The 60,948-nt window shown below is 36.2% G+C and overlaps 6 protein-coding genes and 1 non-coding gene across 7 annotated transcripts; 5 read left to right on the top strand and 2 right to left on the bottom strand.

Annotated features, from left to right (window-relative positions):
* Positions 1–11,430: 11,430 nt before the first annotated feature.
* LOC111889014 (mitochondrial import receptor subunit TOM20) lies at positions 11,431–13,497 on the top strand. The gene is made up of 6 exons (XM_023885141.2): positions 11,431–11,672; positions 11,796–11,874; positions 12,033–12,202; positions 12,406–12,453; positions 12,904–13,014; positions 13,105–13,497. Exons 1-6 carry the CDS (start codon positions 11,577–11,579, stop codon positions 13,228–13,230), a joined length of 630 nt encoding a protein of 209 aa, XP_023740909.1. The 5' UTR covers positions 11,431–11,576; the 3' UTR covers positions 13,231–13,497.
* Positions 13,498–20,256: 6,759 nt separating this feature from the next.
* On the top strand, positions 20,257–23,386 carry LOC111889005 (uncharacterized). The gene is made up of 9 exons (XM_023885135.3): positions 20,257–20,576; positions 21,513–21,628; positions 21,731–21,784; positions 21,862–21,886; positions 22,012–22,134; positions 22,286–22,452; positions 22,548–22,617; positions 22,709–22,807; positions 23,135–23,386. The coding sequence occupies exons 1-9, from the start codon at positions 20,391–20,393 to the stop codon at positions 23,213–23,215; spliced, it is 921 nt and encodes a 306-aa protein (XP_023740903.1). The 5' UTR covers positions 20,257–20,390; the 3' UTR covers positions 23,216–23,386.
* An 875-nt stretch (positions 23,387–24,261) lies between these two features.
* On the top strand, positions 24,262–25,422 carry LOC111888996 (ribonucleoside-diphosphate reductase small chain). Its single transcript, XM_023885126.3, has one exon. It carries the CDS (start codon positions 24,367–24,369, stop codon positions 25,354–25,356), a length of 990 nt encoding a protein of 329 aa, XP_023740894.1. The 5' UTR covers positions 24,262–24,366; the 3' UTR covers positions 25,357–25,422.
* Positions 25,423–25,795: 373 nt separating this feature from the next.
* Positions 25,796–25,876, top strand: TRNAL-AAG (transfer RNA leucine (anticodon AAG)). Its single transcript has one exon. It is a non-coding gene; the product is annotated as a tRNA-Leu (tRNA).
* Positions 25,877–36,708: 10,832 nt separating this feature from the next.
* On the top strand, positions 36,709–38,729 carry LOC111888981 (50S ribosomal protein L27, chloroplastic). Its single transcript, XM_023885116.3, has 4 exons — positions 36,709–36,868; positions 36,945–37,245; positions 38,163–38,264; positions 38,346–38,729. Exons 1-4 carry the CDS (start codon positions 36,747–36,749, stop codon positions 38,556–38,558), a joined length of 738 nt encoding a protein of 245 aa, XP_023740884.1. The 5' UTR covers positions 36,709–36,746; the 3' UTR covers positions 38,559–38,729.
* A 510-nt stretch (positions 38,730–39,239) lies between these two features.
* LOC111888987 (protein transport protein Sec61 subunit gamma) lies at positions 39,240–40,438 on the bottom strand. Its single transcript, XM_023885119.3, has 3 exons — positions 40,252–40,438; positions 40,034–40,151; positions 39,240–39,435 (listed from the first exon to the last, which is right to left on the bottom strand). The coding sequence occupies exons 1-2, from the start codon at positions 40,343–40,345 to the stop codon at positions 40,036–40,038; spliced, it is 210 nt and encodes a 69-aa protein (XP_023740887.1). The 5' UTR covers positions 40,346–40,438; the 3' UTR covers positions 39,240–39,435; positions 40,034–40,035.
* A 2,927-nt stretch (positions 40,439–43,365) lies between these two features.
* Positions 43,366–45,448, bottom strand: LOC111888971 (uncharacterized). The gene is made up of 4 exons (XM_023885106.3): positions 45,135–45,448; positions 44,300–44,361; positions 43,994–44,192; positions 43,366–43,915 (listed from the first exon to the last, which is right to left on the bottom strand). The coding sequence occupies exons 1-4, from the start codon at positions 45,276–45,278 to the stop codon at positions 43,565–43,567; spliced, it is 756 nt and encodes a 251-aa protein (XP_023740874.1). The 5' UTR covers positions 45,279–45,448; the 3' UTR covers positions 43,366–43,564.
* Between the last annotated feature and the right edge of the window lie 15,500 nt (positions 45,449–60,948).

The following is a 60,948-nucleotide window of genomic DNA, read 5'->3' on the forward strand; positions in this document are numbered from 1 at the left end:
ACTGAAACTGAACTAATAAACTTGTATGGGTAATTTGGGAGTACTTACTTGAGCTCGGCTGATCGCATGCACCACACCCTTATCTCGTTTAAAAATTCCTTTCTTTCTAAGTGCTTTCAAAATTCTTTAGAAAACATTTTCCTTTTAAAAATCTTTTTATTTTCCCCTTAGTTTGAGTTCAGATACACCCGGAAGTGTATCCGAATCCCTCAAACCAAGGCTCTGATACCAACTTGAAACGATCCAAAAATACGACCCGAAAATTTCATTTTCAATATAACCAAAAATCATAAATCTGAGTATCCTATAATAAAACCATACATTATGTATCTCAAACCATACCAAAATACTGTGAGAAAACTGAGTCACAACTGTATCAAAACATATCTAAGAAAACTGTATCAACTCCCAGGACAAAAACTGAAGCTGTGGTGTGTGCGATGTCATCATCCCAAGCTCTTCCCTTTACTTGTGGAAGTACCTGAAACCAAAACTGAAACTGTAAGCACGAAGCTTAGTGAGCTCCCCCAAACTACCACATACCATACAATACATATAATGCACATATTGGGCCTTGCCCACTGCATCAGACCGAAGTCCAGAGCTAGCTGCATCGGACCGGAGTCCGGAACTGACTGCATCGGACCGAAGTCCGGAACTGACTGCATCGGACCGAAGTCCGGAAATGACTGCATCGGACCAAAGTCCGGAACTAACTGCATCGAACCGAAGTCCAGAACTGACTGCATCGGACCAAAGTCCGGAACTAACTGCATCGGACCGAAGTCCGGAACTGACTAATCACGGCATAGCATAACACATATCAACTAATATAAACACATATACTGCATACTGCATCGGACCGAAGTCCAGAATATATAACACACAAACATGCTCGAATCACATAGACCTCAAGCATACTGAACTGCTGCTTCGGACTGAAATCCGGAACTGCTACTAACTAAACGGGCCGACATTGTTGCCGTAGACCCGTTCCTACTGGAAGGAAACTCACCTCGTGAACTGGCTGCTGTGTGTATGGCTCTGGAAGCTGTCTGCTGCTGCTCCGGTATCTCCCCGGCTACAATTCCATAAACACACTCAATCAAACACTAATCACTGCATTGGGGTAAAATGACTCTTTTACCCCTGGTCAAAGTCAACTTTCCCGGTCAAAGTCAACCTATAATTGACCTGACTCGCCGAGTTGGGCCGCCAACTCGTCGAGTCCCTATTCTCACTTCTCAATCCTACTCGCTGCTACTCGTCGAGTATGGCATCAGCTCGACGAGTTCCCTTTCGAATCTAAAACTCAGGCAATCTGCATCCGACTCGCCGAGTCGTATGAACAACTCGACGAGTTGTTCTTCGAGCTAAGAAGATTGCCTTGGACTCGCCGAGTTGTATGAACAACTCGCCGAGTCCCTCCATTACTGAGTCTGACCTCCAACTCGCTGAGTCCACTCTACTACTCATTGATCCCCACTCGGCATCACTCAAAAAGGGAAAATCGGGGACTCGCGACTCGACTCGCCGAGTCGCTTGCATGCAACAACTCTAAACTCGATTCTGCTTGAATCCAGTGTATAAAACTTATAGATCTGGGCTCCCTTAACTCGATTAGCACGTAAAGATTCTATCTTTACGTGCCTATATGCATCCATGAAGATAAAATGGCTCAAAAAGCATAATAAAGGCTAGATCTAGGGTTCTCATGCAAAGTATCTTCAAAAAGGCAATAGATCCGGGCTCTACAACTCCTAAATGAACAGATCTAAGGATATCTCGACCTATTAAGGTATTCATACAACTATAGGGTTTGGAAAATACATCAAACTAGCCCTAGAAGTGTTCTGATGGAGGTTTAAAGCATAAAACAGAAGGAAATCCGAGGAATACCTCAATGAACTCTGATTTTGCCCTTGGATCTTTGCTCTACACCTCTTCTCCTTGTTCCTTTCTTCTTCTTCCTCTTCAAGCCTTCAAAATCCACACAAAAACACTTAAATCACTCAAAGGATGGATTAGGGTTTCTCACAGCTCTCTGAGGGTGAAGGAGGCGAGTTTGGGGGCTCACAAGGTTGTTTAAATAGGGTGCAACCCGGGGATTTAGGGTTTCTTCCTGGCAGGCAGACTCGCCGAGTCCCGAATATGGACTCGCCGAGTCGCCGACTAACACGTGCACAAAATCCCGTCCCTACTCGACGAGTCGGGCTATAGACTCGCCGAGTCCCTCTTGAAAACTTCTAATTAAATGCCATGGAAGCAACATACCAGAGACGGGTCGTTACATCCACCTTCGCTGGGTCAACCAAAATACCCTCTTGATTGATGACATGACCCAAAAATTTCACTTCCCACAACTAAAAGTCACATTTGGAGAACTTCGCATACAACTTCTCCGTCCTCAAGGTCTCCAACACCTCTCTCAAATGTTGCTCATGCTGTTCCCTGGTCTTGGAGTAGACCATAATATCATTAATAAAAATGATCACCAACTGATCTAACATCGGCCTGCACACCCGGTTCATGAGATCCATGAACGCGGCTGGAGCATTGGTGAGCCCGAATGGCATCACCACGAACTCGTAATGCCATAACGAGTCCTGAACGTTGTCTTCGGTATATCCTCATCCCGAATCCTCATCTGATGATACCCTGATCGGAGATCAATCTTAGAGAACCATGATGCTCCCTGAAGCTGATCAAATAGGTTGTCAATCCTAGGCAAAGGATAACGGTTCTTCACCGTCAACTTGTTCAGCTCTCTGTAATCGATGCACATCCTGTGCGACCCGTCCTTCTTTTTCACGAAAAGGATCGGAGCTCCCCACGAAGAACTACTCGGACGGATGAACCCTCGATCTAGTAGCTCTTGAAGTTGTGCAAATAATTCCTGCATCTCGGGTGGCGCCAACCGATATGGTGCCTTTGCTATTGGGACGACACTTAGTACCAGGTCAATACGAAACTCCACCTGCCTCTCCGGAGGCACTCTGGGTAATTCTTCGGGAAAAATGTCCCGAAAATCCCGCACCATTGGTAAACTGTTGATATTTGTCACTGCCTCCACTCGCGCATATGAAACATAGGCCAAAAATCCCATGCAGCCCTGCTGCAGAAACCTCCTCGCCCTCGCAGCTGAACAAAGGGTCGGGCCCTGCGTGGTCCTCTCGCCGTGGATAACCAATTCTCCCCCCTTGGGGTTTGAACCCGGACTAACTGCCGCTCACAATCGATCATGGCCCCATTGTCCCCCAACCAGTCCATCCCAATAATCACCTCCAATCCTCGCAATGGTTTAGGAACAAAATCAATGTGAAACCTTTCGCCGTGCACATTCAGGACGCAGTCCTGACACACCCTCGCAGCACTCATGGTGCGATCATCTGCAATCTCCACCTCGAGAGGGATATCCAGAGTCCCCGGTGCATCTCGGAATTTCTTGCTAAGCGCAAGAGACACAAAAGATCGGGTAGCCCCCGAATCGAATAAGACATGGGTCGTCATACCATTGACCATAAAGGTCCCTATACAAAGCATAATAAGCATACATACAAACATTTAATATAAAAGAGACAAAGGATAATGAACACATACCAGCCACAACGTCTGGCGCGGCCCGAGCCTCCTCGGTAGTCAGCTGGAATGCGCGGCTCTTCACCGCTGGAGCTTCCGCCTTAGGGCGGCCATCAGTAATCCTCATAGTGGCGGGCGCAGGCGCTGCCACAGGTCCTCCTCCTCCTCCTTGCAACCTTGGACAATCGGCCTTTTTATGGGTTGTCTCATTGCAGTGAAAGCATATCAAGCCCTTATTGTGGCAATCCTTACTCAAGTGGCCCTGCTGGCCACATGAGTAGCATCCTGACATCCCGGCTGTCCGACAATCCCCACCATGAAATATACCGCACTTGGCACACTGACTCCGACCATATTGGCCCTTACTCGAAGAATCAGAGGTCTTAGGCTTCTTAGCCTAAGCCCACGCTGCCTGAACCTGCTCAGTCTTCCGCTTCGTGCGGGACTCCAACTCCATCTCCCTCTCACGGGCCTTATCAACCATCTCATTCAGGGTTTTGCACCCTGTAAAGCTCACAAATTCCTGTATGTCCTCTCTCAGCTAAGGTTCTAAAAGGCGTGAGGAGTGGCGTGGCGGCAAGGCCAAGCCTCAAGCTTAACGAGTTATGGCGAGCCATGGCGTTTTTCAAGGCGTGATGTAAGGCGGCGATTTTGTATTAATTTATAATTATATTACCGCATAAATATAAATTTATATCAAATATACCTAGTTTTTAGAAGTGTTATATCAACAACTAATAACATAAAGTTAATAAAAAACACAATACTTGTATGTCCGATTAGAAAAGGTATAAAAAATAGCAAAAAAACGTGTCTCAAACGAAAAAACACGCGCCATAACGCGCCATGGCATGCCATATCACGCCTTGCCACGCGCTACGCCTGACATCAACGTTATGAAGCTTTTCGTAATGGCGACGCCGCGCCTCACGCCATGGCGCGCCTTTTAGAACACTGCTCTCAGCATAGAGTGATATCGGGTCCTCCTCATGTCCTCATCTGTCGCATACTGAAGGATCAACAAATCTCGCTCTCGAAACTTAGCGGTGATCTCTGCCACAGTATCAGTAGTCTGCTGTAAATCATGAAACTCCCTCACCATCCGTTGCACCTCAATAGGTGGTGCAAACTCCTGATCGAATCGTCGTACAAACTCGGCCCATGACATGTCAGCCACACCGGCTGCTCCCACATGACTAGTAATCTCGCCCCACTAATCTCGGGCCCTGTCCCTCAGCATACAGGAAGAAAATCCAACCTTTGCCTCCTCTGGGCAAGAACTCGTGCGCTGGGCATTCTCAATGTCCGCCACCCAGCGTCTGCTCGCAATGGGATCCCTGACCCCAGAAAACTCCAGAGCTTTGCATGCCTTGAACTCCCTAAACAAGGGGGTTCGAGCTCCACCCTGGCCCGCATAAATATCGGCCCTGAATGCTTTAAGTATCTCCTCCATGATCTCCATCATACCCTCCTTGACCGTCCCAAAGATGACTGGGGTAGCGTCAAGGACGCCCCTCGTAACCTCTGCCGCAATCAGCTCATGCAACCTCTCATCGATACCATCAGTAGGGCCGCTTGACCCAGCCCCGGATCCCGATCCTGATCCCGATCGCGTAACCACCATGTTGGACTGTCATAAAACATAATGATCAGGATACCCATAACGAGGTTACTTCCATACCGCTTTCCTTTGGAATTCTCAGGTAGAACATGGTTTGGGTATGGGTCATGTGCTTCCAGTAGTACGGGCCCAATACTACCTTCCACACCTACTCGTACCTTACCCCGCTGCTTTACCTAGTACCTCCAAATCTATCCACATAAACCATGACTCACAACTCTCGCATGAATCAAACTCGGACACCCTATGGTTGTCCTACTCATAACAGTCAAACCAATCACTACAGGTTGCTTTTAGGCATGCAAATTATACACATAAAGGATCAAATAGGCTAAATCAATCATTTTGAGGCTATCAGCTCCTAATCGTATATAATTTTAAAACATACACTTATCAATTCCATATAATCGACAAAGCTCACTATCATATAACATGGCTATTCAACTTGGGAAACTACTTACTTGGCTCGGCTGATCACGCGTGTTGCACTCTCCTCCTTTGGCTTAAAAAAAATCCTTTTTAGGTTACTTTTGAAAACATTTTACCACTTCCTTAGTTTGAGTCCCGACACACCCGGGAATGTGTCCGAATCCCTCAAACCATGGCTCTAATACCAACTTGTAATGACCCAATTTTTACCAATAATTTTTTTCATTTTTAATTAATCACACAAATCCCATAATCCATAAATTTCCAAACCATTTGTTTTCCAATTCACAATTATTACAATTTCATTGTACTTTTTGAAAACATCAGAGAGTCCTAAACACACAGAAAGAGAGGTAGAGTGCATGCCACGTCATCAGGCCTTGCCTTTGCCCTTAGGCTCTGAAGTACCTGAAACAATCAACAACCTGTTAGCGAAATGCTTAGTGAGTTTCCCAGAGCATACCACACACACACAAACCACATATCATATATCATGTTAGCTATAAAAGCTACACACATATCACGTAAGCCATACATACATGAAACCTGTGAGAATGTCGTGGGCTACCCCACATGGTCTTTACCTAGGACTGCCATAGGCTCCCCCACATGGCCTTACATCCAATGCCATGGGCTACCCCACATGGTCTTCACCTAGGACTGCCATGGGCTACCCCACATGGTCTTACATCCAATGCCACGGGCTTCCCCCGGGGTCTTCATACAAAACATGCAATCACATAACAAAACACAGAATGTCTAACACATATATCATAATCACATAATGATCCGGCCTTGGTGCCTTAGACCCATAGGTATGGTGAGAAGACTCACCTATCACGAATGCTAAACTGACACTTTGCGACCAAATATACCCCACGGGCTGCTCCACTCAACTGCCTAAAAAGTATCATACAATATCCAGTCATTTCCCCAAAGTCCATCCCGGTCAACTACAACCAAGATCAAGTCAACGGTCCATGTTGACCCTAACTCGCCGAGTACAACTAGTGACCCGCCGAGTTTCCCGGGATAACATCTATTCGCCGAGTCATTGAGGTGTCTCGTCGAGTTCATACGATCTTGATTGATAATCTAAGGTCATTCGTCGAGTTTCCTTGCTTGCCACTCGACACGTCTACAAACATCCAACAATTGGGAGAATCTTACTCGACTCTCCGAGTTGTTCCTTCAACTCGTCGAGTTCTAGGTAATCTTCATCCGGGTCGCCGAGTTGTTCATCCAACTTGTCGAGTTCATAGCAATATTCATCGGGCTCGCCGAGTTGTTCATCCAACTCATCGAGTCCATGCCTGTCTTCATATGACTCGCCGAGTCCTATCAGATCTCAAGCCATACAGACTCTTTTGAGCCATGGAATGCTTCCAAATTATAGATCTAGGCTCCCGAGGCATGCTTTCCACATAAAGTTGCAAACTTTACGTGCATGCAAGGCTTTAAGGCCCTGAAATAGCAAATCTAAGCTTGGAATGGAGTCATACACTTGAGGGGAGGCACATGCTAAGCTCAACTGATAACTTTATGCATCTCAAGGCCAAAAGGAGTCCAGATATGAGGTTACAACTTCAGATCTTGGCTTAAACACAAAATCCCTTTCTTAGAATCCATGCACAAGAGGGTTTTGGGTGGAAATGAGCCAAGGAACAGCTTAATACCTTCAGAAAGTGCTCCACAGAAGTAGATCTTGAATCCTCATGAGCCCTTTTGCTTCATGTAGTTTGTTTCCTCAAGTACTTCCTTCACCAAATCCCTCCTTCAAGCTTAAAATCACCAAGAAACACACTCACACTTGAATCAGGGTTTTGGGAGGTAAAGAGTTGTAAAGGGGAGGCTAATGACCCTTTAAATAGGGTGCAAGGACCCGAAATCTAGGGTTTCATCTGCCAACATCTACTCGTCGAGTCCCTTAATGAACTCTCCGAGTAGGTCAATAAACTTCGCGGACAAATCCGCTACTACTCGACGAGTAGGGAGGCCAAATCGCCGAGTAGGTTCTCAAAATCCAAACCAAAATATCATTATTAATACCTGAGGATCAGGGTGTTAAATGTTTCATATCCCCTTAGGGTGTCACTTATCATGATTAGTTGTATTATACACTAATTATATCTATACATGTATCGTTATATGTTAAATATGGTCCGTTTGTGCTCGAGGCTGCACTTGACACTCAACATCCCTAACGATCTTACATTCGAATCGCACGTCAAACGGTGAGTTCATACCCTTACGTTTTTTTTTCGAGTTTTCATGTTTTCAAGGGGGAATACAAGCAAACGTACAAGGAAACTTGTGCTCAAAATATATTATTTTTGTTTAAGTTAATAATATTTTCAGTATGTTTTTAACATGGAAAATAGTTTTTACCAAACGATTAAGAAATCAGCTCGTAGAAACAGTTTTCAAAACTAGGGTAACGAACATGTGAATCATGTAGTAAAATGTATTATTTTATAAAGGATTCATGCAAATCATAAACAGGATTTCCAGTATTATTACTTGTAAATTTGTTAGTCTAAGTTGGAGACACGTCCTTGGTAACACTCTCACAGAATCAGAGTGTAGGACTATCACTTGTAACCAGAATCTCTTGTAGGGAGAGCGTGACTATTGTGTATAGGTCTATATGAGATTGACTATCCCGAACCTCGCTGCTAGCTACAGTGGGACCGACAGGTCTACGGGTGACAAAGTCATAAAGGATACTGGCCCCGATACGTGCCATATCAAGTTAATGTATGGTTATAAAACTCACAATCCAGATAACAAAGATTTACTTTTGTAATAATGAATCAAGTGAACTAACCTCAAAGTAATAACTGATTTGATTACTAGAGGGTATTAATAATACCTTCATGATTTAGTTCACCACGTATTTATTAGTTTTATTTATGTAATAAGGCTAGTATGCTTCACTGGGAGTAACCAGGGTTTTTCAAGGAAACTACGTTTAACGATATAAGTATGGTAGATACTTGTAAACTTCATTTTAGAGCAGATAACCAACAACCTACTTTTAGGTAAAATATAGGATTTTCCCGGGATAACCCGACCTTTCATAAACGGATTGTTTAACAAGTAACTAACGGGTGTTCGTATTCATTCCATGACACCTTGGATTGTACATATCTTGTATGAATCTAGAAGTCATGGAAGGAATGAGTTTTCAAACACACTTTTCATAAGAAAATATAGGATTTTCTTGAGGAACATTTTTCAAAAGGATCAAAGAAACATTTTCCTCCAAAAACTAAATGCTTATGAACTCACTAGCTTTATGTTGATATTCTTTCAAATTGCTTGTATTGACAGGAAATCAGTAGACAGATACTCCTTGGATTTAGTGGAGCCGGAGCAATAAGAGTCATGTCTTTATATTCTACATACTTTTGGTGTATTTAAAAATTAGTTCCAAACTGATGTAAACACTTTTCATATATATATATATTCATTGTAATTGTTGTGTTACTATGATTGCTATTGTACAATGGTTGTGATGCTAAACATGACGTCCTCCACCGCAGAACGATTCCGCCGTTCCGGTTTCAGGGTGTGACATTGGACTTGTACTTTACTCCATGCTTTTGATATAGAATTGTGGTATGTTAGAACCAGATTCTTTGGATTTTGTCATGGAATGCTCCACACTTTGTGAATCTTTGCATCTTAACTTAAATTAGTATATAAGTTCACACATCCTATCACACTTTTCTTGATTGACTTAGTAATCGTGGATGATAGTTTTTGTTTACATACAAAGGTCAAACTTAAGGCTTCAATCCGATGGTAAATTATGTGTCGGACCATGGTGTTTTTTTAAGTCGAACCATAGCTTTGAGCTGATGACGACTATTGTGCTGAACCATGGTGGCTTTTTAAGTCAAACCATGGGTTTGTACCGATGTATGCCTAACCATGGGGGATTTTTGAGTCGAACCTTGGCTTTGATCCAATGGTGAGTATTGTGTTGGACCATGATTATGAACCATGGTGACTTTTTAAGTCAAACCATGGCTTCAAACCGATGGTGACTATTGTACCGAACCATGGTGGATTTTTAAGTCGAATCATGGATTTGTGTCGATGATGACTTTTTCTGCCAACCCTTGGTTATGAACCATGGTGGCTTTTTAATTCGAACGATGACTTTGTGTCGATGGTGAGTTTGTGTCAGACCATGGTTATAAACCTTAGAGACCGAAGTTTTGCCTATAAAAAATAAATATGAGCAGATTAATTATTGCTTTATATTTGATGATACAAAACTCACAACCAAGCTAGACTTTGTATTTTTGAAAGTCATTTACCGTAAAAAATGAGAATATTATATATATATATATATATATATATATATATATATATATATATATATCTTTTAAACTTTTAAATTACGTACATATCCTTATAAAACCTATAAAATCACACACACACACACACACACACATATATATATATATATATATATTTAATTTAATTATATTTAATATATTAAAAAAAATAAAACACTATCTTTAAATTGATTTATTATTATTATAAATATAATTAACTTGTAATATTACAATATTATTTTTCTCATACATTGTTATTCTCAATCTGTTTACTTTATGGATCCTTACAAAATATTGACATCTACATTGAAATTAATTATTATTATTATTATTATTATTATTATTATTATTATTATTATAACTAAAGAACCAAAGGAATAACAAAATTGTTTAGAAGAGAATAATCCTAGGCCTCGTAAATCGATTATAGGAGATGAAATATACTATTTGGCATACGATTAAAAATATACAATCAATAGTGTTTGTTAATCGATTATGTAGAATATGAAAGTATGGATAACCATATTGTGAATAAGGAGATCAATTATAGGAGAGATTATAAATACATATTCTAGTAATTTAGCTATAATTTAATTTACAAATATTGTTTTTAATTTTTAAATATACTAATTATCATTCATTATATATTTTGATGTATATGTGAATTTATAATTTGATAAGGATATACATGTAATTTATGTTTTACAATGTAATTATATAAGTTTATAAGAGCATCTCCAACTCATCCTCAAACTTAATTTTTTCCCCATTTCTTTCTCCACTCTTTTCCAGCGTTACCCAATATTTATCTCCATTTTGGGAGATACAAATATTTAATATTTGTAATATTATGTTATATACTAATTTATATTAATTAATCATAAATATAGACTTTAATATTTATTTATTTAATTCATATAAAAAAATTAAATATATACTAAATACTTGAACATAGTAATTGAATATGAATATGATTTTAATATATTTATTATAAATATAATCTTATTTATTAATTACTTATTTATGATTAATTAATAATTAATTTAAACTTATTATATATAAATATTTTATTTTTATTTATGATAATATAATTTATAATATTATTGTATTTAAAAAATATAATATATATATTTGTTAAAAGCTAATTAGTAGATGTGTATTGATAATATATATGTTAAAAAAATGAAATATTTTAGAAATATATTTTTTTGAGGTAAAATTAAGATAAAAATGGAGTAGGTTTGAATATTTTTTTAGTTTATTTATGGGAAAAAAAATAATAAAGATGGGTTGAAAATGGTTTAATGGATATTAAAGAAAAAAAAACAGTAAGCATCAAATTAACAATTTTATGTATTATGATAGATTAAATTCTGATTTTTGAAACGTATTTTTATCATCAAAATTATTTTTTAAAAAAGGCAAAAAAGTAGTAGCTATCCAAATTTCTTTTTTTTCGGCAAAAGCGGTTGAACTTGCACATTTCTCGCAGATTTGCGCCCAAGGTGATAACCAAAAGGATCCTCGTGCACACAACCACCTACAGGCTACAGATAGTAGTTAACTCTCTGGGGAGAAGGAGAGATCAGACGTCAACGATGGAAATGCAAATGGACTTCGATCGCCTTCTCCTTTTCGAGCATGCTCGCCGGAATGCCGAAGCCACATATGCCCAAAATCCTCTCGATACTGAGGTTAGAGTTCGCGCACCACGTGTTAAATGTATCTTCACGTTTCTATGTATTCCTGTTTTTTTTTTCGATGCTCGTTCAATAAAACCGTCTGATTTCTGTGTCTCCTTTTCTCGATTTGCGTAGAATCTAACCAGATGGGGAGGGGCTTTGCTTGAATTGTCGGCATTCCAGAGTGTAGAGGAGTCGAGGACTATGATTAAAGGTAAGCAATGTGATTTTCGTATTTATTTTGGAGTTGATTTGGTTATGTGGTTTTCTTAAAGCATGGTCAAATAAAGTGCCCTAATTTGTATGGAATTAATGTTTTTGCTAGGTTTTGATTTCTATTCGTTTTGAGCTTGTTAAGTTTTTATTCTACAGATGCTATATCGAAACTCGATGAAGCATTGTCCATCGACCCAAACAAACATGACACATTGTGGTGCATGGGTAATGCTCAAACTTCTTATGCCTTTTTGACTCCTGACAAAGATGCAGCCAAAAGTTATTTTGATTCGGCTTATACTTACTTTCAGAAGGCAATTGATGAGGCAAGTTTCATCTGTACAAATGGTTGCAAAATATACAGTTTCATAAGTGTTCAGTTACTGAACACTCTCATTAGTTTTATCTATATTTGCTTTATATACACTATCATGCATGTATAATAACCCCAAGATCATGCACCATTCAGTTATGTCTTCTTTTCTATTTGGTGTCAGCAGTTGAATTGATTAATTATTGCCTGTTGCAGGATCCAGGAAACGAACTTTATCAGAAATCATTTGAAGTGGCTGCAAAGGTATATTCTTTTTCTTGTTCCTCCAAGCTGATATCAAAATCTTTCTAAAGAGTTTGAGTTTATTTTAGCATTTTTTTAGACTAAATTACATGTTTGGTCCCTAACATTTGGTCAAATACAAACACCTTTGGTCCAACTATCATGATTTTTGCAAGTTTGGTCTCTATTTCAAACTAAATCAGTACCTTTGGTCCCTCAAACTAACCCAGGTAGTTTCCTACGATTAACCCTCATGTGATGTGCACATGAGGGTAAAACAGTCATTTGCCTATATCTATCTCTCTCTTTCTCAATTTTTTGGACAGCAAGACAATAACTTCAACCTTCTGTCTCACTAAATTTCTCCATCATATCCTTTAAACTTGTGTAGTATCAGACTTGAATCTTGAAACACTGTTGCATATTTCGTATAAAAAAATCAGTTTGTTTTATAAATTATTGTAATTTCAGGCACCACAATTACACGAAGAGCTCCATAAACAAAATTTCAGTCAACAAATCACGGCCTCAGGGCCAGGGGCTGGAGCAGGTTCATCAACATCTTCCAATGCCAATGCCAGGGTATCATATCTTATCTTGTCTGCAAATGAATAATTTGAGGGCAAAAATGTCATTTGATGAACATATTGTGTTTGTGTTGATTGATTGCAGGGATTGAAATCACAGAAAAGCTGTGATTTGAAGTATGATATATGTGGATGGGTTATTCTTGCTGTATCCATTGTGGTGTGGATAGGATTTGCAAAAGCTAATGTACCTCCACCTGAGGCTCATTGATATAAAATAAATTTTAGACCATGTCTGGTGGTTTTAACTTATAAGCAGATATGGGATTTGATTTTGGTTAGGATATGGTTCTGATTAAACATTCAATCAACAAATTAATTTGGCATAATTTATTGGTATTTCTAGTATGTTTTATGGACTCTAGTCTCTAGATGATGGTCATATCTTGTAAGGCATTGCTTTGTGAGATGTGAACATGTGGTGTTTGGTTATTATTTGGTGTGGACTTGTTTAAGAAATAAAAAATAATTAAAAGAACCAATGTTTTATTTTGTTAAGTTATATATATATATATATATATATATATATATATATATATATATATATATATATATATATATATATATATATATATATATATATATATATAATCATTTTCAAAATGTTGATTGTAGTGTGTTGGAAAAATGTTATAAGTATTCATTTTATTTTCTAAGTGATTTTTAGTTATATTTTATTACTATTTCAAAATTGTGAATGATAACAAAATGATTATTCAAATTTTAAGGTCTTTAAGGCGTGGTCGTGGAAGCTGTAATTTTATTTGTGTAAAAATGTTCATCAGTAGTTGTTAGTTTTTAAAGATATATTGATGATGTTATTGAAGAAAACGATCAAGAAAATATGACACATATTGATGATACATTTAATGAAATTGAAAGGGTAGGTTCTAAAAAACAACACGTTCACCATCATGGCAACATGTTAAGAAATTAAAAGCGAATGGTGAAGATAAAGAATGCAAGTATTGCAAAATAATAATAATGATAATAAAAAAGTTGGGTGCAAGTAGCAAAAATGATACAAAACATTTACTTGTTAATTATGAACGTTGTCTATACAAACCATGTGGAGATATACATCAATCTATCTTGGTGCAAGAACAAAAGAAAGTAGATGATACTTAAGCTGTATCTCAAACTATACTTTTAATGTTGATACTTTAAGGAAAGATTTGACTGTATCTCAAACTATACTTTTAATGTTGATACTTTAAGGAAAGATTTGACTGAAATGATTATTGTACACGTGTATCCACTTGTCGAAACAACATCAAGAGCGACATAAAAATTAATTATGATTATGAAAAAGAAAAAACTATGAGTTTGTTAGCATAGAACAATAAGCAGAGTAGTAATTACTACTGGTATTTGGACAAGTAAATATAAAAAAAGGTTTATGGCAATTACAACACATTTTATAGATCATAATTGGATCTGTAAAACATAATTATGAAGTATATCATACTTATTAAACTACAGCTATACTTAATTATTATTTATATGTTAATATTAAAATACATATTCTTAAACAAGTTTATCTACGTTCCTTGTTTGCATACATCTGATGCATACATACTTTATGATACTTTGTAATTGGAATCTTGATAGGAAAGTGTCTATTCTTAGTGTTGATAATTCCACCATAAATGATGCAATTATAAGGATATTGTTAGAGAAACTTCCTTTTAAGATCACTAATGATGAATGGTGACTTGTTTCATATGCGTTGTTGTGCATACATTCTTAATCTTATTGTTCAAGATAACTTATCTCCCATTAAAAACGAGGTATATAGAATTAGAGAGAGTGTCTTATATTGGACTGCACCACCTAAGAGGGAGCAAAATTTCCATACATCAGCAGATCAGTTGGGAATACCGTACATGAAAAGTTGATACTTGCAAGATATGGTGGAACTCCATATTTTTGATGTTGAGTGTCGCTATAAGTTACAAAGATGTTTTCAATCGGATAAAGTCTAGAGATCTAAGGTATACATGTTTGCCCACAAACCATGGTTAGGAGTTATCTAGTAAGATTTGTGAAATATTACAATTGTTTTATGAGGTGTCTCTTATGTTCTTTAGTACAAAGTATATTATAACAACTGTTTTTTTCCTTTGATATGTGAGATTGGGTATTCTTTGCATGAGTGGACGAAAACCCCTATTGAGGATATTAAGGATATGGCTTCAAAATTTGTTTCTAAGTTTAATAAGTATTGGTCTGTAATTCATTAGATAATGCAAATGACAACGGTTTTAGATCCGCGGTACAAGTTAAAGTTTGTAGAGTTACTTTTTCCTATGCTTTATGGAGAATAGAGGGAAAATATTGAATTTGAAAATTTGGAGGGGTTTGTCAAAACTTTGTTTTTAGAGTATGAATCAAGTAATTCGTCTAACAAAATAAACAATCAAGGTATTGTATTCTTCTTATTGACTATATAATAAGTAGAACATCACCTTAAGTTATTTACATTTTTTTCTACTAAACATTAGGTGTTGGTATTTTTTCTACTAAACATTAGGTGTTGGTAGTGGTTCATCTTCCTTTAGTTTTGGATTGTCTTCTAGCCATCGTGTTGGATTCAGAAAACTCTTATTGAATATTGCTTTTATTATTAGTAATGATGATGAATGAGGAAGTATATGTGAATTAGATAACTACATGAAGGAGAAGTTGTTGGCTAAAGACAAGAAACTTGATTTGTTGGTGTGGTGGAAAACAAATGGGTTTAAGTATCCGACACTCCAAAGGATAACTAAAGATATATTAGCTATTCCTGTTTCTATTGTTGCCTCATAATCAGTTTTCAACACTAGTGAAAGATTAGTAAGTCCTCATCGTAGTTGACTTCATGCGAAGACATTGGAGACTTTAATGTGTGCTCAGAGTTGGTTGTTAAATGGAATTCAACGTAATAAACTATTTTATATTAATTATATGAATTATTTTTGCATATTAATAATATTTTTGTTAAATTGCTTTTATTTTTTCTTATATACATCAACTTGTTTAGAAGAGACCAAAGCATATTGTTGTTAAGTTGAATTTGATTATGATGTGGAATAGGTAAAGTGACACTAATAAGAATATTATTTTTATATATTGTTTTTTGTTTGATCATTTTCATCGATGATTTTCTTTAACATTTTGTAGGAATGTACTTTAGTGGAACAACAAGTTTGGATGATTTGCTTTGATTTGAAATTTGTTTTAAATGTAATGTAATAATGTGATGGATTAAGTTTTTCATATTTTGTACTTGGTTCGTTGGCTTTGCTACGATATCAAACTATTACTAATTTCTATTTGTTTGTATGATTTTATGAACTTAATTCATCTTGTGACTTGTGACCCTTTGATTTTTTTTTTTAATTTCAATTATATATATATATATATATATATATATATATATATAGAGAGAGAGAGAGAGAGAGAGAGTAAATTACTGAAATCGTCCCTATGGTTTGGTTAAAATTGCACATTTGGTCTCTAACTTTTTTTTTTGCACTCAGATCATCCCTATGGTTTGATTTTGTTGCGTTTTCGTCCCTTACATACATAAAGTTAGGGACCAAACGTGCAATTTTGACCAAACCATATAGACGAAAAACACAACAAAATCAAACCACAGGGACGATCTGAGTGCAACAAAAAAGTTAGGGACCAAACGTGCAATTTTGACCAAACCATAGGGATGATTTTAGTAATTTACTCACACACACACACACACACACACATATATATATATATATATATATATATATATATATATATATATATATATATATATATATATATATATAGGAGTTGGATCAAATGAGAACACCAAAAATGTTGAGAACTCGAGAACAAAGTATATTAATTTGTGATTCGATGTATTCATTTGTGGAGAAATGATAAATTTTTACGCCTTTAATTTCAATTTAAGAGAAAAAACATATTCATGTTGATTGTGCGTAAAAATTTATCATTTCTCCACAAATGAATACATGAAATCACAAATGAATATACCTGTTTTTGCGTTCTCAACCTTTTAGGTGTTCTCATTTGATCATATATATATATATATATATATATATATATATATATATATATATATATATATATATAATTGTAGTTTTCTCCAAGAAATTTCACTCTTTGGCATAGTTTTCTGGTTTTGGGTTGGGTTTGGGAAAAAATTTAGCCCCAATAAGATACTTATTGAATATTGATGTGGGATTAGAAAAATTTATGAAGTCGAGTTTAAGATGAAAAACACTACCCGGCCATAAACTCATCCTATGGTCTCTCCTACTATTGGATGTAAATTTACACCTTATAATTGTTAAAATTAAATTTACAATAAATATTAATATATAACCACAGTTTTATGTCTTATAACAACACATTCACATCGGACATTTGAGTGATAAATTTTATATCGTATAACTTGCAATTTACATTTGATAACATTTAACATTTAGTTATCTGATGTGAATCTAATAGTATACAATGTAAATTTGAAGTTATTTACCGTGAATTACATGTTATAAGATGCATATTTCAAAATAAGCACACAAAAGTTGTGTTATATATATGTATAATAATGAAGTTATAATAGTAATTTTATTTTATTTTAGACAAAACTTCAAAAATGGTTCTTGTGGTTTTCGAAAATATCAAGTTTAGTCCTTAAGTTCAAAAGACCTCACAGATGGTCCCTGTGGTTTCAAAACTTTTAACAAATGGTCCTTTTCGCTAACTCCGTTAGCTTTTGGCCGTTAAGTGAAGGGTATTTATGTCATTTCACTACTACATGGACCATTTATGAAGTTTTTGCTTTATTTAATAAAAAATATAATTATTTAATATTAAATGACTCTCTCTCTCTCTCCCTCTCTCTCTCTCTCTCCAGTTACCGACGATCATCAAGAACCCAACCACACACTCTCTCTCACTAAACTTTGGAGGGATTCGTTCACTGGAAAATCTGATGCAGTGTCTCAAGATTCTGAATGTTGGCAAAGATGTTCTCTCAAGCAATTCGTCGAACACCTTCAATGCACGACTTATCTTCCCCGCTTTCCAACCCATTTATTAAACTATCAATATCCAGAGCATGCAAATTAAACCTTCCCCTTATACATCTAGTTCAACAAATAAAAAGATCATGCAGGGGGGGGGGGGGAATACGAAATTGAAGAAATAGAGTCAAATAAGAGAAAGATTAAACACTAGAACGAGAATAATAAGAAAATGCAGAACTCTGAGAACAACAAAGAACTCAAAAATCAAAAGATATGAATGTGATTTATGGATTTTAAAAGTGATTTGAATAGAAAAGGGAGTTGAACTCCTGTTCGTCGGGTTCATTTCGTCGGGTTCATTTCGTCTGATGCTAGAGTGTTGTTGGTGACAGAGAGGAGTGAGATGGAGGGTTGTCGGGGACATCGGCGTTTTCTAGCAAGCATCGGAGGAGAGAGGCGGCGACAACTTCTTTTCATTTTTGGGTGTCTCCGATGATCTTCACGATCAGATCTAATCCACTAGAACGAGAGAGGCATGTAGTTGGGCAATTGACTGTAATGGAGGTTGTTTGGGGTTTTCACTCTAGGGAAGGAACAAGGAGAGTGGTAGAGAGATATAGAAGAGAGGGGTAGGTTTGACCATTTAGGTACATACTGGTTTCTTGGGCGATGATGATGGTGGTGGTAGCCCCAACGACGGTGAGGCCAGTGAGATGGCGAGACCTGATGAATGACAAAGTCGATATATGTCGGAGACGAAGGGGTTTGCCGGAATACAATTTTTTTGTGTATGTTTGGACTTTGGATGAAGTGTGGTGGTGGCAAATCTAGATGAAGTTTAGACTTTTAATTTGGAGAGAGGGAGAGAGAGAGGGAGAGAGAGAGAGTGAGAGAGAGAGAAAGAGAGAGAGAGAGAGAGAGAGAGAAAGAGAAAGAGAGAGATAGATGGGGTGGGACCCCTTTAATATTTATTTAAAAAAAAGTAACTAAAAACTTCATAAATGGTCCCTATGTAGTGAAATGACAAAAATGGCCATGACTTACGGCTAAATGGTAACGGAGTTAGCCGGAAGGACCAAATGTTAAAAGTTTTGAAACCACAGGGACCATCTGTGAGGTTTTTTGAACTTAGGGACTAAATTTGATATTTTCAGAAACCACATAGACCATTTTTGAATTTTTGTCTTTATTTTATTTATTTATTTTTGCATTAATAGGATTTAATCAACAAAATGAAAAGAAATTAATAAAGAGAAAATGACAAAAATAGCCATTTACACTAATGAGATTACAAAAATAGCCAAAAAAAAATCAAAATTACAAAATTAGCCCACAATTTCGCAAATGGAGATGCCCCATCTGCGAAATCAGCATCTCATCTGCGAATGTACAAGCACCTAAAGCACAACTGTGCTTTAGGTGCTTGTACATTCGCAGGTGCTTTTAATTTTTTTTTTCTGTATATATAGGGGTAATTTCGCAGATGGAATAGGTCCATCTGCGATTTACTCTCATTCTATCTGCGAAATTGTGGTTTTTTTTTTGTATTTTTTTTTAGTTTGACTATGAAATGAATTGGTTTGACTACGAAATCATGTTGGTATATAAAAAGTTTTGTAGAAAAATATCATTTTGGTTGTTATTTGTTTAGGAACTTTCTCTACAATTTGCTCAAAAAATGATTGAATATTTGGTTTGTCTTGTAACCGGTGGGAGATGGCAAGTTAATGGAACCTGATTTATATAACAACCAAAATGATATTTTTCTACAAAACTTTTTATATAGCAACATGATTTCGTAGTCAAACCAATTCATTTCATAGTCAAACTAAAAAAAAAATACAAAAAAAAAACCACAATTTCGCAGATAGAATGAGAGTAAATCGCAGATGGACCTATTCCATCTGCGAAATTACCCTTATATATACAGAAAAAAAAATTTAAAAAAAAAAATTAAAAACACCTGCAAATGTACAAGCACCTAAAGCACAACTGTGCTTTAGGTGCTTGTACATTCGCAGATGAGATGCTCATTTCGCAGATGGGGCATCTCCATCTGCGAAATCGTAGGCTAATTTTATAATTTCGATTTTTTTTGGCTATTTTTATAATGCAATTAGTGTAAATGGCTATTTTTGTCATTTTCTCATTAATAAAATCATATTCCGATTTATTATAGTAACTTAAAACAAAAAAAATATCATAGTGTGAATAATTTTCAAATGTGATACTCGGATATACCTCTGAGAAAAGGAATTGTTGGTTATCTTTGTCACGATCAAACTCGAGCAATTCCTGCCTGTATTTGGTACGAAACCGAAGGCCTGGTTCGCACAGCACAGTTTTGGCTATGGCGCTGCAAATGAAAGCAAACTGTTGCGCTGCCGCAGCACCACTTCCATTCCGGCGGTGTCTAAGTCCATTCAGCAGCCGCGTGTCCTTCCAACCATCACAAAAAGTTTCTCGGTTCACTGTGTCGTGTGTTGTTAAGAAAAGCCCTAAACGCCTCAAGTACGCTACCCCTCGTTTTCCCAAGGTAATCATCCTCTCCATCCCTTCCTTACTTCATTCAAGGTATTATTCAACTCGAGAACCGTCTCGTACTGTCGTATTATAATCAACGCTACGAAGTTGTAAACGACGTCGGTTAATCTGGACGTTTTCAACTTAGGCTAATATGTTAGACTTGAAGAAACCAGTTTGATAGTAGTTGTAACCCCGGAGTGACTCTCTTTCGGGAGAGTTGTGCAGCCATTGTAGTAATTGTTGCTTCCGGAGAAGATGGTTACCTTTGTCTAACTTGTTCCTTCTTCTCAGCTCATTCTTACTCCAACTGTATATTGGGTGAGACCTGGACCCGATTAACTATTTAACTCCACCAAATCAGATAAGATAGCAGATAAAACTGTCTGTAATAGTACTCTATTTGTAGCTAAGATGAAGAATTAGCTATTGACGATCAGGTTAAAGGAAACACTGTAAGAGAAATTCGAGAGGAGAAAAAGTAAATCACTCCATTCATAACCACAAGCAATCCATAGAGAACATATATTACATTTCCCTAATATAGACCTCCATGCATTGTAAAATTATTTGTAAGGGCTTCCTGTGTTTGTTACCTGAGACTAACTGTATCACATCGTGTTCATTGAATCCCTAAATTTTATGTTTTTCTGTGTTCATCATTACTTCACCATGAACAACCAAATCAAATGATCACTGATTATTAGCATGACGAGGTTTCTCCATCAGTAGTATAATCTCGACATGACAAGCATCTATCTTATGCAGTATATTCCATTTTTATTAAATCATCACTTGCCATTAACATGATGAGGTTTGTGGAATCCACATTTTAAGAAATCTTAGATGTAAACATGTGATAAATGAAACTGAAACTCTCTTCATGATTGCAGAAGGAAATTGTAGGAAGCTAACTCACCTTAATTATAATATCGTTGAAAATATTCAGGAGGATGGATTGCTCTACATTGAAGTTGATCCTAATGGAGCAGACACATGGAAAGTGGATTCAGCTGTGGAACTTCTTAAAAAGGGAGCTGTTGGTGTGATTCCCACAGATACTGTGTAAGTCCAACACCAATAATAACTTATGACAGCATTGATCACTAACAGCAATTTCTTAATATATGTAGCACTTATTATATTATTTCTTTGTGCTTTCAATAGGTATGCTATGGTTTGTGATATGACTAATCATGATGCCATTGAACGTCTTCGAAGGTAGATGATTTGTACATATTAAAAGATGTTGAAGCTTAATATAAAGTCAAAATCTCAAGTGTATATTTATGGTGTAGGTTGAAAGAGGTTGAAGCTTCAAAGGCAAGCCATTTATTCATTCATTCTGCTTCAGTACTCTAATAATGTTTTGTCTTGTGAAAAGAAGTAAAATAATTTATTAGTATTATTATTTTTTGTTTTTAATGTGAAAATGATGACTCTTGCAGCCATTTAGTATTTTGTGTCGTTCCCTCCATGACATTGATACATATACGACTGGATTCCCTCGTGGGAACAGTGATGGTATTTCAGACATTTTCAGAGCTGTGAAACATTGCTTACCTGGACCTGTAAGTATGCTTTTTTACTTATTGTTAAAAATTGCACATAACTTTACTTGATCTAGATAAAGTGTACAATAATATTTGAAATGGAAAGAGGAAAGAAATTTTCCCTATTTTGGCTGATGGTTTCCTGTTTCTGTTAATGTTGTTATAATAGTACACGTTCATCTTAACTGCAAGCAAAGCATTACCAAAACAGTGTATAAAATACGGAACCACAACTTCTAAATACGCATATAGGAAAAATTTGGGTGTCCGCATACCTAATGATGCTGTATGTCAAGCTGTATTGGAGAAGATGGGTGCACCTCTTATTTCCACAAGGTCTTTTTTCATCATTCCTTAATTATTACTATGGTCATTTTAAATCATCTAAAAAGTATAAAAAAAATAGTGATGTTAGTGGTTAAATGTTTCAGTGTGAGGTCACCAGAGGAAAACCGATGGATAATTGACCCGGTGTTAATAGCTGATGCATACGGACCGGAGGTACCCGTTTTTTCCAAAACTCATAAGTCAATGTTTGCTTTAATTATAGTTTTGTTATTATTATTATTATTATTAATTATGATTATTGCAGGGTCTTAATTTTGTAATTGATGCTGGGGTTAGAGTGGCTAATCCATCCACTGTTGTGGATATGATAAAGATTCCCCCGACAATTATTCGTCAAGGGAAGGTAACATTTTCAATGCTAAGTTTGACATGTGAGGATCAAAAAGAAACTATTTTATTAATTTTGCCTACTGATTAAAAATAATACTATAATAATAATAATTTATAGCTCAGTAATTAAATCGAAAAAAATAGTTTAGTAGCTAAAAGCCTAAAACACTCAATATGTTGTTATTTTTTTTTTGTATTTCCCGTCATGTCAAAAGTAGATAACCTACAGAAAATTAGAAACATTTTTTAACGGTAAAATATAAAACTATAATGAATTGATAAAAGGGTGCCTTTTCTGTGTTCTGCCTAATCTGATATTTTGTATGTTATTTGGTTTTAGGGTCCTAAACAACCGTGGATGGTAGAAGAAGAAGGAGAAGATGGTGATGAAGAAAGAGATTCGATTTCATCTACTGCATAGTTAACACTCCTTGTACACCTGTAAATTGTGAAGCTTAGAATCTACTAATTGAATCCACAATAGCCAATAGGAGTTTTGGGTGGAAAAATCTTTTGAAAAATATCCCCTATTGTGATAACTTTTTAATCTACTTGTAAATTTACAAGATCAAATCAAGAGCTTTTTCAATCATTTATTATTATTATTATTATTATTTTAATTAGTTAGTTACTAATATAAATCGTAATAACATGTTAAATTATATATTACAGACCTAAATAATACCAAATAAAGATGTCTACAAACATAAACATAAAAAATAGAAAATCGTTTGAATCGTTAATATATGTAAATTTAAGTTTTACTTTTATTGATTCTCTTGTGTAAATCTATAAAATAAAGTGAAAATAAGTATGTAGTATTTTCTCTTGTTTTATTTTATACCACAAAATATATATAAAACGTACCCTTGAAAGTTTTGTAATAATGTAAATATAAAAAGTCAAAAGTTATATATTCTATTTAGTTATATAAATTTAATTTCAAACATATTGATATGATATAAAAAATAAAAATGACATAAACTAAATTTAAGGGGCCATAAATAATGAAAATGCTGTACTACAGTCTACAGAATTCATAATATTGATGGTGCTAAACCATTATTTTGGCAGTTTTTTCTTTAACCTATCTTGTATTCAAATAAGAAATGATGAATTTATTTTAGATTTGACCACAAAAAAAGTTTTACTAATAGAATTAATGTCATATAAGTCTTTTTTTTCTTTCCAGGTCACTTGCACCTAAAAGATGGGTGTCACCTGTTCTGAGAGGTTTAACCATTATTAGTCCAGAAATGATATACATGGTTAAAGTTAGACACACGCCTGTTCCAATTTGAAGTAGTCGACATCTGATAAAAACGAGCTAAAATTTGGAACTCCCGCTTAAATTTCTAGAGTTTTAAAATTGAAACTTTGATATCCGTTTTCATGTTTTTTAAGTAGTTTCTATCTCCCGCAAGATTCTCCACCAAATTTCAAAATCACCCGCTTTCCATTCAAACATCCCCCCCAAAACTTCCATTATAAGCACCTTTGAACCCTTCTCTCATTCACATAATCTCATCAACTCATAATCTTCTTCTTACAGTTTCCATTAAAGACGAAAAGATGCCTTCCATCCCTGAAGAGCCTCTTCTTGCTCCAAACCCAGATAGATTCTGTATGTTCCCAATCCAATACCCTCAGATCTGGGAAATGTACAAAAAAGCAGAAGCTTCATTTTGGACGGCGGAGGAGGTTGATTTGTCACAGGACCAGCGTCAGTGGGACAACCTAAGCGATGGCGAGAGGTACTTCATCACTCACGTCCTCGCATTCTTCGCCGCCTCCGATGGAATCGTATTGGAAAACCTCGCCGGACGGTTCATGAAAGAGGTCCAAGTTGCGGAGGCGCGTGCCTTCTACGGATTCCAGATCGCAATCGAGAACATCCACTCCGAGATGTACAGTCTGCTTCTCGAATCATACATCAAAGACTCCAACGAGAAGAGTAGGCTGTTTCGCGCAATCGATACCATCCCTTGCATCCAGAAGAAAGCTAAATGGGCCCTCAGATGGATCGATGGATCTGAAACCTTCGCAGAACGGATCATCGCTTTCGCTTGCGTCGAAGGTATCTTCTTCTCCGGCAGTTTCTGCGCCATATTCTGGCTCAAAAAACGAGGGCTTATGCCAGGGCTAACATTCTCGAACGAATTGATCTCGCGAGACGAGGGTTTGCACTGTGACTTCGCGTGCTTGCTTTACAGCCTGTTGAAGATGAAGCTGAGTGAAGAGCGAGTGAAGGCAATCGTGGCTGATGCTGTAGAGATTGAGAGGGAATTCGTCTGTGAAGCATTGCCGTGTGGGTTGGTGGGGATGAACGCCGATCTTATGAGCACATATATCGAGTTTGTAGCAGATCGATTGATTGGTGCTTTGGGATACGGGAAGATGTACAATGTTCAGAACCCATTTGATTGGATGGAACTGATTTCATTGCAGGGTAAGACCAATTTCTTCGAGAAGAGGGTCGGCGAATACCAGAAGGCATCTGTCATGTCTAATCTCAATGGCAATGGGGATTCCCATGTTTTCAAGATGGATGATGATTTCTAAATTAGGGTTTCTACTGATGTCATAAAACCTTTACATTAAATTGTTGTTTTGTCTTTGTATTATCAATTTAGGTGTAACAAGTTGTATAATTAGTGTGTTTAATCAATTTACGTTAATGAATTGTGTCTTTTACAAAAAAAATTTATATAGGCATTTTGTTGGTATATCTGTTACTTTATATATGAACTAGTTACTAGTTATAATCTCATCGTCAACTTGTTGCGACTAATATATTAGTTCTTGCCAATAACTTTTGATATAGGGATAAGATTATAAACATTTGCACGACAAGTGGCAAAGTGCTTAGTAAAATCTTCGTTTTTTATTCATGAAATCGTATATTTCAAGGCTGACAAAGTGACAAGATAAGGAAAATAATAAGCAATTTAAATGTTTTGTAAATATTTATTTATATCATTGGTGTAACTCATAACATCAGGTCGAGATGGCCGAGTTGGTCTAAGGCGCAAGATTAAGGTTCTGGTCCGAAAGGGCGTGGGTTCAAATCCCACTCTCGACATTTATTTTTAGTTTTCACATATCTAACTCAATAATTCTTGATTCTAGACTGTGATAAACCACCAACACATTTTTTAATATGAACAACACAATTCAAGTAACTTTACTTGACGATTATGATAGGTAGTAACTATGATAAACCACTAACACATTTTTTAATATGAACAACAACACAATTCAAGTAACTTTACTTCACGATTATGGCCTTATCACGAGGCCATAACTTTGTCATCACAATACAAGTTTTAGATAATCAACAAAAAGGAAAGCAAATTGCAATGTAATTTTAATTAATGTGATCAGGTTTTCAAGGTATTTCGTTTAAGGGGATCTCTCTTCTACAAATATTATTGTTGAAACAAACCTATTTGTCGTATAAAACATAGACAAAGTCATTGATGTATTACAATCATTTTTATGTAATTATAAGAAAACATAACCTTAGAATATATATATATATATATATATATATATATATATATATATATATATATATATATATATATATATATATATATATATATATATATATATATACTAAATAAACAGCAAAATATTATATTTGTCCAAATATATATTTTAATATATTTTTTAACCAAGTTTTTGTTATTAATTATAAAATTATTTAGGTCGAGCATAACACCTTTTATTCAAAATTGCAAGAATATATTGTATCCTATGGACAAGTAACTCTTTCACTTTCTTCTTCTTCCTTCGTTTTGTAGTAATCGACACCACCACAAAGCACGGAGCTACAAACTCGATTATGAAGTTTTTCAAGGTAAGTAGTTTTTAATGCTCGACAATTTTTGGTAGAGTTTCTCTTCTTGCTGATAGGATTTTGTATTGCTTATAAGGATTTATGTTCTTCAATTTTACAAGCCAGGTTCACCAATGGGAGGATTATTATAGCCCTAACTCTTGTTACTGGCTTGATGATTTTTTGATGCATTAGTCTTCACGACCTCATTGGCTTTCTTATTTTATGTTTTTTTGATGCATCAGTCCTCATGTAATCCATTACCAATTTTCAATTTTCCTTCTTTCCTTCGTTGGCTTTCTTATTCTATGATTTTTTGATGCCTCAGTCCTCATGGAATCCATTACCAATTTTCAATTTTCCTTCAAAAGATACAAACCTTGAACAAAATGCAATCAATATGAATACTTGTTGGAAAGATACTGGCTATAGACATTTTTTTTTTGAGGAGGGGGGGGGGATTTATAAATTTAGTCACAAAAAAACAAAATTTTGGGTATAGACATAGCTTCCGCAGAGGGCACTTTACGGGCTCTGCGGAATCATAAAATCATCTCGAAATGAATGATTTTATACGATTTTTAGACATTTTATACGAACTGCAGAGGGCTCTGCAGAGCTACCTTCGCGGAGTGTTTGGTTTAACATATTATTAAAGCCTCCACCTAGCATATTGACGAGGTCTCCACAGATTGGTTAACCTCTCTACGGAATGTGTTTGTTTGGTCTTCTGTGACGATTTTTTGTCATTTAAAATAAATTTTTTGTTCTATTTAAAAAAAACGATCAGTGTTAGGGTGAATTTTTTTTCCAGAGAAAATATGAGTTTTGTTATTTTATGTACGGATGGTTTTGTTAGTTGAGTAATGGAATTAACACATAAGTTAGACCAAAGTTTAACAACTTAGGTTTACTACTTCCGCCTAATTTTGACCGTCAATAATGTTTGATTTAGTTAAAACTAAGGCTAATATGTTCAATAGTAATATATCATTTTCATTTTAACACCCGGTTCATGGGTAAGTTATGACTATGGTAGACGAAACAAATGTTCATCAACTCAGAAACGTAATGTTTGAAACGAAGGAGATTGTGCATTTGTATTTGGAGGTGTTTGAGGGTGTAACATCCCTTTTATTTCAATAAATTTAAACCTTTCAAAAGCGACCCATTTATTAATAAAAGTGTTTATAAACTATTATTTTCAAAACATTATTTAAAATCAGAGTCTCCCAAGAGCCAATCAGTTGTAAAACCAAGGATGTGTACGGTCACGTCTTCGCCTTGCCACTGTCCACTGAGGTACCTGAAACCATAAACCAAAACTGTAAGCACGAAGCTTAGTGAATTCCCCTAAAATACCACCACACAAATAGATAACAACAAAAATAGCATGCTCAAACATTCATGTCTGGCCCAATCAGCATCAGGATGGAATACCAGGCATGTCTATGATGGGCCTACTCATCCTCGGGATGTAATACCCTATCATCATAAGCAGTTTGGTCTAATCAACCATCAGGTTGGAATACTAAACATGTCGGGTCTAATCAACCATCGGGTTGGAATACCCCAGGCATATTAACTGACGCAGAAAGCAGTCCAGTCTCACCACATACCATATTGGTCCAATCAACCATCAAGATGGAATACCCCATGCCCAATCAACCATCGGGTAGGAATGCCAATATACAATGGGTCCAGTCATCCTTGGGATGGAATACCATCGGGCCCAATCAACCCTCCGGTTGGATTGCCCCCGGCCTGTTGGCTCACGCACATAACAATAAAACCTCAACAACCAAATAACATATAACCAATCAACAAACAATCAAACGGATCCTACATATCACTAAACATAGCATCATCCTATATACCAGGATATAGATCTAACATATCACTACAACATGCCAACATGCAATAAACCAGGATAACAATCCAATGGGCCGGTCTTGGTGCCTTTGACCCGAAAGTACATTGAGGAAAACTCACCTCAAACTACCAAATATCTCAAATAAAAGCTCGGACTACCGACCCGGAAAATCCTGCGCGCTAGCACCAACAAATAATACCAAATTAATAATCGTTCCACAACCCAAAGCTAGGGTTCAAGTCCGATTGTTGAACACTCAGGGTAAAAGTCCATTTTACCCTTTCCTCGCTTGACCCAAAATCCGAGGCTCACCAATAGCATCAAAAGCCCACTAAGGCCCAACTTCCTAATTGGCCCAAAATCCATTTTGGGCCTAATCTAAGGAGGCCCAAACTCCTAAAAGATACCCAAAGCTCCAAATGGGACGAAGCACCAAAAAGGACCACATATAAAGAACTAGGGCCCAACAATGCCTAAATGCCCAAAAACCACATATATCACGTCGTGACCAGCCTTGGTCACGTCGTGAGAGCTCACTCAATCAGATCCCAACTCATCACGACTCAACATAGTCAACTCAGCCAAAGAAAAGTCAACAAGGTTGACCTCACGTTGTGAGAATCCTTTCTTACGTCATGAGTCCCAAGCAGATGACCAGAAACGGGACCAAGCGCTTCTCACATCGTGAGACCTTGTGTCTCACGTCGTGAGAATAGTCTGAGGCTAAAAATTCAACTTTTAAGTTTAATCCATTAAGCTTTTAATCCTACTTCTTCCACAAGCTATCAAGGACTCCAAAGGCCAATAAAAACGATTACTTGATGGACATGCATTCCCCAAACATGTCATAAACCCATCTTAGGTCAAAATGACGAGAAATGGCCCTAAACTCAACAAAGATTCATAAATTACAACCACACTCCATATCTATAAGACTAAATCATAGAGAACGACTCGTTGATCCATAAAGTTTCCAACTTTATGGATCCCAAGCATGCAATCCAATATACACATGCAAAAAGGAGATTAGAAATTAGATCTAGTAATTTAGGCTCATAAAGATTTGATCTTGGATACTTACAATGGTCCAAAATGTGCACAATATGATGATGATGAAGCCTCCTTGCTGAACCAACACTCTAGAATCTATTCTTATTCTTCTTCTAGCCACCAAAAAACTAAAATGGATCCAAAATCACTAAGATGGATTAGGGTCAGGATTTTCTGAGTTAGGGGAATGAGGAGCCTGAGAAATGAACCCTAAAACCAAGATAAGGGGGCTTAAATACGTGGGAAACCATAAAACTTTATGGGCTTGGGTTGCAGCACTCCTCAAGTCGTGAGCTCTTATTGTTCATGTCGTGAGCTCAGTCCCAGATGAAATCTTCATGCGGCCCTCCTCACGTTGTGAGCCTCCATGCCTCACGCCGTGAGGATCCCCTTTTCACAAAAATCCAATCCTTTGACCTTCCAAACCCTAACTCGATTCAACCAAGGACACAAATGTTACAGAAGGACGGGTCGAATAGATAGAAGCGGTTGACAAGATTGTATCATACAATGTTGGCAACATTGTATACAATGTTGACAACATTTTATATAATGTTGAAAGCATTGTATCAGATAATGCTAAAGAGTGTTCACTAGAAGAAATTGTGGCAGTAAATAAGGTGGAAAAAGAAAATTTATATGAATTTGGAAGACTGGGTGACAAAACTTTGTCAGACGATGAAGAATCAAATGAAGGATGGTCAAAAAATGAGTTCACACACGTAAAAAAAGCTTTAGACATCTTTTACGATATGCCTCCCATACCTGATTTTCCTGATCCGATTCTTGAACCTGGACCATTTCACAGTTTAGGTCCAAATGATGATATGTTTGTTCGTCAAACGTATGATAACAAACAACAATTAATATTTGCTTTGAGTCGTAAAACAACCAGAGAAAGGTTTTCAGTTTAAGACCAAACATTTAAAAAAAATCATTACGAGGTATAAATCCTTAATTGATTAAGGTAATCTTTTTTTCATTACGTTCAATAATAGAGTACAAGATATATATATATATATATATATATATATATATATATATATATATATATATATATATAGGAAACATATTTGCAAACTAACCCCTTAACTATAAACCATTGTTAAACTTCGTTTAATATTACCCCATAAGCTAAGGGTAGGACATGACTTGAAGCTTGGACCGAAGAAATTGAAACTTGGGTGTTGATAGTGGCTTAGTGAAGACATCGACCACTTGATCATTAGTGGAAATATGAAGCCCTCGATGTTCGATGGGGTTCAGAATCCGATCATTGCTAGGAAGTAGTTATCTGATGTTGAGGGGTGTTTCTTTACCTGCTCCTACGCAGCTGACTAGAAGGTCAATTGTGCCCTCAACCTTCTCAGGTTGGGGGCGAAGGATTGGTGGAGGTTGGTTACTAGCTCTTATAGTCCGGAGCAGAGGGCTACTGTTTCATGGGAGTAATTCTATAAGATGTTCCAAACGAGATATGTCCTATTGGTTGAGAGGGAGAGATTGACCCATGAGTATTTGGACTTGAGGCAGGGGACTAGGTCGGTGACGGAGATCACCAAGATGTTCACTGATAGAGCATTGTTTTGTCCTGAGTTTGCTGCTTCTGAGCAAGATCAAATGACCCGCTACTTGAGCATACTCAAGACGGACATCCTCCATTTTGTGTCAACTCAACGCTATGGTACACTTGTGGAGTTGCAGGAGTCCGCTAGGAGGCGGGATATTGAGTTGGAGCTCTAGACGAGGGAGCAGAGGCAGGCTCCAGCACAGTCGCAACATGCGGTGAAGTGGATTAAGGGTGTTGAAGTGAGATCTGGGAGTCAGAGGGTCCGTACTTGTGGCAAATGCGGCTAGGTTCATTAGGGTTGTTGTTGATCTATGTTTGGGTGCCACAATAGTTGCAAGGATAGGCATTATGAAGAGGATTGTCGCCAGAAGGTTCCTACACCGACCACTAGGATATGTTATCACTGTGAGCAGGGCGATCATGTAAGGGCCAACTGTCCTTTGCTCACTGGAAGACCGATGCAGGCTCCAAAGCCAGCTACTTTGAGGATCACCAATGGACGATAGGGTATGGCGGAGCCCCTAAGTGCTCGAGGTCACGCTGTTCAGCTTACGACAGAGGAGCTAAGGCGGCGCCAGACGTCGTTACCGGTATGTTTACATTTATCATTCTGTTAATTATTTTATGGTATGCTTTTGCATATGTTTCTAATAGGTACCTACTTAGTGAATTCGTTGCCTGCTCTTGTGTTATTCGACTCGGGAGTGAGTCGGTCCTTTCTGTCTCGGTCTTTTAGTAGGGATTTTGATATGACCCTTAGCGAGTTGGAGTGTCTGTTATGGGTTTCTATCACAAACGAACATGGGATTTCTGCATCCAGAGTGTATCAGGGTTGTGTCTTGGAGTTTTTTGGGTTGTGTTACCTGATTGGTTTGATTCCTATTTCCATGGGGGATGTATACGTGGTAGTAGAAATAGATTGGTTGAGCAGGTTTGGTGCTATGACAGACTACGAGGGTCAGCGAGTAATAGTTCAAACCCCATGTGGGGGAGAATTGGTTATCTATGTAGAGGATACGAAGATTGGGTCAGGTTTTTGTTCGACGGCCATGGGCTCGACAATACATTCAACATGGTTGTATGGGTTATTTTGCCTATGTGGTTGATAAACGGGTTGGGGAGCGGACATCAATTTTGTATGTGTCGGTTGTCAAGGAGTTTGCTGATGTGTTTCTGGAGGAGTTACCCAGTGTGTCTTCCGATAGGCAAGTTGACTTCAGGATTGACCTAGTGCCAGTTGCGACTCCGATTGCCAAGGCTCCGTACCGTTTGGTACCACATGAGATGCATGAGTTATCCTCTCTGCTTCAGGATCTGTTAGGCAAGAAGTTCATCTAACCGAGCAGTTCGCCATGGGGAGCATCGATATTATTCGTCAAGAAGAAGGATGGTTAACACCAAATGTGCATTGATTATCGGGAGTTGGACAAGTTGACAGTGAGGAATTGTTATCCTATTCCACGTATTGACGACCTCTTTGATCATTTGCAAGGTGCATCTTGGTTCTCCAAGATCGATCTAAGGTCGGGGTATCACCAGGTGAGGGTTATAGAGGAGGATGTGGAGAAGACCCCATTTCAGACTTGTTATGGTCATTACGAGTTCGTGGTGATGCCATTTGGGCTCACCAATGTGCCTTCAGTGTTTATTGTTTTTATTGATGATATCTATGTGTATTCCAAGACCATAGAACAACACGAAGAGAACCTTTGAGAGCTTTTGGGAGTATTGACCCCCCAGAGATCAGAAGTTTCTTGGGTTTAGCAGGATATTATCGGAGATTGATCCATGATTTCTCCAAGATTGTTGTACCCCTCACTTGTATGACGAGGAAGGATAATATATTTCCGTTGGGGCCTGGAGCAGCAGACAATGTCTGAGACACTACGATGGATGTTATGTGAGGCCCCCGTGTTGACCCTTCTAGAGGGTGTCGAGGATTTCATGGTATTTTTTTGATGCATCCATCACTGGTTTCGGGGCGGTTCTTATACAGAGGGGGTGAGTGATTGCATATGCTTCTCAGCAACCGAAACCACATGAGGCGTAATATCCTACTCATGATCTGGAGTTGGGGGCAGTGATGTTTGCCCTCAAGATTAGAAATTATTTGTACGGGGTCTGATGTACCATTTACACGGATCATAAGATTTTACGATATCTTATGGATCATCCGAACCTGAACATGAGACAACGCAGGTGGCTTGACGTGGTCAAGGATTATGATTGCGAGATCTTTTACCATATGGGTAATGCAAATATGGTCACATATGCTTTAAGCCGCCAGTCGGTTGGATCTTTGGTTCGGGGCATGTGTATGAGGATATCTATTGATTCTCCACTTTTGGATTTGATCAGAGGGGCACAGACAGAAGGAGTCAAGAAGGAGAATTGGAAATAGGAGAGGATTAGGGGTGAGATCGACAGATATGTCACTGATAGTCAGGGATTGTTGACCCGATGTGGTCGGGTATGGGTTCCGGTTTCTAGTGGGATCAGACAGATAGTTTTGGAAGAGGCACATAAGTCTCTATTTTCGTTATACCTAGGAGCCACCTAGATGTATCGGGATTTGAGACTAAGTTACTGGTGGTCGTGTATGAAGAGGGAGATAGTTTGGTATGTTGAGATTCACCTAGATTTATCATGATTTTTGAGTGTTACACTTCAACTTTTTGTTGTTTGTTCATATGTCAGGTTTGATTATGGCAATGAGAAGGTTTGTAGTTGTTTGTATTTTCTTGGCGAGTTGAGAGGAGAGGGTTTATGTTAGGGTTTAAGCACTACAATATGTGATAAACGATGTCAGTTACAGTTTCATAAACTCAAAATGAAAAAACAAAGACATAATCAATTTACATGGTTCACATGATCAGAGTGATAAGCTACGTTAAGGGGCGAAAATAAGAGAAATACTTTTATTGATATTGTCAAATGGCTTTTGATACATTAGGTTACATGAATTTTGTGCATTCTCATCAAGCACTTGGAATTTAAAACCATACACAACTTCAACTTCTCCACAATCATCACCCTATCAAACATGTTTGCTGGATTCTTCATACCAAGGATTATCTTCAGACTAAGACTCTCATCACTTACCAGTTCTCAGATAAAGTAGTATCTCATATGAACCTATTTCGTCAAACTGTTAAACACTAGATTCTTTGCCAAATTGATTGCACTTTGGTTATTACAGTGTTATACACAATCTCCATGTTGCATCTAAAGTTCTGACGTGAAGTTATTCAAACATATAAGCTCTTTGCTTGCTTCTACAATCACCATGTACTTTGTTTATGTGGTTAAAAGAGTAACACTCACCATGTACTATGTTTATTTGGTTGAAAACGTAACACTCTTCTGTAGCCTAAACATCCAACTAGTATCGATACTTACGGATGTTAACGCATAACCGATTGTGTTCTTTCCTAATCCATACAACCCTCAAATCAGCATAAGCAAACGTTCTAAAGCCAACATTTCATTCTGAAGCATAAGGTAGCCTCATTAGTACATTTCAAGTAGCGTAACAACCACTTGACACATTCCTTATACTCCCTTCCTAGATTAGACATAAACCAACTCACTTCTGATGACAAATTTTATATTGGAACCAACCCATGAAAAATTCCATGACTTTTTTTGTACTTTAGGTAGAAGTGTTATGCAACAATGAAGAATTGTTGGGTGAAAAAAAATTATGATTAAACAATATAAATGAATGAAAAATCAAAAAGTTTAAAAAAATGAACGAAATTTCAAAATAAAAAACAACATTAAAGATATTTATTCTAATAAAACGTAAAAAGATAATTTTAAATAAAAAATTATTGATAAATAAATAAAATAATTATAATATTTGTATGATTTAAATAATTTAGATAATATATTTAAAAAAATAAAAATTATTTTTATACCTTATCTATATTAAATTATTAAAAGTAAGGGATTAAAAAAAAAACAAAAATGCACAAATAGTCCCTATGGTTGGCTGAAAATTGCCACTTTGGTTCAAAAAGGGTTGGACTAACACTAGAGGTCTACACTTTTCATTTTGTTGCGAGTTTGGTTCAATTTGGTTTTAACTATTTTATAATGACGATTTTGCCCTTGATATTTTCTTTTCAGTTTTTTTATTACAAAAATTAAAAAGAAAAAAGAAAAAGAAAATACTCTCTCACTCTCCCCCCCCCCTTCTCTCTCTCTCTCTGCAAATACAAACACACTTAAGAACACACAATGAAATTTAAGAACACATATTCATATTCATGAACATATACACAAACACTCCATACTTTTTAGGTTTATTCTTCAAACACACACACACTCAAGAACACATACACATAATCATATATGATGAAGGGTTTTCTGATGAACATATTCAAGAAGACGAAATCAGATCGAGTCATGGGTCTCAGATCTCCTCCCCATCCTCACGTTAAAGGAATCCCTAGCGTTGCCAAGCCCTGACGTGAAACTCTATGACCCGATCATCGTTAACAGCGATAACGAATCAAGATCTAGTATGGGGCCGAAGGCGGTGACGACTAGAGTTTAGACTTGTCCCCCCTCGTCGTTGTTCTTAATATAGATCTATCCAGCCATCGCGTTTCTCCTTGCTGCCACCATCTCTGAAACGAATCTGTAACAAGTTAGGGTTTGTAATGGTGGCGAGCTAAAACCCTAGTAGTGGTGACGCTGAACTCAACCTAACCGACTGAGGTTTGGCGACTACCATCTCTTTACAAACCCTTTCTCAAATTTTACATAGACGAATTGGCGCTGAACTCAACAGCTGTCCTTCTAGTTTTTTAAAACCCTAGCTTTTCAAATCTGTTGTGGCGTTTGTGTGTATGTGTGTTTAATCTCTCGTTGGTCTTGTTCGAACTTGTATTTGTGTGTGTGTGTTTGTGTTGAATATGTTGAAAAGTCGATGGATGTTTGTGTTGATCTGTGTGTGTTCATCAGATTTCATTTTTGTGTGTGTATGTGTGTGTTCATCTGATCTGATTTTGTGTGTGTGTGTGTTCATCTGATCTGATTTAGGTGGAGATGGAGGTGACAAATTGTGGTGGTGGCGGACAGTGGTCGAACGGTGGTGGGCGGAAGATATTCTTGGGTGTTCTTGAGGAAGAAGAAGAAGATGGATGTGTGTATGAGAGAGAGAGAGTGTGTGTGTGTGTGTGTGTATTTTATAAAAAAAAAAACTGAAAAAGAAAATATCAATGACAAAATTGTCATTATAAAAGAGTTAAAACCAAATTGGACCAAACTCACGACAAAATGAAAAATTTAGACCTCTGATACTATTAAATTTTTTTTGGACAAAAATGATAATTTTCAGCTAACATGAACCATTCGTGCAGTTTAGTGGAGAAAAAAAATAGTTCTAAGAAAATAAAATGGTAAGTGGGGTTAATCGAAGATTTAGTGATTTTTTTTAAAGATTTTCATTTTTCTTTTTGCCAACGAAAGTAGGTTGCTGTGACATGAACCCCTTTGCTAATAGTATTTTTTTTATAGGAATCTGGTGTAAGCTGGTCTTCCGTTTTAGCGTAGACCAGCGAACGTGGCAAGATCAGGTAATTTATCCACAAGATTTCCTAGAAAATGACTCCATGAACGCACATACAAAAGATAAGATACATACCCCTTACTCTAGTCCGACTGCTAGTTATAACTTTCGTCTTCTCCCAATCCTATCCTTCACTGAAGGCAAACGTTCTTCACTTCTCGTCGAGTAAGAACACCAAACCTAAATCTATCTATCATATGTATGTGTAATTTGAGTTTTGAAATGTTGTTCCTTTTTGCAGAGCGATGGCTGCGGCGACAGCGCTTAGTTTTAGTTTGGTTGGAGCTTTTAGAGGACTTTCGTTTGGTTCAAGTTCTTCATCTTCCTTCTTCAAAGGAGATTTTGGATCGGTTCCCACTGCTCGTAAGATTTCAATTTCGCTCCCGATAAGAACCCCATTGACGATACAGAATGCGCACAAAAAAGGAGCTGGAAGTACAAAGAACGGTCGTGATTCAAAAGGTCAGAGGCTTGGTGTTAAGATTTACGGAGACCAACTTGCGAAGCCTGGCTCAATCATTATTCGACAACGCGGAACAAAGGTATATATACGAGCTTCGTTTACATGAGATTGCTTTGAAATTGTGTGAAATTGATGTAGTTTTTTCTCGTAGATGTAAGCCCTAAATCAAGTATATATACGCACGCATGAAACCAGCCATTAGTACAAAGGAAGGATTTCTTTTGCTCAATCATCACTCAGTTTGTGCTAAAAAACCAACATGTGTTTTAACAGTTCAGTTGGACCTGAATCATATGAATAATGTATGAGATTTGATGTGTAAAACAGAATATATGTTCCCTCTTCCATCCGGAACTAGGCGGGCAACTATAACTTAATCATATTTCTTTATGCCCTTATATTGAATCAGGGACCCTGTCTCTCATAGGGTAAACTGAATCATATTTCCTTATGTGATGACAATTCACAAAGAGCTGTTGGAGCAATTTGAGCTAAAAAGCTATTTGTGAAGTCAATGACAAGCGGGACATCTGGATATGAGCCTATTATAGTCGGTTGAGTTGAGTGGCTGGATGTAGTTGAATACTTTGTGTTTTGGGAACCTTTTATTGAAATCTCACAGTATGTGTGTTTGGATGAGTATAAACTTATTGGCATGCATTAGATGTTTAGAAATGGTGAACATGCCAAACTGTTTATCATTTATGGTTGGTATTAATTAATCGTGTGTGTTACCTTGTATAGTTCTATGGAGATGGAGTCTTCTTGTTTGAGGTTAAGTATCTTAAAGCTGACAGAAGATACTTGTATTACTCTACAGCTAACTGACCATTATCTTGATGTTTTGTACAATTAGTATTGTGTTAATGCTAATTCTGGTAACCAACTATAATTTTTGTCCGGGGTAGATCACTAAAGATTTGTTAGCCACTCTAGTCTAGCCCCTAAAAGACTTGAGTTGAAGCCTTCATTAAGAGTTTTTGGTTTCTTGTCCAGGTGCATCCAGGGAAGAATGTTGGGATTGGCAAAGATCACACCATTTTCTCTCTAATTGATGGATTGGTGAAGTTTGAGAAATTTGGACCTGATAGGAAAAAGGTGAAATACTTGTAATTTCTCAAACCCCATTTCAGCTGTGTGCTTTCATTTGATAAAATTTGTGTGTGTGTGTGTGTGCAGGTGAGTGTTTACCCGCGTGAAGTGCAGCCAGAAAATCCAAACAGTTACAGAAATAGGAAGAGAGAATCGTTCAGGCTACAGCGTGAACGCAGGAAAGCAAGAAAAGAGCTTCGGGAAGGGACTGCTGTCCAACCTCTGTTGGTGCTGGCTTCAGCTAAAGGAACTGTTACTGACACTGCCACTGCCACTGCCGATGCCAATGTTGATTGCTGATTTAGAATTCACAATGTAATCATGTTTCATGAGGGATGATAAATATTTGGACGAGGTCTGTATCACAGTTTACAAGTACTGATTTTTTTGTATGTGTATTATTTTCTGTGAAAATGGTGCCTGTAAAGCACTCTTAAGTTTTTCCCTACTTCGAACCATATTAAGCTTCTACTCTTTATTTGCCTACATGTTAAAAAGTTCTACTATTTATTAGCCTACATGTTAAAAAGAAAGCTTACAGCTTGTTTTATGCAGTCTTTCTTCTATTTTATACAATCTTTCTTTCACTTTTTGTGAAAGCAATCATGAAGACATATATAGGTTATACCCACCAACTATAACTGGTTTGCATTCGTTTGATTGTACCACAAGAAGTTGGTACATATTTTTTCATGTAAATCTCACCATTTTATAGATCAGTGGGTGATGTGGCATTTACATGGCAACAGTTGTACATGTTATGTCGAAGTGAACTTTTTATATATAATTGACTTTACAAAAACCTGAAATCATTCTTTTTACTTTATTTTATATAATCATCATGTTCCACCACCATCACCATTTTAAATGAAATTTCCACAGATTGAGCATACAACATGAACAACCATCAACAATCAGCATTGGCACATTTGGGGACAGGTTGCACAAGGCGAGAAGTGAAAAAAAAATGATGCAAACAAGTAAAACAAAAAGCAGATGATGTAAAAACTAGTATATAAGGTTCCACATTAAAGATTTTAAAGTATCAAAAAAACAAATCTCTTTCTACTTGAACATAATACCAGAAAAGTTCCCTACAATACATCATACTTCTCGATGTAAAACCATTTTCCACACAGCTAAACGTCCTCCATCCATCCCTTCATGATTGTATGACCTGAATAGCCCAAAAAAATGCACATGTTAGCCAAAATTGTGATGCAGATTCATTTGTCAACAAAACTTCTTTAGCTGCAGATATGTAATGATGTCACTCAACCAATATAAGATGCACATCGCAGATTCATGAAAATGCTCATGTAATGGACATTGAGACAAGGCCTATCTACTCCTAGCATCTGTCTTGACTGTATCTGTGCTATTTTGATAAAAAGAAAATCTTAAAAATCTACCAACAGACTGCCCAACCCTACTTGCAAAAGAAATTATTCACATTTTGATGTCAACTAGCTTGCTTCCGTTTTATACATACGCTTCAATCTCCTAACAAGTGTGAATACGTGTTTCTGATCCAATGAGATGCATGTTCAATTTCATTGCAGAGCAACATATCTAGGTGAAGTTTGCAAGAACCATAGCAGATCAAGCTAAATGACCAATACCTTAAGCGTGTAACCAACTTAAATGGATTGGTAAATTCTAAGATTAAAGAGATTAAAAAGATCGACTGCGTGAACAGATCAAATCCACACTTAACTATCAAGTCAAAATAACTCTGTTGTAAATGTAAATAAAGCAGAAAGAAATGAATTCACCTCTAAACAGATCCGACAATTATGTTGTTGATAGGGATGAAGATGAGCTTAACGAAGAACCCAACAAATCCCATCACCACGAAACCAATCGCCGTACGAACCGCTACCTTCGAGAATTCTGTAAAAGAGAGAAATAATATTGGAACCGACAACACGAAACCAAGATCTGAAATTGAAATGAGTCGATCAAAGTGTAATTGAGTAGTAGTAGCGCGTACCTTTACGATCAGGTTTGTGGCATCTCTTGACTAGACGGTAGCTATCCTTTGAGAACTCTCTCAATGGCTCGAAGACTGAATCCAAAGCATCCATTATCAATAGATCGAGAGAAATATCAGATCTGGAAAGAGAATTAGGGATTTGAATGGAGATGCGGAAGAAATAAGAAGACGAGAGCAAGGGTTATACGCGTTGAACCAAAAAACAATTCGCTCACCTTATTATCTCAATAATTACAAAAATGGCCCTTATTGTTTTACATATACATAATGGTCCCTTGAGGTTTTTTTTTTGGTGGTTTTGTTGAGATTCTCTAATCAATTTGATCCAAGTTCGTATAACATGAGCTTTGAACCTTCAAATTAATATTTTATCGTGCCCATAGTCATTCCAAAACATTAGCAACGTAATATTCTTGTGTATTGTAAGTTCGTCACTTAACATTTAACAAACAATTAAATAGATTAACATAAAATAATTTATTTTCTTAAAGATAAAATAAGAGATACGTTCAGTTGTATGAAAAATCAAAAAAAATATCCTACTTTTTTTCCAAAATAATTTTTATATTAAATTACTTTGAATTTTTGGATCATTTTACCTTAATATAACATGATAGGACATGAAAAGTATTAGTTTATTAAAGTCTCTAAAATTCTAAAAATAGAAAATATATGATTAGGTGATAGGATGTTATGGTACTCCTACTAAAGATTTTTAGAGATTGGTCTTATGGGGTAAACGAATTATATGGTTTATTTGCTTTCCACTCTAAAGCTACAAAATCAAAAAGACAAGGATCAAAATTGCCAATTTCTAATAGTTAGACACCTTTTTGTAATTCGTTATTTTAGTTGTTTACTTTTTTTCTTTTAGGTAGGCTGAACGTGGATGGAGTTTCGTCATCCTTTCCTTGCTGGCAATGCCACGATGGATAATACTGTACAGTCAGCACGTTGACGACTTCTAACTTGTTCTCTGTTTAGTGTTTAGTTTGTATCTGCGAGATACGATGCCGTATCGTTTACGTAATGTTTCCGTTATAATGTCTTTTATTTTATAATCAATATTCAATAGAGGTGTTTAAAATTTCTAATTCGAAATCAAAAAAATTATACAAATATTGCCTAAGAAAGGTATAATCAATAAGTAAACTATACTACCTTTTTTTCTAAAAAATCATATATTATATTAACATATAATAAAAGTTCAATACATATCGATTGAAGGCAAACGGGCAACAAACTGCGCTGCTAGCCCTTTCTGGATGATAAAACCAATTCTTTTGAAAACAATATTTGTGGATCTAGGAGATATGACATTAGAATACATGACCCGTTGGATTCTATTGATGAGCTCCACCGCTTCTGCTACGAGAAAACCAAATGTATCGAATGTAAAAAGTACAAACACATGTTGATTTTCTATACTACCTTTTTAATAGATATTTATGACTCATTTGAGATGTACAAATAAGGATTAGCTTTTTAACCGAAAATCAAATCAGAATCAGAATCGGCTAGGACCTTAGGGGTATTCAATGATATTCAATCATTTTTATTAGTTAAAAAAACTTCTCCTGTCCTAAGGGGGTGTTTGGCTTAGCTTTTCATATGCCAAAAGAACTTTTAGTTAAAGATCAAAGCCAAAAGATGTTTGATAAAGACTTTTAAAAGCAACTTTTGGATTTTGGATAAAAAAAAATCAACTTTTTGGAAAAGTCAAGAAAACCTGACTTTTTGTAACTTTTTGGAAAATGACTTTTGGCCTCTAAAAAGCTAAACCAGACACCCCCTAAGTCCGCAAACTTGTGTTGTTTTTATTATTATTTTTTATTTTTTATATAATACAAATATAATTTTCTGATTTTCAATGATATTCAATCCTTTTTATTAGTTAAAAAAACTTATGTGCATTAGGTTTCATGAAATCAATTAGAGCTATTTAAAAAAAAAAGCTCTATTTACTTCTTACAAAACTAAATTGTCAAAACCTCTAATTTTAGAAGTTAAAATATCTTGACTTATTCAAAATAATTTTGTAAACACTATTTAAAAATATAGCCTTTAATAATCAAGAGCGGTTCAGACCCAATTGTGTCCATTAACCCAAATTCCAGTTGTGACCGTTAACCCAAGTCATTAGTCGTTACCCATCCTCAAACTTTTAGTTCAGGATGTAATATTTTTGTGCTGCTTGGATAGTTGTAAGATCATGCAATCACTTTCCTGAAAATCTATTTACTCATTATACATGGTAATCCGCAAATAAATTCTTAGGATAATCTTACAACAAAAAACTTAAATTTATAAGCACAAAATTAAACAAGTGTTCGTATTTTATTGTTTGTAATCTTGGGAGAGTTAAAACGAGAAGTATAACAAGTCAATTTATGCTCATGATACTTATAAAAATGGATAACAATAACTAGAATAACTATTTTCGAAAGTTAGAATCAATTACTTCTTCATTAAACTTACAAGTCACAGTTAAACTTACAAGTCAGTTTTACCAAACAAATTAGCTCCAAACTAACCAAGTCGGTTCCAAACATACCAAGATTAAGTCAATCCCAAACCAAAGCTAGTCAAACATAACAAGACCAAGTCAATTCCAAGATCATGCAAGTTAGAAACCAGTCAACGAAACTGACCAGGACAGTCCCAAGTATGGGTATTAGCATTCTCCTATGCTAACCAAGTCAGTTCCTTAGCATGACTACCACAAGGTGTGCCCCCCCTCCTCCTCCTCCTCCTCCCCAAATGTTTGGCTTGCATGAGTCTATATGTGGGACACAGAGCCTTGTTCCCTAGATCGCTAGGCTTGTCTTGAATCGTTTATGGATCTGTGTGGGAAGAAGTCTTGTTCCCTTGGTCGTTCATGGGGTCGGTATGTGGATCAAACTCAACTTGTACTAGATCATTGTTTGAGAGACAAGCCATTTGGCAGTATATAAATTCCAATTACACCAAAATGATACAAGTGATACTAAAATCATCATCAACAATATGTGCACAATGTTTTCGTAACAATCACCTAACATTGTGATATAGTCATATAAAACACAACCCTACAAAAGAAACACTATAAGCAATCTATAAAAAAAATCCACATTTTCACTATTATAACCACCGACTGGATTCCATCGAACTTTTCATGGAATTGGATTCTACCCCAATTTAGGTACACTCAAAAGTGTCTCAAGATCCATGCACAATTGCACATAATATATTCTTACAAAAAACCTAAAACTCACAAATCTTTCTATAAGGCAACCAAATTTAAGTTGATTATAAATTTCCCTACTGACCTTCATTTCTTTGTTTCACGTTGAACAGATCGAGGTAGAAACGTCAACCCACGTGTATGGCGTCGACCAAAACTTACAACCGAAGGAGACGAATCTGAAGTAGTCAACTTGGAAACACCTGAAACAAGCCCATCAAGAGTCTCTTCTTCCACTTGCATCGCACTTGATTCCTCCCCTTCATCTGCCACATGTTTTTGTTTACATTGGTATTTCTTCACCCTTTCTTTTTTTGAGGGATGCGACTTTTTCAAAAACTCATATGTCGAAGGAAACTTATGCTTGTCCATTAGATGTTGATGCCGAGACTTGTAGCTTTTCAGCTTTACACCACACCCTTCAACAAGGCATTCATACTGTTTCAAAAGGAAAAACAACCAAACTTTATTATCCGAGGATTTTTTTTTTTTAATGAAATAAGATGAAATATTTACCATTGGATAACCTCGTGCTGCTTTTGCTTGAAAGAAGGAATCATGTGCCTCGGACACATGTATGCTGAGTAGGCGAGATGTGGGGTATACTCTTGAGCAGACAGAGCAAGAGGATGTGTGGCGTGCATTGTAATGATCTTCAAACTCAGTCAATGTTTTCAAGGTTGCCCCACAACCAACTATTGGACACAACACCTCTCTGGTCAAATAAATTTGTGTTAATGTTTTTCCTTATAGTAGTATTTTTGATAATATATATGAATGTGTAAGAGGAATGAAATTTGAAATTGTCATGTCAGGCAGTACCTGTACTTGTCTTCAAAATTTCTAATCTCTTGTTTTTCCTCTTCAGTTAAATCTAGTGTGATCTGGGTATCAAAATGAGAAAGAAATAGTTAAAATCTACCATCTGTTTCACATCATGCTAACCATGTACTTGGAACTTATCGGATACTAATAAACACACATTATGTTATGTTACATATTGAAGTTTTTTAGAGATGTGTCACTCATACATACAAAAATTACCAACCACATTAAAGCTAAGTTAACTGTTGGTCTATGCTACCATGCATATTGCATAAGTTTGTGAAAATAGGGGTTATGGCATGAATTAGCAACTTGTAGTTTTTGCATTAAGGGTGTACTTTTAGGATTTATATATTTAAAGCAATATCATCACTAACTTATCACCAACTCGTAGTTTTTCATCACCAATTTACGATCATTTTCAACAACAATTCATTTTCAATTTCCACCCATTTGTCATTTTTACACCTATCTATTCTATTGTTCTTTAATTCATCACCAATTTAATCCATACTCTGCACCACTTTATTCCCAGTTTTATCAAATATATGTCATATTCATAGGGAACTATATGATTACCTAAAAATCATAAAGAGAAATTCACAAACAAACTTTTTAGTTTTTGATCAATTACGCCATCCGTGACACGGTTGTCATGTCTGAATTCCAATAGCAACAAATGATTCTGGACATGACAATTAAACCGGTCGGATCTCTCATTGGTACATGTGTAACCTCTAATAAAGATTAGCATCTCAAATCTTGAAATCACATAGGGAAATTCGTAGAAATCAAATCACATACGAAACGAAGGAGCGGAGAGTAAAGGAACCTGTTTGGCGAGAAGTTCACGTTCAATATTTCCAGAAGCAAAGAAGGGATCGTCGGGGCCGAATCGGCGAAGAACTGGAAACCAGTACTGGAACTCTGACTGCAATTGTGTCTTTGTCTGCAAATGATTATCCACCATCATCATCGATGTGCTTAAATGATTATGGAAGCGACGATTGAACAGACAAGAGATTTTCCCAAATTCAACGGCAAGAATCGCTAGAAGCTGATGCTTCAAACCGCCTAATTATTCGGGTAAGGTGTTGCGGGTCGGGCGAAAGAAGCCCCGTTCTCCAACGGCTCTTTTCCTGAGAAAAGTGCAATCCAGCTGGCTAGTGATTTGGTACATATATATGAACCGGGTTAGGTACCAAACTGGTAGCTGGCTAAAGTCTCATTGAAGAGGAAAATTAGTTATGGGCCTATTGCAAGACTTTGGGTATAGTCACTGATGTCAAGGTAACGTTGGTTTCATTAGGGGTTTATGGATTTTTGGGCCATATTTGGATTCATTGATTATAATTGGGTTCGTAAGACGGACGTAGGAATTCATATTAGGCATTGTCAGTGTATGAAAAATAGGTATAAAATCAAAAAAAAAAAATTCACGGCGTGCAAGAAAAATAGGTGTTACCATTGCAACACCGGACACCACTATAGATCCGCCAATTTGGATTTGCAAGTTATAATCGTTTAAAACTTGATTTACCGATTTAATTTATTTAATAAATATATTTGTAACACCCATGTTCCAGATTGGTTTAACTTTATATTTATCAGATACCAAAGATGAAGTTTTTGAGGAAACTCTGTGTCACGACGTGGTGCAAGGATGCCCACGAGTGGCAATGATTCTTTTAAGGTTCCCTTCGTATTTAAAGCCCTCTAAGCCATTTCTAGGGTTCATAACCAGCCACCAACACTCTTATACCTCAAAGAAACCCTATCCCCCATTCCCTTGGTAATTTGTGGCCTTTGGAGCATTTGTTAGCTTGTATAAGAAGAGAATAAGGAGAAAAAGGTGCTCTACTGGTGGATCTTGCAAGGAAACAACACCATCAACATCTCACATTGCTTCTAGACCTTTGTAAGTGTCAAAGGCTCAAACTTTATGGCTTGAAGTGACTAAATCTAAGATATTGTCCCATGTTCTTCATGCTTAAGCAAGTTTGGAAGGAATAAACTCATAAAGTTGTCAACTTTATGACTCTCCTGAATCCCAAGAGCAACATATGTTGTGGATCTGGACTTTGGTTGGAGTTCTTGTCAATTGCATAAGTCTTGGTTATTTTCTAGCTTACTTTAATCCAAAATGGATTCTGACATGTTTTGGTCATGCATGTCTATAAAGATTTCACCTTTATGATAGATATGACATTAGAAACCCTTATGGAGTGGTTCGGTTAAAGACTTTTTTAGATTAAGGGCTCAATGGCTAAGACATTGTAGTATTTGGCTTTATTTGGACCTAGGATTTGAGAACTTGATCTCTTTGGGTGTCTTAATGGATAAAGTTGGAAAATTTATCCATTTAGACCACAATATAGACCAGATCTGAGCTTTGGAGCTCTTGGAGTCGAAGAAAACGGCTTAATCCATTAAGCTGTTGGAAACCCAGCACCCATGGCGTAGTTATAGGTCTCCACGACATGGCGACCAGGAAATACCCGACTGTTCGATTGCATGAGGGTCACGACGTGGCCATGGATGGCTACGACGTGGCGGTTGACTAAAGTCAACGATTGGCCGTTGACTTTTGGAATGGGTCGAGTTTTGATCAAATTTATATTTTTAGAAGGTAGACTTAGGGTTTGCCATGTGTGGATTGTTAGGAGGTGTTTAACACCCATCTTTTGAGGGTAAGAGTTGTTGGTTGTGGTCGGTGCGACTTTGAGCGGGTTTTAGTCGGTGTTATGATTTATGCAAGTCTCCTTACTGTTTTATGGGTCGAAGGCACAAATGCTGACCCACTGGATTATGTTATGTAGGAAGACTAGGTGGTGGTACTTGGTAATTGTATGAAAGACTTGGATATAGCTCCCGACAATTTGTATGCAATACAAAGGTTTGGACCTTGATAATTATATGTAGAATGCTAGTTGTCTTTATGATACTTGCAGAGAAGACCGGGAGGTGGCTCTTGGCACTTGTTTGTAAGACTCGAGTTAGCCCCCGACATGGTAAGGAAAGACCATGATACGAATCATGGAATGATAGTAAGTGTAAGACTATGGATGAAACATAGCAAACTTCATTCTATGTGTGACATGTGTTATTTTGGAGAACTCACTAAGCTTTGTCCATACGGTTTTACGTTTATGGTTTCGGGTACTTTCGATTCTAAAAGGAAAGGCCCGACGTTACTGCACAACATCCCCCAGAGTTTCCACATTGACTACTTATGATTTTTACTCTGATGTTTAAATGATGTAATCACTTTGATTGGTTTTGGAACAACTTATTTGTATGGTTTATTGTTTTAAAAATGAAAGCTTTACTCTGAATTTTTGGGACACTATAATATTTTTTATGTTCAATAAATATTGTAAGCACGTTGGCAGGTCAACCTGGAAAATGGTCATCTATGTTAGCAGATCATTATTTATTGTATTATTATTATACATGTATTGTTAGCCTAATTTATTTCGGACCATTTGTATTCGAGTTTATTTCCTATGTAAATTGTGTGTGTGTGTGTGTGTATATATATATATATATATATATATATATATATATATATATATACAATTTACATACGAAATAAACTCGAATACAAATGGTCCGAAATAAATTAGGCTAACAATACATGTATAATAATAATACAATAAATAATGATCCGCTAACATAGATGACCATTTTGTAGGTTGACCTGCCAACGTGCTTACTATATTTATTGAACATAAAAAATATTATAGTGTCCCAGAAATTCAGAGTAAAACTTTCATTTTTAAAACAATAAACCATATAAATAAGTTGTTCCAAAACCAATCAAAGTGATTACATCATTTAAACATCAGATTAAAAATCATAAGTAGTCAATGTGGAAACTCTGGGGGATGTTGTGCAGTAACGTCGGGCCTTTCCTTTTAGAATCGAAAGTACCTGAAACCATAAATGTAAAACCGTATGGACAAAGCTTAGTGAGTTCTCCAAAATAACACATGTCACACATAGAATGAAGTTTGCTATGTTTCATCCATAGTCTTACACTTACTATCATTCCATGATTCGTATCATGGTCTTTCCTTACCATGTCGGGGGCTAACTCGAGTCTTACAAACAAGTGCCAAGAGCCACCTCCCGGTCTTCCCTGCAAGTATCATAAAGACAACTAGCATTCTACATATAACTACCAAGGTCCAGACCTTTGTATTGCATACAAATTGTCGGGAGCTATATCCAAGTCTTTCATACAATTACCAAGTACCACCACCTAGTCTTCCTACATAACATAATCCAGTGGGTCAGCATTTGTGCCTTCGACCCATAAAACAGTAAGGAGACTTGCATAAATCATAACACCGACTAAAACCCGCTCAAAGTCGCACCGACCACAACCAACAACTCTTACCCCCAAAAGATAGGTGTTAAACACCTCCTAACAATCCACACATGGCAAACCCTAAGTCTACCATCTAAAAATATAAATTTGATCAAAACTCGACCCATTCCAAAAGTCAACGGCCAATCGTTGACTTTAGTCAACCGCCACGTCGTAGCCATCCATGGCCACATCGTGACCCTCATGCAATCGAACAGTCGGGCATTTCCTGGTCGCCATGTCGTGGAGACCTATAGCCACGCCATGGGTGTTGGGTTTCCAACAACTTAATGGATTAAGCCGTTTTCTTCGACTCCAAAAGCTCCAAAGCTCAGATCTGGTCTATATTGTGGTCTAAATGGATAAAGTTTCCAACTTTATCCATTAAGACACCCAAAGAGATCAAGTTCTCAAATCCTAGGTCTAAATAAAGCCAAATACTACAATGTCTTAGCCATTGAGCCCTTAATCTAAAAAAGTCTTTAACCCAACCACTCTATAAGGGTTTCTAATGTCATATCTATCATAAAGGTGAAAGCTTTATAGACATGCATGACCAAAACATGTCAGAATCCATTTTGGATCAAAGTAAGATAGAAAATAACCAAGACTTATGCAATTGACAAGAACTCCAACCAAAGTCCAGATCCACAACATATGTTGCTCTTGGGATTCAGGAGAGTCATAAAGTTGACAACTTTATGAGTTTATTCCTTCCAAACCTTCTTACGCATGAAGAACATATATATATATATATATATATATATATATATATATATATATATATATATATATATATATATAATGAATGGAATGAGATTTGTAGCAAAATATCACGATTTTAGTTTACTTATATTTAGTAATTTTATTCATACAAAAAATAGACTTAGTATACAACACCAAACAAGTTTTGGGAATTAGGTTTTTTAAAGCTAAGAAAAAACTACAATTATTGCAAATGTTGACGCTGGTATTTAGTTTCAAGAAGCATAGTATGACATAAAAACATTTCTTTTGCAATTATATGTATCCAAGAAAGAGAAAACAAAGTCATATACACTTCTCTCATTTTGGAGTTATTGGAAAAGTTTTACAAAGTTATAGTTGAGACTTTTTATGTTGTGTGCTTATGTGCAGTTGTTCCATATGATGTCTGCACCATAAGAAAGCTTTTACATGTATAGTGACATATTCCGTTTGAATTAAGCTTGAAGTGGTGTAATTCTAGAAAAACAAGTGTTGGCTATATTAGAATTTAATTCCAAATAGTTTGGCTGTCAATTTGTGTGTGTTTTACCATCAAATTATTTAGTAGAGTTTATATTATGTGTTACGGTTTAACTGGTATCTTCTATTCTAGTATTTTAGCTAATCATTGTAATGGATCATATAAATAAGCCAAATAATTGAAAACCAACCATAACCAACAAATGAAAAAGCCTTAGACTCTATTTGTTACGTAGTACTATACAAAAAATGTTGTATAGTATTTGACATGCATCAATTAGAATTGTGATTGGTGTCGATGAGACAAAAATTTTAATTTTGTGTTGCATCAAAAAGGATGGAACAAGGTGGGACATGATCTCGCTTTTAATCTATGTATGTTTATAAAAAAAATTCCTCAAAACTTTCATTCACATTCATGTCAATATATATATACACAATACATATGCATATCTTTTTCCTAATACAATAGGGTCAAACCTTATTTTAAGGAACCAATGATTGACTAAGTTATTGTACATAATAACGTATACAACATATATTTAACACACCCCCACAGTCGAAGTTGGAGGTTCTCGAATACCGAGTCTGTCTCGAAAATTGTCAAAAAGAACACACGGAAGACCCTTCGTAAAAATATTCGCGATCTGATGTCCGGAAGGTACATGGAGAACACGAACCTGACCACGAGAAACTTTTTCGCTTACAAAATGGATATCCATCTCAATATGCTTGGTACATTGATGTTGCACCAGATTTCCCGACACATAAATTGCACTCACATTGTCACAATAAACAAGTATTGCCTTTTTAATTGGACAATGCAATTATAACAACAAATTTCGTAACCAGCATGATTAAGATACGACATTGGCAACACCCCAATATTCGACTTAGACATTCGATCGAGAGAGAGAGAGAGAGAGAGAGAGTAGGTTGTCGTTTAGACGACTACAAGACCAAATTATCTCCCAAAAAAAACACAACAACCGGATGTAGAACGTCGTATACCCGAGCAGCCACCCTAATCGACATCGATATAAGAAACCAATGGTAAAATCGAAGAAGCATAGAGATGGGGACCATGATTAAGATTACCTTGAATATACCTGATAATGTGCTTGAGAGCTTGGATATGATCAACTCTCGGATCATGAATATGTAAACATACTTGTTGAACCGCATACAAAATATTAGAACGAGTAAATGTAAGATATTCGAGTGCCGCAACAAGGCTCATATATAGAGTAGGATGCTCAAAACAGGTACTAGAAGTAGTACTAAATTTCTATTTTGTGTCAACAGGTGTAGTGGAAGACTTGCAAGAGGACATTCCAGCTCGCTCAATTATTTTCTCGGCATACTTGCATTGTGAAAGAAAAATAGCCCCCCTACCCCCCTTTATGTCGAGACATGACAATACCAAGAAAGTAATTCAAAGGCCTGAGATCTTTCATAGCAAATTTCAAGCTAAGAAAACCCATTATGGATAAACGAAGGGCGTTACACGAAACTGTGAGAATAATTTCATCCATATATAATAAGATATAACCCATGTCAGATCCTTTGCGATAAATAAACAAGGAGTTGTCAAACTTGCTATTAGTGAAGCCAAGAGAAATAACATAATCTTCAAAGCACTTATATCATGTACGGGGTGCATGCTTAAGACTACATAATGACTAACGTAAATGACACACATAATCTGGACGATTTCGATCCCAATAACCCAATGATTGGTGCATATATATTGTTTCTCTTAATTCACTATGAATAAACACATTTTTTACATCCAGATGATGAATGGACCATGCTTTTGATAATGAATGAGAAAGAACCATGTGAATTGTAACTGGTTTCACTACTGGGCTAAATGTTTCTCCACAATCAATGCCAACCTGTTGAGTATTTCCATCAGCTACAAGACGATCTTTATGCCTCTCAAACACAACATTAGATTTTTCTTTATGAGTAAAAATCCAAATAAAACGAATAACATTAACATCAGGTGGCCGCGGTACCAACTCCCGCGTCTTATTTTTAATAAGAGCATTATATTCATCATTCATAGCAACTTTCCTATTCGGGTCACGAAGGGATGCAATCGGGTTACTTGGTAGAGGTGACAATGTAACAGTGGTTGTAAAAGAATTATACTTTTATTTGGTTTAAAAATACATTTTGATTTCTTGTAACCATTGGAGTACCGTGGGTAGGCATTCAGAGTTGCATTTTGATAGTTTCATTTTATTTACTTCTTTTTATAGTTTATTTAGCACATTTCATTTGCATTTTAGTTAATTTCCATGCATATTTTCCTTTTTGTTATTTTATGACCATTTTAGATATTTTCTAGTTTCGTGAGCATAATTGCAGATTTTGAGGAGACTAGCGGTGCATAATCTTTGGGAGGCGATTGGACTTGGAGGACAACAAGAATTTAGGGCTTGGTGATAATGGAGTGGGCTTGCTTATTAATTGAAGGCTTGGAAGAAATATACCTTGAATTTATAAGAAAATGGTGAATTTGCGAGCATGCAGAGATTTTTGATCAGACGAGTATGTGAGCCATGGATGATTTGGGGAAATTAAATTGGGCTTAAAATGAAGAAAACATGAAGAATACCTGGCTACAAGCTTAGTGGATTCATTATGGACAAATGGACTAAGTCATTGGAGGCCCAATTCTCAAAAGAGCCCAAATTACAAAAGAACCCAGCTCGACACGCGGGCTACCCCCGCAACAACACGCGGGTCGTGCAACCCCCTGCAGGGGCAATTCCGAAAAATCTTTTTTTGAGCTATATGAGGAAGGTTGGTGGAGCGCTTTTGGCCAACTTTTGAATCTGGAAATGAGGCCTCTTTTGCTGGAGATTTTTGAAGAAAACTCAACATAACACTTTGAAGAACAACTCCTTTTGCTCTCAAGAAGGCTTTGGAAGATTTTGAAGATTTAGAAGATTGGTGTAATTTCTTTTCATCTTGCAACTAGAACAATGTGTGGTACTTCTAAACTATCTTGCATTTCCTTTATTTTGGCCATGGTTGGCTAGATTCACATTTGGTTGATTAGGGTTTAACCCATGGATGATTAGTTGCTTTGAAGACTTCATATTATATTGTGTTTGAAACTTTTGGAAATGTTTTCTAGACAAACATCTTCTTTTGTTTATTTATCTTTGATCATGAGCTTTGATGAATGAATGCTTATTTTTGTTGACTAATTTCTTGGTTAAGTAATGGACCCTCGAATTAGTAAGCAACAAATGGTTTATATGTTTGTTTTCATTTCATTTAGACCATGGAAATGTTTCCTCCATAATGATAATGTAAGCATTTGATTATCTTTTGGACTCGGTAACTCTTAGAACTTAATGCTAATTGATTTTCACAATATTGTATACTTCATGGAGATTATGACTTTGACTAAGGAAATTGTTATGAGCTTCTCTAACCATTTTAACAACTAAGAAAAGTCTAGGTAATTTCAAGCTTCTTGGATTACTATAGCCGAATTAAGGATTTAAATCAAGTATTGTACCATTGGATTCTAATGATATGTTCATCAAAAGTCAAAGTGAGGAATAAGTCAACCATCCTTCCCTTATTGATTTTACATCAAACTCTTATTTTTGTTCAAATTGTCTATTTAAATCTTAGTTTAATTCTAGTTTATTTCAAGTATTTCAAAAGACCAACCCCCATTTTTAATTTATTGTCATTTTACAAGTATTTTTACAAAGAGATTTTTCATAGAGTTATAAAATTGAACCAATCTTCGTGGATTCGATCCCTTTACCACTATACAGTATTTTAGTGTGTAATATTTAGGGTTATTAATTTTGTTGGCCTCGACAACCACCACAATTTGTCCATTTGATGCATTAGAAGAAACAACGGGTGTAGGTGAAATTTGTGTGTGGGAAGATGGTGGGTCATTATTAGCAAGGTGGTCATATAATTGAGCAGTTGGGCTAGTATTAGGAGATATGTCATTTTGAGTTGAAGATGAATAAGTAGGATCCACATGGGACGGATTTTGATTTTGATTAGTAAGTTTTTGAAATGATGCATTATATATGGAGAAATGTCATCTTTTAGAAAATCATATGTAGAAGGTGATACATTGTGTCCCGTTGCAAAAGGAAAAACATGCTCATCAAATAAAACATGCTGACAAAGAATGATTTTATTCTTAGACAAATTATAAAATTTGTAGCCACTGTGATTCGATGGGTATTCTAAAAATACGCATGGAGTGGATCGTGGTTGCACTTTATTTATAGTAGTAGATGGGATTAAAGGGTAACACAAACATCCAAAAATATGAATGTGAGAATAGGAAGGAAACCGCCGATATAATATTTGAAGAGGTGACAAGTTACCCAAAAGCTTGCTTGGAAGAACATTTATAGGATAAGTCGCCATTTGCAAAGTGTGATACCAAAAAGGAGAGGGAAGAGAGGGATGAGTTAAAAGAGTACATCTAACATGATTGATAGAACGCATTTTTCTTTCGGCTTTACCATTTTAAGAAGAGGTAAAAGGGCAAGAAAAACGTAATGACATGCCACGAGTTTTACAAAAATTCCAAAATTGGCCATTATCAAACTCCCTCCCATTATCACATTGTAAGTTTTTAATAATGCATGCAAATTGGGTCAGGATATATGTCTGAAAACTGACAAATATGTCACATACATCTGATTTATTGGCTAATGGAAAAGTCCATAAAAAATTCGAATAATCATCCAAGAACAATACGTAATATTTTTGCCCTATATAACTCAAAGTAGGAGAAGTATAATTATCATTATGAATAATATCAAAAGGCATAGTGGTATTCAAATTAAAAGAAAAAATGGTAGCTTTACATGTTTTCCAAGAACACAAGAGTGATAAATTGTAGAAGTAGAAATACGATTACAATCAATGATTTTATTTTGTCTAAAAGTATCCAAAATTTGACCACCCAGATGACCTAGACGATCATGCCAAAGAGAAGAAGAAATGGCGGAAAAAGTGGAAGGTAGAGCTTGATTATTTGAGGAATTAGTAAGAGGATATAGGTCACCTCGACTTTCACGTCTCATTATTCGTCTCCCTATCTGTAAATCCTTCACAGAAAACCCAAACGGATCAAATTCAACCGTTACACAATTATCAGTAGTACATACTCGAACTGAAATAAGATTTTCAATAATTTCGGGAGCATGAAGAACATCTTTTAAGGATAAAGGGGGGTTAGGGGTAGGTAATGAAGTGTGACCATAACCACAAATTGGAATAGTATGACCATTTCCTACAAGAATTCCATTATGATGATTGCTCAAATAAAAATAGGAGGAGTTGTTACCATTGGAAGAGGTCAAGTGACATGTAGCATCGGTGTCCATGAACCAAGTCAGATCAGGTAGATTAATAGACTTTATGTGCATAGTTGCTTCAATATCTGTTGGAGCATATGATGTAGTTTGGTCATTTGGTGAGGTCACAAAGGCTTGCTGGTGTTGTGGACAAGGTCCAAGAAGCCCATTTTGCTGTTGTCTATTAGTTGGTAATCCACGGGCCTGTCCTTGTGTTGGATATGGGCAAGGTGGAGAGACCCCCAAGGAGCGAACCCCTGTTGTTGTTGTTGTGGACTTCGACAGCTCCCACTACCGCCACCTTGACTTCCACCGTGACCTCTGCCAGACACACGACCACCACCACTGCCAAGTATGCAATTTCCAGTTTGCTTCCCTTTGTTTTGTGTGTGATCTAATTTCGATTTGGGTAGGAATGAATCTTCAGATTGTGAAGATGCTACCATGGGGGATTCAGAACCCATACCCGCCTCTTTAGCAAAACCAACTTTGTAATAATATCTGATTCCTCTTCTTAGTCAAACAATTGCACTAAGATGTTATTCGAGGATCAATTGAGACATAGTTCCACAATCATTAAGATGTTCACAAAACACGATAATAAAGTACTCTCCTTTCCTTTCAGATTGGAGAAATTTTTATCCTTCTGCCTAAAAGATTATTCATATCCGTTCTGCTAATCTTTAAAGTTTATTCAAAGTATCAGAATCATGATTAATCTTATAAAAACAACCATACTTACTGAAACATCAGTAAATTATGACGAATTGACTTATCTTCCTTTGTGGTGGATCTAAATAGTCCATATCAACATGAACTAGATCCATTAGTCCTTCACTTGACTCACATAAACATGTGATCAACGAATTAGTCATAATCTTCCAACGATCAAGATTCTCATGCATCATACAATTCAAATTACATGACTCCAAGTTTCTATCCAACTGAAACTTGGGTGATGAGAATTCTTTATCACTTAGTCAATTATGACATTCACCACAAGTGAAATAATAAGAATCAAATCCACATTTAATATTGTTGGATAAGTGTCGAAGTCCATAACTATTTTGGTATGTACCTGACCCGATGGTGCATGATCCTTTTGGGTTGCCTTCACCAAAGCAACTTGATAGGATGAATTATGGAGAGAAAGGATTAAATATGATTTATTAATATATTATGGGAATAATATATTAAAGGAGAAATCATATTGTTTAATTAATATTAGTCAATAATTAATTGATAATTAGTTTTGTGACTAAAAGAGATTAATTAAACTTAAGAGATTGGACTTATAATTACAGGATAATTGCAATTTGGGCCATGGATTGTCTTATATTAAGGAGTGGACGAATTCTATGGGGAAACCCATAAGGAAATCGTCCAAGTCCTTAATTAAAGGAGTCCATGGGTTGCTTAGGGCTTAAGCATCCAATTTAGGGTTTCCTTGTTAAGATAACCCTAATAGCCTCCTATATATAGATCCCTTAAGGACCAAAAACGTCGCTAAGCTTTGTTCTAGGGTTTCAAACTTTTTTTGGGCAGCCTCCATCCTCTCTCCTCTTCATCCTCTTGCTTATGGTGTTTGTGAACCATTAGAGGAGTGACATTTGTGACTCTAAGCTTTCTAAAGTCAATAGAAGAAGGATTTGGGATTGTTATTGCTACATAACAATCAAGGTAATATCTTAAACCCATTCTTATGTTAATATGATTACTTGTATGCTAGAATTAGGGTTTATAGTCTTGGATAACTTGCATGTACAATAGAGAAACCTAGATCCAAGCATTAGGGTTTGTATGAGCACATAGGATGTTCTTATGACCAAAAACCCATCAGTGGTATCAGAGACTTGATTGGTTTCTATTGTATTAATGCCGTGTATGTTGAAAAAATTTGATTTTTTTGGTTCTGCATGATGGACTCGGCGAGTCCCACTGTGGACTCGGTGAGTTGCCCCCTACTCGGCGAGTCCATGGGGGTACTCGACGAGTTCGAGCGTCAGATGGAGCTATTTTCGGGATTTCTTGCTGTTTATCTTTGAGATACTTGCCATTATCATATTAGATCAATATAAATCCGATTTTATGATATATATGAGTATATTCTTGATCTAATTGAAGATATTTATCAATTAATAAAATATTTATTTCCTTATGTGATAATTGATTAATTATTTTGATTAAATTGGTAAATTGTTTTGCAAGAAATCATTAAATAAATCAAATATGGATAATTATATGATTAAATGTTAATTTAGATTACTTGTTATTTGATCCTTATGTTATGAAATGTTTCATATTTTCCCCTTTAGGTTTTATAGTTTAAATTTGACCTCAAAAGTTTTGTTGTTTTGAAATTTAAATAGTTGAAACCCTAATGTTTTGAAAAAGGTTTCAAAACTTGCCCTCAAGTTTTGGAATTTAAATTTTGATTAATAGTTTAATTTTGATGTATATTTAAATTCTAAACCCTAATGTTTTGAAATGTTCCAAAACTTGCCCTCAAGTTTTGGAATTTAAAATTTGATTAAAAGTTTAATTTAGGAATGTTAAATTCTAAAACCCTAGTATTGTTTTGAAAAAGATTCAAATCACACCCTTATGGTTTTATTAATTAATTAAGGTGTATAATTAAAAGATGTTTAATAAATCCATAAAGTTTTGGTTTACAATTTAATTGAATTATAAGTATAATTGTTAAATTTGACCACCTAATATTTTAAAAGTGTAAAATACACCCTATACTATATATAACATTAAAAGTCTAACATTATATATATATATATATATATATATATATATATATATATATATATATATATATATGTATGAGTAAAAGTAAGTCTTACCGTTAGTAGGCCTCATTCACGAAGCTGGTCTATAAGGGGTGTTTAAGGAAATTGCCTATAAAATGGCGATTGAATGGGTATCCACTCTTACCCACCTCACTCTTGACTAGTGGAGGGTCGTTAGCCGAACGGGTAGAATAGGACAAAAACCTTCCATTATAAGTATAATGAAGTATAAAAGTAACTAAATGTTTTCATAAAATTCCCAATCTTAGTTACTTTAGGCAAAAGTGAATTGATGCAATTCCATGAAATTACACTCTGTGCCTTTGCGAAGACGTTAGTGGAGCGTGTGTAGTTAACCGGAACACTAAATGGTTCTAAGCAAAGGTTGCAAAGGGTGACTCAATGTTTGTCATAGTTCGGTGGAGCGTGTGTGGTTTACCGGCACATCGAATAGGTGACTGTAACATGTGAGGGCACCATGTAAGTTTGCATGGTTATTCACACCAGCTTTGTGATCCTCGGCATCCCAGTCACAAACTAGAGGGGCATATCGAGATTTAAACATGCCATTGAAATGTTCAATGAATCTCATAGGATCTAGGAGTTTTCATAGATTTAAAACTTAAATTTCTTTTTCGTTTTTCATGGTGGAAATTAGTGAATCATCATTCACTTACCTTCAAATATTATGCAACTAGATTACGGAATCCCTTTTCTAGGTTGTAGCATATTGTGTTGGGTCCTAGCCTTAGTATCTCATTTGGGTGATTTACTAAGGACTCAATCAATCAACTAACTTGAATTTGTTTTCTCCCGTATTATAGATGTGAAAGTTTGACAACTATGGTCTTCCCAAATCCCATGGAACAAGCATTCCGCATGAAGATGATATTCCACGATTCGATCGAGGAACAAGAGATCATACTTCTCTTCCTCCACCTCCTCCAATTATTCTCCATAACCCACAAGTTCGAAGGCTTGAAAAGTTCAAGCTCACTCAAACCCTTTTGGCAAGTAAACATAAAGAAGGAGAGTCGGTGTGTGCACACGTCCTAGGGATGAAATTACACATTGATAAGTTAAGAATGTTAGGATCCATTGTCTATGAAGAGATGGCTGTTGATTGGGTTCTTCAGTCACTTCCTAAATCGTATAGTGAGTTCGTAAGAGAGTACTATATGATAAACTGTGACGTGACCCTTATAGATCTCACCTATATGCTTATTGCTGCTGAATCAGCAATGGTTTGGCGCAATAGAAAAGCAAAGTTGATTGGTGAATCTGCCTTCAAGACCTCTATGGATATAGACAATGGCAACGAAAGACATGCTATGATCGAAAAGTTTGATCATAAGAGAAAGGCAATGTCTGAACTAGTTCCATGTCCTATTCCAAAAGAGTCAATTTGCTTTTATTGCCAAGAGAAGGGGCATTGGAGACGAAGCTACCCTATTTACCTAAGAGATCTAAGAGATGGGAGAGTCAAAACGTATGGCTATGCTTTAGGTAAAATCCATTGACTAACTCTTTTAAGCTCCTATTCTAGATTCTTAATACATAATGTGATAAGATTACAATTGATGTTTTGTAGGATCAAAGAAAAGAGAGGAAGCTTAAAGGAAGAAGTGAGCAGAATCTAACCGTGAATGAATAGATTTCGATCGCATTACTTGAAGATTAGATTCTTGAGCTGCTACTTAGAGTTAGAATTAGATTGCTAAGAAAGATGTATTAGCATAGTTTTTCAATGAATTGCATTGTAAGGACAAATTTTTTTCCGCAATAAAATAAATATTGATTTTATATTATTTATTTATCCTTGCAATGGCGTGTATGAAAAATTGATGTTTGAATGATTAGCAATAATGAATTTGATTCTTAGTTATGTTATTTGTGGAAATGCCGAGAATTTACCAAATAGGGAGAGTTTCTCATCGTCCAAGTTTCAATTGGACAGAAATTTGGAATCACGCAACTTGGTTGCATGATGAATGAGAAATTTCATATTTGGAAATTAGACTAATTCATTGACAAAGTGTCAAATGAAGGACTAGGAAATCGAGTACACAAAGTTGTGTGTTGATCAAGTCCACCATAAGAGTAACAAAGATATTCGTCATGATTTACTAAAGGTTTAGTAAATGTGATTATACTTACAAGATTAAGTGTAACTCTAAATTGATTGAAAAAGTTTAAATCAATAGCAGAACGAATAAGAAGAATCAAGTAGGCAAAAAGATAAAAGTTTCTCCATTCTAAGAAGAAGGGAGAGTACCTTTTACGCTTTATGATAAGTCTTAATGATTAAGAACCATATCTCAATTGATCCTCTAAGTGAGTCTTAGTACAAATTGTATGTCTAAGAAGAGGAATCAAGAATTGAAGAAATGGTTAAATCAAGAAGTCAATCATACTTCGTTCCAAAACAAGTCTTAAAGTTAAGATTGTGACATTGAGTGAAAAGTATTAAGAAGGTTTATAGCATTCATCGAATGTGGAAAGTTGTGATGTCTTGGATAAGACAAAGACCAACTAGGACCAATTTATGATGTGTTTTTATAAAAACTACACTAACTCTTGAATATTTGTTTGTCAAGAAATGTTTATTGGCAAAAGAATCTCATATGTCAAGGAGTCAGTGGGAGTCTTAATGGTATTGAAAGGTTTCAAGAAAAAATCAAAATAGACCTTATTGATCATCACTAGCACATGAGTTGAGGTTTACAACCTATCGTGTTGACACAATTTTGTTTATGTGCCATTCCAATTGAGTTAATTATGCATGTGAGTTCTATGAGTTCTCATTTGGACGCATAAAAGGCATACACCTTGATCAATGGAAAGTACATTGATAGGAAAGGGTGAGCTGCTTAACTACTTGGA

The sequence above is a fragment of the Lactuca sativa genome, chromosome 2 (assembly GCF_002870075.4).
Source record: "Lactuca sativa cultivar Salinas chromosome 2, Lsat_Salinas_v11, whole genome shotgun sequence".
Taxonomy (NCBI): Eukaryota; Viridiplantae; Streptophyta; class Magnoliopsida; order Asterales; family Asteraceae; genus Lactuca; species Lactuca sativa.

What these genes read in the sequence shown, in the direction of transcription:
- LOC111889014 (XM_023885141.2), top strand. Translation starts at nt 11,577, where the DNA reads ATGGAAATGCAAATGGACTTCGATCGCCTTCTCCTTTTCGAGCATGCT. An exon ending in AAAATCCTCTCGATACTGAG is followed by an intron (nt 11,673 to 11,795) that starts GTTAGAGTTCGC and finishes CGATTTGCGTAG; the next exon opens with AATCTAACCAGATGGGGAGG. An exon ending in GTCGAGGACTATGATTAAAG is followed by an intron (nt 11,875 to 12,032) that starts GTAAGCAATGTG and finishes TTTATTCTACAG; the next exon opens with ATGCTATATCGAAACTCGAT.
- LOC111889005 (XM_023885135.3), top strand. Translation starts at nt 20,391, where the DNA reads ATGGCGCTGCAAATGAAAGCAAACTGTTGCGCTGCCGCAGCACCACTT. An exon ending in CTGATGCATACGGACCGGAG is followed by an intron (nt 22,618 to 22,708) that starts GTACCCGTTTTT and finishes TGATTATTGCAG; the next exon opens with GGTCTTAATTTTGTAATTGA. An exon ending in CAATTATTCGTCAAGGGAAG is followed by an intron (nt 22,808 to 23,134) that starts GTAACATTTTCA and finishes ATTTGGTTTTAG; the next exon opens with GGTCCTAAACAACCGTGGAT.
- LOC111888996 (XM_023885126.3), top strand. Translation starts at nt 24,367, where the DNA reads ATGCCTTCCATCCCTGAAGAGCCTCTTCTTGCTCCAAACCCAGATAGA.
- LOC111888981 (XM_023885116.3), top strand. Translation starts at nt 36,747, where the DNA reads ATGAACGCACATACAAAAGATAAGATACATACCCCTTACTCTAGTCCG. An exon ending in TTCGACAACGCGGAACAAAG is followed by an intron (nt 37,246 to 38,162) that starts GTATATATACGA and finishes TTTCTTGTCCAG; the next exon opens with GTGCATCCAGGGAAGAATGT. An exon ending in TTGGACCTGATAGGAAAAAG is followed by an intron (nt 38,265 to 38,345) that starts GTGAAATACTTG and finishes GTGTGTGTGCAG; the next exon opens with GTGAGTGTTTACCCGCGTGA.
- LOC111888987 (XM_023885119.3), bottom strand. Translation starts at nt 40,345, where the DNA reads ATGGATGCTTTGGATTCAGTCTTCGAGCCATTGAGAGAGTTCTCAAAG. An exon ending in CCACAAACCTGATCGTAAAG is followed by an intron (nt 40,152 to 40,251) that starts GTACGCGCTACT and finishes TCTCTTTTACAG; the next exon opens with AATTCTCGAAGGTAGCGGTT.
- LOC111888971 (XM_023885106.3), bottom strand. Translation starts at nt 45,278, where the DNA reads ATGATGATGGTGGATAATCATTTGCAGACAAAGACACAATTGCAGTCA. An exon ending in GTGAACTTCTCGCCAAACAG is followed by an intron (nt 44,362 to 45,134) that starts GTTCCTTTACTC and finishes TTTGATACCCAG; the next exon opens with ATCACACTAGATTTAACTGA. An exon ending in CAGCACGAGGTTATCCAATG is followed by an intron (nt 43,916 to 43,993) that starts GTAAATATTTCA and finishes CTTTTGAAACAG; the next exon opens with TATGAATGCCTTGTTGAAGG.